Source organism: Homo sapiens, chromosome 1, assembly GCF_000001405.40.
Source record: "Homo sapiens chromosome 1, GRCh38.p14 Primary Assembly".
Taxonomy (NCBI): Eukaryota; Metazoa; Chordata; class Mammalia; order Primates; family Hominidae; genus Homo; species Homo sapiens.
In genome coordinates this window covers 159,578,417-159,650,505 of record NC_000001.11, presented here as the reverse complement: position 1 = coordinate 159,650,505, position 72,089 = coordinate 159,578,417, and the positions used below count along the sequence as shown (strand labels likewise).

General features: G+C 38.8%; 1 protein-coding gene and 2 pseudogenes across 1 annotated transcript, besides 3 other annotated features; 1 reads left to right on the top strand and 2 right to left on the bottom strand.

Annotated features, from left to right (window-relative positions):
• Positions 45,830-46,329: an enhancer, noted in NCBI's record as "H3K4me1 hESC enhancer chr1:159573967-159574466 (GRCh37/hg19 assembly coordinates)". NCBI's record gives its function as "activates a minimal SCP1, AML or CMV promoter by ChIP-STARR-seq in naive and primed H9 embryonic stem cells {active_cell/tissue: H9 hESC(naive and primed)}" and the evidence as "EXISTENCE:reporter gene assay evidence [ECO:0000049][PMID:30033119]".
• Positions 46,330-46,831: an enhancer, noted in NCBI's record as "H3K4me1 hESC enhancer chr1:159573465-159573966 (GRCh37/hg19 assembly coordinates)". NCBI's record gives its function as "activates a minimal SCP1, AML or CMV promoter by ChIP-STARR-seq in primed H9 embryonic stem cells {active_cell/tissue: H9 hESC(primed)}" and the evidence as "EXISTENCE:reporter gene assay evidence [ECO:0000049][PMID:30033119]".
• Positions 51,281-52,207, bottom strand: OR10J6P (olfactory receptor family 10 subfamily J member 6 pseudogene; annotated as a pseudogene).
• Positions 51,646-52,845: an enhancer, noted in NCBI's record as "CDK7 strongly-dependent group 2 enhancer chr1:159567451-159568650 (GRCh37/hg19 assembly coordinates)". NCBI's record gives its function as "activates an origin of replication core promoter dependent on BRD2, BRD4, P300/CBP, MED14 and CDK7 cofactors, with strong dependence on CDK7, by STARR-seq in HCT116 cells {active_cell/tissue: HCT116}" and the evidence as "EXISTENCE:reporter gene assay evidence [ECO:0000049][PMID:35650434]".
• APCS (amyloid P component, serum) lies at positions 61,641-62,680 on the bottom strand. Its single transcript, NM_001639.4, has 2 exons — positions 62,521-62,680; positions 61,641-62,405 (listed from the first exon to the last, which is right to left on the bottom strand). The coding sequence occupies exons 1-2, from the start codon at positions 62,582-62,584 to the stop codon at positions 61,798-61,800; spliced, it is 672 nt and encodes a 223-aa protein (NP_001630.1). The 5' UTR covers positions 62,585-62,680; the 3' UTR covers positions 61,641-61,797.
• Positions 68,286-68,883, top strand: OR10AE1P (olfactory receptor family 10 subfamily AE member 1 pseudogene; annotated as a pseudogene).

Here is a 72,089-nt window from a genome sequence, read left to right as displayed (position 1 = left end):
ATTTATTAACCTACCATTTTTGCATCTATAAGATAAGGATAACGATATTATCTACATCATAGAGATAGAGGAATAAAGAATTAACATAAAGTGCTTAGCAAAGTGACGCACAGTAAAGTCTCGATAATTGCTAACTGTTATTATTATTCATATGTATTAGGGACTTTGTTACTTTTGGGGTGGTAGTGAACTGAAAGTCCACAGAGCTACATTTTGAGATGGTGAGTGATTCAACAACAACAACAACTGACACCCTAGTTGCATGGCTATAGTGTTGTAAACTGTGACAACTAATATAAAGAATAAATAATGGTTTTTGCAGACTGTAAGTGATATGAGAAAGTAAAACAGAGGAGCTCAATTTCGGTTGACGTTATGTGGAATGGGAAAGATATCTCTGAGGAAATCGCATCTAAGTTGAGTCCTGTAGGATTTTGTAGCTTTAGCATGGAAAAGTGTAGTGGGGAAGGAGCATGGGATGCATTCCAGGCAGATGACCTCTAACTATGAGGAGGCTGTTACAGGTTGAATTGTATCCCCAGCAATTTCATATGCTGAAGTTCTAAGTCCCAGTACTTCAGAATGTGACTATTTGGAGATAGAGCCTTTAAAGAGGCAATGGAGGTAAAATGAGGTCATGTGATTGGGCTCTAATCCAATATGACTGGTATTCTCATTAGAAGAGATTAGGACACAGACACATATAGAGAAAAAATTAGGTGAAGACACAGGGAAAAGATGGCCACTGACAAGCCAAGGAGAGAGGCCTTAGAAGAAAATCCTGTCCACACCTTGATCTCAGACATCCAGCCTCCAGAACTGAAAGGAAATACACTTCTGATGTGAAGCCACCCAATCTGTAGTACTGAGTGCATCCCCAGCAAACTAATGCAGAGGTCAAATTCATTATCTAGCTTCCTTTTCATTATTCTAATGGCTTCTTGGCAATTCTTTCAATTTTCTCCTCTCTATTCTTGATCTGCTGCCTGAAGTAACCATTTTGTTTTCATGGTCATAGCAATTTTGCTGGCTAATGGACCTTCCATCTGAACTTTAAGGTTATTTATTTCCTTTTAAGGTTTGTTTTCTCCTACAAACTCTATCATGCCCAGGTTACTGCTCCCATAATTAACATTGTGCTATCAGGCTCCAGCCAGCCTGTGCTCACAAGTGCTCTTTGGGCCTACCATTTTCCTGTATATTTCTTCTACCAGCTTCTCTCACAGGCCTGGATTTTGCTATCAACAGAGACCTTGCAGAGTTCGCTAGCTGGAATGGACACTGTGGGATTCTGAGCAGCCCTTTACAACCCTCACTTTCCATTCCAGCTTTTTTAGCTTGTCATCCTTGGTATTTGAGATGCCTTTAATTTTATCCAACATCTGTGTTATGTCTACCGTTTTTTTTTGCTATTATAGTCAAGAATATTGTTAATCATATCTCTTTGTATATATGTATGCATATTTTTCATAACAAGTACCCAGAAGTGAAATTGCTAGATTAAAGGCTATATGACTTAACATTCTACTAGATGTTGCTTAATTGTTTAATAAAGGCTGTAAAAAATTGACATTCCCACCAAATGGGCATATAAGTGCTTTTTCTCCCATTTCCAGTATTTCCCACCTGATATTTTCGAACTTTAAAGGGTTTGCCAATATGATGCATAAAAAAGTACATCATTTTGCACCTCCCTAATTTCCAAGGCTGAGTATCTTTCCTCGATATGAGTAGTCTTTTCAAATGCTTTGCTCATTTTCCTACCATATTATTAATCTATTTTTCAGTGATTTCTAGGAATTCTATATATATTAAACTAATTAATTTTTGTCTATTTTATTTGATGTGTGCCAGATATTTTTCCAAGTTTGTCAATTAATTTTTAACCCTATGGCATTTTAAAAATTTTATAATTTTTTATTTTTTTGCTGTGTAGAAATTTCAATTTCTTAGAGAGTAGAATTTTTATGTATTTTTTTATGTAAGCAAACCTTACTCACTCAAAGATTATAAATATAGTCTTTAAAATTTTAATATTTTTACCATTTACAAAATCTCTTTTAAAGCTTAAATAATTTTCAACTCAATTTTATGTATATTGTGAAAGATGATCAACTTTTTTTCTCTTATACGGGTAGAAAATTGCATATTGAATTTCTTTTACTTATTTAAAATTTTACCTCTAAAATATTTTAAATTCACATATAAATGAATTTGCTTCTGAAACTGCTCTTCCTTTTGTCTTTGGCGTATTATCATATAAATAGCACATATTTAAATTACTATGGTTTTATAGTACATTTTGATGTTTGGCAAGGCAATTCTCCAATCAGTATTTTCCCTCTTTCATGTTTTGTTGGTTATTCTTGTGAGCTTGGTCTTCCAGGTGAGTTTTGGAATGCACTTTTTATATTTCATAAAAAATTATGTTGAAAATTTGATTAGAATTTTATTACCTTTGTACTGGTTATTATATTTGTATTATAATAAAATCTGTCAGTCTTACTAACTTAAGACCATCTAAAACACAAACGACCTTAACAACAAAGGAATTAAGTGAAAAGATATTGGAGTATTTCAGAGAACTTAAAGAACTGCTGTGAGGAAAGGTGGTGACATGATGATTCTTGCATCCTTAGTAACTGAGTCTGTGGATCTGCTCACTAGGTCTTTGCCATGAATATGACTCAGAGCCTTCAACTGCCAGTCTCTGTGCCAGTCTCTGTGCTCTCCAGTAAAAATTCCAGATTCATAGGAGAGAGAATTTGATTGTTTCATCATGGGTGCTATGTCTGCCCCTATATCATCAGGTGTGATCAGGCAACACAGTTGATAGGAGAGGTGTCACCACTGGGCCCCATTTTTGGCGACAACCCAAAGTTATACATATTTACTGCATCTCAGGGCAACGTCCTCTGCCACTGTTTCCCCGATTCTACCTCTTTGAATGATCATTTCTCTAGTTTTTTGTGATTCATCTAAAATATTCTGCCACCTATGGATAAAGTTATCCCCCCAAAAATCACATTGTATATGCAATGATCAGTGGAAAGAGGAGGAAAAAGAAGAAAAAATATAATCCCTCTTTAGATAGATAAAGAAAAGGGGATGATAATTATATCCAAATAGTAAGCAAGGAAAAATAAAAGGAAACCACAATCTTCATTTATTTTATTGGTCACAAGACTTTCTTGAATTTTGACTTTTTTCTAACTTCGGTAATTCTATGTTCTCTTTGTCTTATGACATCATTGGATTGTGATTTTTCTCTCTTGGTGGGTTGATCCTCAATCCTGAGGGTCTGAGCAACTAGTGTTACTACCTGTTAAGAATTTGGATTGTCTTCTCTTAATATTTAAATTTGTGCATAATAGAACAAAGAATTTTCCTGGCAGCTTGGTGTTGTGGCAGCATTAAGGCATATATGACTTGATCCTAATATGCTCTAATATGTTTTTGGTGGTAGGAGTTTAATATATCCAAGCTTGGCTCACCAATTTAAACAGGAGTGTTTGCAAAAAGAAAGGGGAACATGGTCAGAGCCTCTTCTTTGATCTCCAAGACTCCCTAGATGTTTAGTTCCCTTTTCAGAATAGCAACCCTATTTCCTGTGGAGAGTTAGTCAATCACACAAGCCAAGATTCTGCAACTTCCTTCTAGTGGCCCTGTGGTTGTCTCTGTACCAAATATGGAAAATCTTTGTTGTGTTTTCCAGTGTAAGTTTTCTTCCCTTAGGTGTTACAATTTCTATAACACTTAATTATTTACCCTTATTTTTCCTTTATCCTTATTGCCTTATTTGCTTATTTGTGAACTAATGTTCCCCGAATTTTTTTCAAGCTGCCTCAAACCCTTTTTAGAATTAGTCAAGGTAAGCATAAACAGGTAAAAGTGTCACTCCCACCTCCATGCCTTGGTTGTTGGCTGTGAGACTGGTCAGAGTTTAATGGCATGCTGTAAGGCAGCAGCCTAGCCTGTGTCTCAGAGCTGGCATCATGAGATGCCACTTTTGTGGTAGAGTATACCAGCCTTCCCTATCTGGTGGCTCACAAATTCCCAGGGTTCATAGATGTATTCAAGGAAGTTTGTGTGGATAAAGATAGTAACGAAATTTGGCTAAGTATCTAATAAACTAACATTTTCTAGTTTGCCTTTTGGAAATGGGACAGTTTGTCATTCTTGAGCAGATATAGAATGAACATTATCTGTGGCTGATGGCAATCAGATGAATGTACTCAGAAACTCTTGTTTAATAGTTTTGACCATTAAACAGTTTTAAATTATTTTATTCATAGTTGCATGCTATTTAATTTATACTCATAATGAACTGTTGATAAATACAAGAAACATAATGAAGCTTGATGTTGAAGTATAAGTTAATGACAATAATTCAGCAAATTCATCTCAAGATGATCTTACCAAATCTTTAAGTGGCATTCAGCTAATCAAAACTCTTATGTGGCACATTAAGCGTTCTCTGTATTAAGATAGAAAATTTGTCGTGATTGTATCTAACAATGTGTTACAAAGACCTACATTTGGGTTCTAAATCAAGCATAATATCAATTTTAAGAATTTATTTATAATATAGTCAGATACACACATGTAACTTAAAGCAAATTAAGTAGCATGTCACTTGTTAAATGTAAAAATGTCTTTTTATATTATAAATTATTAAAGATAGTGTGAAAATGAATCTTTGCATATTTAATAATATAGTGATCAAATTTTAAAACTTATTTATCGTATTTTATATACAAATTAAAAAACTTTAAAAATTTCTACAGCAGCCACAAATACACACAGGCACATACACACACACACACACACACACACACACACACACACACATCTCATTGCAAAAGCCTTTTATAAGTCCATAATAATTAGAAAATAATTTGGCCATTTCCCTCCATGGGCATCAGATTATTCCTCTCTTTCATTGTGAAATGTGTTCCTCTGTCAGAGGCACTATTATGTAGGATGCCACAATGATGCATAAGAAATTTAGTATAACCACCAAAGGTGGTGCTGACAGATATTTGATGAGCAGGGAAACAAATCTAAACCCGTAATATGTCTATTCTTGAGGACGAACTGCTACCCTATTCATGATAGAGAATAATGCCATTTTCTCTTTCTCCATGTCAGGAGTTTAGCATTAAGTAACCAAGTCAGATTTGGTGAGTGGAAGTCCATGCTAGTAAGTCCATGTATATCCTCCATCACGGCCTTTAATTTATTAGTTCATTTAGCAGTGAATGTGCTGGCCAGAAAAAGAGTTGGGATCAACAACAAAATAGTTCTCCTGATGCTCTGATTATTAAGCATCTCATCTTCAGTGAGGAATTTGTATGAGATGCTATGTTCAGATATTTTCAGGCTCTAGGCTCTTTATGAATGGGCCACTCTGAAATGACAGGTAAATGGGCTGCATGAATGCTTTTGCTTTATTTATTTTTTTGAGATGGAGTCTCGCTCTGTTACCCAGATTGGACTGCAGTGGCGTCATCTCGGCTCACTGCAACCTCTGCCTCCTGGGTTCAAGTGATTATCCTGCCTCAGCTTCCTGAGTAGCTGGGATTATAGGTGCACATGACCATGCCCGGCTAATTTTTTTGTATTTCTTTAGTAGAGATGGGGTTTCACTACGTTGGCCAGGCTGGTCTCGAACTCCTGACCTTGTGATCCGCCTGCCTTGGCCTCCCAAAGTGGTGATATTACAGGCGTGAGCTATGGTGCCCAGCCCCCTTCTTTGTTTTTGTGCAACTTACTATGTAGGCCTTACTAAAACATGGAAAGTACTTGCTACTTCTTAATGAAACCATTCCTATAAACTTTATAAAATTAATCAGGGAAGAAGGCAAGGGGGCTAGTGAAAATAAACCAAGCTTGCAGCCCATTCATCAATAATCATTATGTGAGCTTGCTCTCTGACATGCTTCCTTATAGCTATTTGGTGCCTATTGTCCTAGAATCATGTAGACCTGTTACAAGATTATAGTTACTCTTAATTGCTCTATAACTAACAACTTGAATATTATGAATTGTTGTTTTTCCTTTGAGGTGTTCTTTCAGGTCCTGCTTATTAATGAAGCTACTGACATCATTTGGTCTGAAGGACCCCCTGGGGAGCTAACTCACCAAAGAATACAATTTCCACATACTGATTATTTCATGCCCCTTACCTCTACCAATCTATGACCCCAATTTTCCAGCCTCTTGCCTTCCATGATCCCCTTAAAAGGCACAGCCAAGAACTCCTCAGGGAGATGAATTTGAAGTCTCATCTCATCTCCTTGCTTGGCCACCCTGAACTTAAACTCTTTCTCTGCTGTAAATCCTGCTGTCTCAGTGTATTGGTATGTTACTGTGAAGCAGGCATATGAACCTATTGGCCCTGTAACATTGTTTCCAGGACCTATCTGCATGACACTGTCAGTGTAGTGGACTGGTGTGAGGTCTTGAGGGATGATTAAATGGTCAAGGCCCCTGTAGATTAAATTGTTGCCAAATGGTGTTACAAAATGTAATATTGGAGAATTGATGTGAGGACATCCTTGTGTACTGGGATATGTATAAGCCTGTGTATAGCAGATCTATTTAGAGCATCCCCCAAGCCAAGAATAACTCAAGTATCAAACAGTATACATGATAAATATATTGTGAAATACATGTATAAATTACAGCTATACACTACCAAAAAATATATGAATTTCAAAGACATAATGTTGAGCCAAATAAGCCAGGCACAGAATAACATATATAATATAATTTCATTCATAAAAGGCTAAACACACGCAAAACTACTAAAGTAGAAGTTTAACGTAAAATACATAATGTAGAACTTAAATTAGTTCCAAAATGAAAGTTGAAAGGGAAAATAAAAATTCAAATTGGCTAGGACTGGCAAATACCCTTAGAGCCAAAGTAACTTCCATATTAATTTATCTCCTTGGGTTTCTAGTTTACCTTCAGTTTTGGCCTTGTATTTGTTTTAGAATCCTCCCCTCCCCTCGCCTCCCCTCCCCCCGCTCCCCTCCCCTCCCCCTCCCTCCCCCCTCCCCTCCCCCTTCCCCTCCCCCTCCCCTCCCCCTCTCTCTTTTCTTTCTCTTTTTTTGTTGTTGTTGTTGAGACGAGTTGTTCTGTCGCCCAGGCTGGAGCACAGTGGCGTGATTTTGGCTTACTGCAAGCTCCGCCTCCTGGGTTCATGCCATTCTCCTGCCTCAGCTCCTGAGTAGCTGGGACTACAGGCATCCACCACCATGCCTGGCTAATTTTTTTGTATTTTTAGTAGAGACAGGGTTTCATCATGCTAGCCAGGATGGTCTCGATCTCCTGACCTTTTGATCTTCCCTGCTTCGGCCTCCCAAAGTTCTGGGATTACAGGCGTGAGCCACTGCGCCCAGCTTGCCTGCCTGCCTGCCTTCCTTCCTTCCTTCCTTCCTTTCTTCCTTCCTTCCTTCCTTCCCTCTCTCCCTCCCTTACTTCTTTCTACTTCCCTTTCCTTTCCTTTCCTTTCTCTCTCTTTCTTTCTCTTTCTTTCTTTCTTTCTTTCAAGATTTAAAAATGTTTTACCTAGCTCTTAAGCTATTTTCCAAATAAATGTGTCTGCCATTACTAGAAACAGGAAGTATATTATAATTTCTTGAATATTTTTTGTTTTGCCAAAAAGCAATCTAGAATAAGTTTTTAATAGAAATAGTACCTGAACAGTAAATGTTCTAAATCTTTGTATGTTCAAAAGTCTTGGTTTCATCTTTACAGCTGATTGATACTTTGGTTGGAGGTAGTCTTCTAGGTTTGAAATTACTTTTCCTCATCACCTAAAGGCCTGGTAGGATTTTCTTGCTTGAATTGCTATTGATGTGCCTTTCCCCAAGTTGCCTTCTCCAAATGGAGGTCTTACTATGGCTGAGGGATAAGATTCATCATGGTGTTATGTAGGCAGGGAGAGGAAGACAGCTGAGGACCCACTACTGACAAAGTAAGCAAATATTTATACTGGTGGTAAAAAACATCAATGTGTTCTACTTCTGGGTCTGGCTGGTTGTTCTGTAAGGAATATCTTGCCTATTGTGGAAATCTGAAGCTATTCCAGGTGTTCTCTGCTTTTCTCTTCACCCAAAGACTTGAAATAAGAGCCTTCTTTATGTAGACTTTTGCTTGTTTGGAGAGCAGATCTGGGGATTTTGTCCTTGTGATTAATGCCAAAGTGCTAAACAGCTGTGCATTATTTGGGGACAAGAGGAATAATTACTGCTGAACTGTTCTATAGGAAGCCTTTTAGTTAATTCATCTGGAGGCTTCTATGTATTTTCATTGCCTGATTACACTATTTAGGGCCAGAGATCCTTTCCTAATTCTTGACCTTAAGATAGTGAAAACTGTAAGAGCCTGGGTTTTAATATCCCTGTAGGTGAAGGAAAAGATGCTTTGGGAAATGAAGAGGTAGGGCTGAGGCTCCTGTGAAAGCAAGGACCTAGGATCTTCAGGGAAAGGAGAACTAGGAAAAAAATTAATGACCCAAATAAGGAAACTACAAGGACATGGGTATATAATTAAGCTCTAAGTGAAAAAAATGCACCCCTAAAAATGGAAACCCCAGACCTGAACATTATAGTAGTTTGCAGTCTGAATTTATGTCATCCACATGATCTAATAAGTCTCGAGCAAAGACACTAACATAAGCAAAAAATTGCCTTCTTGTGATGCTTTGGCGTTTGAAAATGCTTTAGCTATTTTAATTCTTTTTTGACTGGATGCTGAGCCAGTCCTTCACAATATATTTGGAATCCTTAAAGAGATTCTCAGTTTGAAGATGGTAGCATGATGTTGATATTTTCCTTCTCTTCTTGGAAATAATGTAAAAGCAAGGAGAGGAATAAGAATTAAAATATAAATTCTGCATATGAAAAAATTAGAAAACAGCTGAAATGTTGAACTGCAAAATGGGCGAAATGGCTTCTAAAAGCAGGGAAAGTTGAGCAGGGGTAGTTATGTCCAGAAGGAACCAGGGAGTTTGCCAGGCAAATGTGCTTCTTAAAGTTCAGAGTACACACTGAAGTACAAAGTAAATTATTCATTTTCAATAATGGTAAATATAGAACACAGACTGTCAGAAAGAATTTTCCTGGACTCGGTTTGTTTCCAGAACCAGAGAAAGTGGGACTAAGTGAGAAATCATGTAGCAAGCCATATGTGTCAGTCTTTTAGCATGTGAATCAGGGAAGGGGGATATTTCTCACTGTGAAGTATTCTACAGATGCCTATCTTAATAGGTTGAGAGAAGCAATGGGTAAACAGTATGACATAAAACCAAGAATCATAAAGAAAACTCCAGGTAACCTGGAACACAGTCCAGAAAAAAAGCCTCAGTCAAGCTGAGTAGCCAGAAAAGAAACTATCACAAGGTCTATACTATACAACAGTATTATGAGAAAATGGGAGTAAGAATAGGTAAGACAGTTGGATTCTGAAGAACAGACCCTCAGCAAAACATGTATATTGAGGGTATTTTGAAAGACATGCAAAAAATGTCAATTCATTTATGACAGAAAAAAAGCCAACCTCAGATTTCTCTAGAGCCTTACTATACCATGATGAGAGATGGTAGAGTAGTCCCTACAAAATTCTTAATAAAAAATGTGCTCCAAAGATTACCTTCATTGAATTTTTTTTTTAATTTAAAGGCAAAAGAAAAATATTTTGTCTTTTGCTCTTATATTTTTAACGGGCAAAAATTCAAAAAATATTGTTCCCATGAACCCTTCTTCAAGGTTCTCTTGGTGAATGAACTTTAGCCAACTAAAAATGACAAGAAAATGTACAAGAAAGAAATTGGCAAGAATAATTTACTGAACTGCAGAGTTAGAATTTAACAATTGTGGTAATTGAGGGATGAGAAAAGACCATAAATGTTATGTGCTCTGACAATATAAAAGTGATATGATTATATATACATATACATATTATAATAGGAGAAAAAGCTAGAAAGAAGGCAGGAGGTAGGATGGGTATACTGGTTTCCTCACTTTTTGTAGGTGGAGATCAAAACATGTAATATAAAACAGAAGTATTAAGTATTGCAGCTGTAACTATATTTAAGAATACAAATATCTTGCCTAAGTAAACATAATAAATACATAATGCAATTAAAATCGGATGTTTTTAGGGAGAGGAAAGTAAATAGGATGGAGAAGAAAAACACTGTTTTCATAATTGCTCATGATAGATAACTAGTAGGTGCTCTCTAAGAAAATGGAGTTTTAAGGGTATTATGTAAAGGAGTTATTATACAAAAAACTGTTAGAACAAAAATAACACTTCAAATTATCACAAGAAAGATACACCCAAAACAAAGAAATGGAAACAAAAATTCTATATGGAAGAAAACCCCAGATTTTAATATATAATATAATGTCAGAATCAAAACTCAAATTATTATATTAATAAATGTAAATAGGCCAACCATTCATGTAAAGGAAAAGAGTCAGATTAAATTACTAGGCAACACTCAATTCTAAAGCAAAATGATTCAGAAAGGTTGAAAATGAAAATAAAGGCAGTTATGCTAGGCAAATTCAAGCAAAAAGAATATCAGACATGGTTGAATTTAGGGCTAAAGGTATTTTAAGGATGAAAAAAGTACACTTTGTAATATTTAAGGGTGAAATTCACAATGAAGAAAATGCAAATATATTTTCATTAACTACATAGCATTAATAGTCATAAATAAAAAGTTATAGAACATATGAGAAGAAATAGATATTAATATCTATGGAGCTTTCATTAATACATATTAATATCTATATGAACATTTCTCAGTTCACACTCAAGTGGACAAAAGATAGCTAGCTAAGTATATAGAAGCCCTCAATCTCAAAAATAAGATCAAATTGATATATAACAAACTGTAGCCTGAAAACAGAGTCCATTTTTCATTCAAGTCCTCATGGAATATTCACAAAATTTGACCATACATTTCCCTACACACAAAATAACACATTTCAGAAAAATGGAAATAAAACAAAAAACATTTTCCTATAAAAGAAGATATAAAGTAATAAAAACTGAAGGAAATGAGAATCATAAAATTTTGGGGGAACAACTGAAACAATATTCCCCAAATACTCTATTGAATAACTCAGAGAAAAAATCCATACTAAATTGCAGAATATGTAGAAATTTAATAACAACACTAGAACAGCATTATAACTTACAGAATATTTTGCAGTGTTCAGAGAAATATTTAAAATCTCAAAATATATATTAATAAAAAGTGAGAATAAATGTGTTACTTCTATGTCTCAAGAAGTTATTAAAAATTCAATAAAATAATTTTATGGATAACAATGAAGGAATTAGGAAGGATGAAAGCAAAAATTAATGATTCAGAGAAAAGAGAAATGATAGATACAGCTAATAAATAAATGAAAGATGTCCTTTTGAAAAACCAGTAAAACAGAAAAACTAATAGCAAATTTGTATCAGTCAGGGTTCTACTAGAGAAACATAATGGCTTATGCGATTATAGGGCTGCTTAGGTAATTCTGAAATCCACAGGGCAGGCTATTAGGAAGGGCAGGCTGGAACTCTAGCATTAGTTAAAGCTGCAGTTCATAGAAGAATTTCTTCTTCTGAGAGGTCTCTGTTCTCTTAAGGCCTTTTGGTTGATTGAGTCACACTCACTCTACATTATCTAGGAAAATCTTCTTTACTTAAAGTACACTGATGATAGACTTTATTCACATCCACAAGATATCTTCACGACAATACCTAGATTAGTGTTTGGTTGAACAACTGGGTACTCTAGGTGACCACCACATAATCTAATCAAGAAAACAGAAAGGTGGCACAAATTTCTCAAATAATAAAAAGATTACTGAGGAAGTAACTACAGATGAAAAGAAAACTAAATACAATTAAAAGAAACATAATAGACATTTTTTCAACTCTATTCAAATAAAGGTAAAAACATTAAAGATATGGATAATTTTCTAGGAATATATAAATCTTCAAAACAAATTCCAGAAAAAGTGGAAAAATCAGAACATCAATTTCCATCAAGGACCTAAACATTTTTCTAGACACTATTCTTTCAAAGCATCATATTAAAGAACAGATGATTTATTCCCTTTTAAGTTCTCCTATAGCATTGCTGTAAATTAGAACATTCTGTGATGATAGATATGTTCTTGTTTACTGACCAGCGTGGTAGTCAGGGACGTGGCTATTGAGCATTTGAATGCAGCTAGTTCTATTGAGAAACCGAATGTTTATTTTATTTAACTTTTATTAATTTAAACAGCCGCATGTTGCTGTTTGGTACTATATTGGACAGTGCAGTTCCAGAGCATATAAAAGAAGGAGAGTTTTCAAATTCTTTCATCAAGAATGAATAAAATTGTAAGTCTAATAAAGATTGAACATGAAACAACCACAGACCAATGTCATTTATAAAAATGGATGCAAACACCCTAAATAAAATTAGCCAAAAGAAGCTAGTACCATAATGTATAAAGATATAAAAGCATAATTAAAAGCATAATATATAAAGATCAAGTTGGTTTATTATAGGTATTAAAAAGGCTCAGAAAGGTAAGAATTGTTGATATAATTTATCATATTAAGAGATTGTCTTAGTTAGTTTGAGCTGCTGTCACAGAAAACCATAAATTGGATGACTTAAATAACAAACGTTAATTTCTCCCAGTTCTGGAAACTGGAAGTTCAAGATCAGGGTGCCAGCGTGGCTAGGTTCTAGTGAAGGCTCTATTTGCAGATGGCCATCTTCTCATTGTGTTCTCAGGTGGCAGAAATAGAGAGGGCTAGCTCTCTTTCTTTTCTTATAAGGACAATAATCTCACAGAGGGGACTCCATCCTCATGAACCTCAAAGATGCCACATCCTAATACCATCCTATTGGGGGTTAGGGTTTCAAGATATGAATTTTGGGAGGATACATACATGAAATTATAACAGAGATCAACAACAAAAATATGACTAGAGGATTTCTACCATCATAAAAATGTTTAAACATTGTTGTAGAGATACTAGCCAAAATTAGGAGAGCAAAGAGAGGGGGAGGGAAAGAGAGGGAGAATGAAAGAGAGGAAGAGGAAAAGAGAGGGAGGGAAAGAGAGAAGGAGGGAGAATTGAAACTGCTTTTTGGGAAAACCCAAAGAATCAAGTGAAAGTTTATTCCCATGATAAGAAAATTTGGAAGAGTGACTGTGTGTAAAATTAATGTAAAGAAAGCAATAACCTTCATTTATACAAATAACCATTAGAGGATTTGATGAGAAGGAATCCAATTATTATGGCAACAGCAACAACAGGTAAAATTTCTGAGAAAAGTCTAAAGAAATGTGCAAGATCTAGTTGAAGAAAACTCTATAACCTCCTGGGAAACATAAAGGGAAACTTGAAGGAATTAGGAAGGATGTATTTTTCCTGGACAGGATTATATAAGTCAATCCATAAATTTAGAGTCATCTGATTAAATCACCAACAGGACTTTCTTTTGCAGTAAAGCAAACTGTTTCTAAAATTCGTAGAGAAAAGTTAAAAAGCAAGAATGGCCAAGGAAATTTCTACTATTAAACATAAAGTTATACAAATTCAAATAGTAGTATGATAGCACATAAACAGACCAATGTATCAGAATAGAGTCCAGACATGGACCTAAATGCATATGGGAATTTAGGGTCTGATGAAGGCATCATTTTAAAACAGTAGTGGAAAGGAAGAATAGTCAGACATCTGGGTAGCCATCTGGAATCAAAAAGGTTGCATCATATACACTGAACATTCTAGACCAAAATGGTTTCCAAGTGGATTAAAAATGCAAATGTAAAAATCTATCTTGTTATAGATGATTAGGAAGATTAAGGGAGTGTTTAAGAATAATTCTGGTTAGGAGAATTATTCTTAAACATGCCACAAAATGCAACAGTCATGGTCATGAAAATATTGATAAATTCAACCATATTAAACATTGTTTATTATAAAACCAAAGTCAAAAGACAAATGATGTAAGAAAAAGTATTTACAGGTCATGTTAAAAAAGACTGAGTTTTGTACAATATGAGTGATTTTTACAGATTGCTTGGAAAGAGACCAACAGCCCACTAGAAATATAGGCAAAAGGCATAAATAAGTAGTTCAGAGGAAAAGACATATCAGCAGCTCATTAAACTCATTAAAAGATGGGCAACTTTCTTTATAATTAGGAAAATGCAAATAAAAACTTCACTGCAATGCTAATTTTCATCAATCAGACTGAGAAACATCAAAAAGTTTGAAAACACAGTGGGTTGGCAAGCATGGGGGAAAGAGACACTCATTTATTGCTGTAGGAGAGCAAACTGCTACACTCTATGGCCACTGGGTTTGTGTTTAGCCAGATTTTATGACTGCAATTTCAGGAGAATATTTGGAGAGGAATCCTGATTTCAGGATATAAAGGAGACAGATTTTTGTGACCAGACTTCATAGCACAATATTACCTTTATGCTAGTGTTGTACTATAATGGTAACATTGTGCTACGTGGTATAATAGTCTGTATCACATAATAGTGATCTACAATTACCTACTCTAAATTGCACCCTTGGCTTTTAATTTCCTTAGTTCCCATGAAGGCCCTATTTTAATTAATTAATTAATCTATTCATTCACGTGATCAATATTTACTCTGTGCTAAGCCCTAGGAACTCCTCAGCTCTGCACCTGTATACTTAATTCTCTCCTGAAGCATAGCTCACTTTGACCTATCTATTGTAGGCACAAGTGGCTTGCTCTCACACTGTTCAATATTAATTTGCGATGCCACTTCTGGCCTTATGAAGCAGGGTACTAGGTTAATTTCCATCTTTCCTCTTGTTCTATCCCTGTGGGACTTACCAGCTGGGCTTATTGTCCAGTGTGTTTCCAGTGAAGTGAAACAGTGCAATGACATTATGCCTAAGACCCTATGAGACATCTGCTGTCCCAACCACAGGGTGTTAATTCAAAAACAAATATGAATTGATTGCCTACTAAGGCACAGAGATAGAGATATAGCAGTTAACAAAAGAGGGAACTTTTCTATTCTGATGGAATGAGAGTGTAAATATTCAAGTCCACAACTACTGCCCAGAGAGTATAGAGGCTGCTGTCTGGCAGGAGTCTTTCATTTAGGACGGACTAGTTAGAAATGGGACTCAAGTGCATTGGTGAAGTGAAGCAGGCACACAGGGCTGGATTGTAGAATGCCACTAGGTAAGGCAGGAAGGAAGCATAACTAGGGAGGCAAACCTGTGCTCATTGTCCAAGAAGCTGTAATGAAATAGGAATAGATTAAGCTGACTACAGATGATGGCCCAGTTGAGAGAAAAGAACTCTGTAACAGAGAGAAATTCTTCCCAGAAGTCTGAGGGGTAACTTCAGATAACCCCAAAGCTGAAATCAGGTGAGAGTTGTAACTTCAGATTTCTGAAATTGGGAGGGCCAAAACTTAATGAAAGCAGGATATAGAGGGATAGTGTGTGAAAATAATTTTATTTGTCAAAAAGTAATAGAGGCATGTTCATGGGAGCAACATTTATAACATTTATAATTGAATGTTATAACATTCAATTATATTGACATTATAATATAACATTCAATTATATAAACACTGTTATATATAATCGAAGGGTTATATATATATATTATATATGTTATATATAGCTGAAGGGTTGCTTCAGCTTCAGGAAAGGAGATTATGCGAATAGGTAAATCTCCCACTATTCTAAATGGCAAGGTCACTGTAAGAGTCTTTACCCTGCATCCCTGTCCCTACACATTTTTGCAACTTTAGCCTTAGCTACAGGGTATTGATAAAGGCATCAAAGATCTAAACTACTACAGCCTCACATTGTGGAGCTTCCAGAATTTAATTCACTATGGCTAATGTTTACTAAATACTAAGTACTTAACGTGTCAATCACTGTAACTAGCGCTTTACATACATTATCTTATTCTAAATAAGATTTTAAAATGGAGGTATTATATACATTGTCAATCTAACAAACAGAAAAACACTTTCTTAAAAAAATCATGTTTATTTGGAAATAGGCATTGCAAGAGGAATACACACACCATAGTAAACTATGCTCATATTCAGGGAGGTAAAGGAAGACAATTTCTAGACCAAAATGGTTTCTAAAAGGATTAAAAATGTAAATGTAAAAAACTTGCTATAAATGATTAGGAAAACTAAGGAAGTCTTTAAGAAAACTAGTTCAACCATTGTGGAAGTCAGTGTGGAGATTCCTCAGGGATCTAGAACTGGAAATACCATTTGACCCAGCCATCCCATTACTGGGTATATACCCAAAGGACTATAAATCATTCTGCTATAAAGACACATGCACACGTATGTTTATTGCGGCATTATTCACAATAGCAAAGACTTGGAACCAACCCAAATGTCCAACAATGATAGACTGGATTAAGAAAATGTGGCACATATACACCATGGAATACTATGCAGCCATAAAAAATGATGAGTTCATGTCCTTTGTAGGGACTTGGATGAAATTGGAAATCATCATTCTCAGTAAACTATCACAAGAACAAAAAACCAAACACCACATATTCTCACTCATAGGTGGGAATTGAACAATGAGATCACATGGACACAGGAAGGGGAATATTACACTCTGGGGACTGTTGTGGGGTGGGGGGAGGGGGAAGGGATAGCATCGGGAGATATACCTAATGCTAGATGACGAGTTAGTGGGTGCAGCACACCAGCATGGCACATGTATACATATGTAACTAACCTGCACAATGTGCACATGTACCCTAAAACTTAAAGTATAATAATAATAAAAAAAAAGATACTGCAAGAAGGAACAACAACAACAAAAAAAAGAATAATTCTGGTTAGGAGAAGACCTATATAACATGCCACAAAGTACACCAGTCATGAAAATATTGATAAATTCAACTATGCTAAACATTATTTATTATAAAAGCAAGTCAAAAGACAAATGATATAGGAAAAAAATGTATTTTTTAAAGGAAGAATGAGAAGGGTTACATATTGTTTTGAGATAATTCTCCTTGTCTACAAGGTTCAGTAACAAGGGTGGCACTAATCTGAGGGTGGACAGGCAGTTGCTGAGTGATGTTCTCACAGAAGTATTGTGTGTGTGTGTGTGTGTGTGTGTGTGTGATGATAGCCTTTGTGCAAGGTTGTGGTTTTTGCAGTCTTTTGTGATAGTTCTTGTCATCAGGCATTTGTGCATAAGAACTCTCTCTTTATGACCTTCCATAGCTCTATTTGGGCAGGGTTTTTAACACAAGTGACTCCTTTTTGCTTCTTGCAACTTTCACAACATACAGCAGTGTATGCAAATTAGAAATGCATAGCTGAATGCATTATCATAAAGTGAAGCACCCATAAACCTACCACCAGGTCAAGAAATAGAACATTCTCAGGACTCCTGAAGTATTCCTCATGCCTCCTCCCAATGACTACTTTCTCTCTTCTCTCTAAAAATTATAATTATCCTGGCTTCTAACATCATAGCTTGACCATGTCTGTATTTGAACTTTGTATAAAACAGAATAAAGTAGTTTGCATTGTTTTGTGTTTGGCTTCTTTTCCTCAAAATTATGTTTGTGAGATTTATTCATATTGCTCAATTTAGCAGTAATTTATTTATTCTTATTGCAACATTCTATGTATGAATATAGCACAATTTATCCATTGTACTATTAATGAACATGTGGAAAGTTTCCACTATTTCGTTATTATAATTATTTTTAATGAACATTGTTGCATACATCTCTTGGTGAAAATATGTATGTACTTTAAGTTATAATTAGAAATGAAATTGCTAACTCATAGGGTATATACATATTTAGGGTTAGTAAAATTTACCACATAATTTTCCCAAGTGGGTATATACCATTTTACTCTTTCAGTTATCATTGCATGAGAGTTCAAGGTGCTCCTCATCACTCCAACACAGCATTGTCAGCTTTTACAGTTTTAACTCTTTGGGCAAGTGTGTGGTGATATTTCATTGTGGCTTTAAATTTGATTTCCCTGATCACTACGAAGGTTGGACCCTTTTCACATGTTTATTTGCCATTTGGATATCCTCTTCTCTAAAATGCCTATTTAAGTCTACTGTGTTTCTTCTTTCAGATTCTTTAAAGTTTTCTCATATACTTTTAGAAGTTTTTATATATACTACATGTAACATTTAAGAAAAATCTCTTCCCAAGTTAATTTACAGGTTTAATGGAATATCAATAAAAATCCAAACAGTTTATTTTGTGGAAATTAAAAAGTCAATTCTAAAATTTACATGGGAATGCAAAAGAACAAGAATAGCTAAGAAAATTTTGAAGAAGAATTAAGTTGGAGGATTACTCTATCAAATTTCAAGACTTGTTTTAAATGGAAAGTAATATATTATGGTTTTGACTCATGGATAGAAGATCAGTAAAACAGAGTAGAAATGAGAAAGAGACCCCCAATGTATGGACACTTAGACTTAAGATGAATAAAACAGAGTAGAGACCAGAAAGAGACCCCCAATGTATAGGCACATGACTTATGACAATGTGACATTGAAAAGCAGTGGGAAAATATTTTCACTAATAAATTATCCTGAATCAACTAAATATCTAAATGGAAAAAAATGAAACCTAATCCTGGCCTCACATCATACTTAAAAATAAAGTCCAGGTGGATTGTAGATGTAAACATATAAGACAAAATAATAAAGCTTCTAGAAGATCACATCAGGGAATGTCTTCATGACCTTGCGGAAAGTGAAAGATTTCTTAGACAGGACACCCAAAGCATTAACCATGAAGGAAAAGATTGATAAATTGGGTGACATTGAAATAAAGAATGTTCATCAAAGGACACCATTGGGAGAGTGAAAAGGCCAGCCACAGGAGTGGAAAATATATTTGCTGGTTGTTTGATAGAGTCCTGTGTCACCTGGCTTCTGGCTGGCTTTGGACAGTGGGAGACGGGAGGACAGAAGTTAATGGAAAAATGAGAGTGTTTATCGCTCATTCTGCCTTGGGTAGCATCTCCAGCAGCAGCAACATCTCTTCCATGGCTCCCACTCTAATCCCAACATTTACCAGGTGATCCTGATACTGGGTTCTGAGAACATTTCTTCTATCAGGCCCCATTAGTGCCCTAATTCACACCCTTTCAGCTTCATTTCAGCACAACTGCAGTAAACAACTGGACAGTTTCAACTCATCTCAAGCTTACAGGGTCTCACGTCAATGCTAGCCATCTTTCACTTTCTCTCATGGGATTTCTACTACACTGTAGAAGTTTCTGAAAGTCTGTATGGCAAGCAACCATGTACAAACAGAAACTGTAGGATATCAATACCCTGAAGGTGACTGATATGGTTTGGCTCTGTGTCCCTACCCAAATCTCATGTCCATTTGTAATCCCTGCATGTTGAAGGAGCGGCCACATGGGAAGTGATTTAATCTAGGGGCGGACTTCCCCCATGCTGTTCTTATGAGAGGATTCTCATGAGATCTGGTTGTTAAAAAGTGTGTAGCACCACCCGGTTTGCTCTCTCTCCCCTGCCACCATGTGAAGATGTGCTTGCTTCCCCTTTGCCCTTCTGCCATGATTGTAAGTTTCCTGAAGCCTCCCCAACCATGCCGCCTGTACAGCCTGTGGAACTGTGAGTCAATTAAACCTTTTTTCTTCATAAATTATCCAGTTTCACATAGTTTTTTTTATAGCAGTGTGAGAACAAATACAGTGACTCTCCACCAAGGAGAGATGGAAGCTGATGAACAAACACTTCTCCCACGTGATCCTTATGTGGAAAAAATCTGAGTCTTCTACATGATCCTCAAAAGATCCTGTGTGGGAATGAGCTTCAGTTGCCCAAAGCAGTTATCTAAACAATGCATCCTTATCTTGAATTTTTCTCCTCTTCTCATTCTGGTACCTCACTCCAGCTTCTTGAAATCACCTCCTAAATAAACTACTTACACATAAGCTCTGATTTCAGGCTCCGATTTGCAGTGGGAGGCATGGAAAAGAGCAAAGAACCCAAGCTAAGATGCTGCTTTCTTTGTCCTTCTTATTTAGGGCGGTACCAGATTCTTGATGTTGCTAATCCTTGGGTTACCTCATTGTATCTTGTTGGTATTCTCAGCTCTTTTATTGCCTGTGTAACCAATTTCCTATATTAAGCTTTTCTGTTTTACACATGTAGAGTGGATTTTGTTAGTTGGTATTGGAAAGTTTTCTAATGGCATCTTCCTTGTAAAGAATTACCTCTAGACCTCAGAGAAAAAAGGGGCTCAACATTTAGAGTGTGAATTTCTCACCTTTTCTCTGGGTGAGAGAAATGATGTGACATAGTTAACTGATGCTATAATAAGGCTGAAAATCATAAGACACACACAAATAAATTACCTCTCAAGCCACCCCAACCCAAACATTGCAGCTACCACTAAGTACAAAATGGCAGGAGAGGCTTGCCTAGTTGGACTCTGACTGATAAACCATTCTAGTTTCTATCCCTCCACTCTATCACCTTGTAATATTTCTCTATCCTGGCCCTAGTCCCTCCATATAGCCTTGACTATGCATGGGCTTCTGCCTTTTTTCTCCACATTTTTTCACTCTAAGAGGTCATCTGATCTTAGTCATTTATCATTTCTTTGTTGCAGGAACAGGAAAGCACAACATAGTATAGTAGTTAAGCTCTTGAACTTAGTTAGGATTAAATGTGTTTATATATGTAAAGCACTTAGAACAATCTTGATACGTAAAAAGCACTAAATAAATGTAATTTTTCACTGTGACTCCCAAATCTACATTTTTAATTCTGTTTTCTTTCTCAAGCTGCAGCTCTGCATATCCTGATTCATCATGAACATTTTCCTAAACAATTTGATAAATTATTTTTTATTCATTCAGTTAAAATATACTTGCTGTCATTATGTTCCATATTTTCAGTTGTAGTTCTCTGTCACTTCTAGCTTAACATTTTGGAAACCAATTTTTTCATCTATTCTTTCTACTGGCAACTCTCCCCTATTCCTCAAGGTAAGTTTCTTATTCGTAACATTTTTGATATTGTCAATTGCTTCACCATTTTCTTAGTAATAATTGTAATGATAATAATTATAATAATTTGTAGGGTGGCTTAGATTTGATAAATTAACACACTATTTAAATGACTGAGGCAGGACTTCCACTAATTTGGAAAATTTGGAGTCACTTTTAATTCATTTCTGTGCTTATCCTTGCTTATGAATTATTCCTTTGAACTGTGTCCTTGCCCTGAATTTTGACACACCACTTTTACCCTAGACTCTTCATTCCATGCTGGAGACTTTTAATACTCTAATTTACTGTTCATGAGGAGTTCAGTTCAACCTGAAGAGCGTGGTGGAGTAGACAATAGTCAGACACTGGCATGCCAGTCTGGACCTTGCTACTAATGGCAAGCTTTCTGACATGGGCCATCACTTAACTGCTCTTGTCTCATTTCCTTATATACGGGGTAAAATTAAGGTAGAGTTGTAGTGTCTGTATGATCATTTGACATGGAAACATTCTGATTGTGTGACATCCCTCAGCTTCTGTCCTTGTCTTTATGCCTCATTTTAATGCTCCTCATAGCCTAGCTTTACCTGTGAGACCAACTTCATATTGTCTTGATTCTTTATTTTCCCGTCAGGCAAGTCTCTACCCAGGTGTATGAACATAACAGGATCATTACCTATTCTTGTGTCTTTGTAAGTGTTTCTGTATAAGAGAGTAGATGCAAGGACTAAGTGAGATTACCAAGCTCTCCTCTGAACAATCAGAACCATACTTCTCAGCCACTTAATTCTGAGTAACACTTAGTACTTGGTACTACCTTCTATGTACTTCTTTGTTTCATGGGTCAGGGCATGTATTAGTCAATTTTCATGCTGCTGATAAAGACACACCCAAGAGTGGGCAATTTACAAAAGAAAGAGATTCATTGGACTATGGTTTCATGTGTCTGGGGAGGCCTCACAATCATGGCAGAAGGTGAAAGGCACCTCTCACATGGCAGCAGACAAAGAGAATGAGGAAGATGCAAAAGCAGAAACCCCTGATAAAACCGTCAGATCTTGTGAGAATTATTCACTACCATGGAAACAGTATGGGGGAAACCACCCCCATGATTCAATTATTTCCCACCAGGTCCCTCCCACAACACATGGGAATTATGGGAGTACAATTTAAGATGAGATTTGGGTGGGGATACAGAGCCAAACCATATCAGAGCACTATGTGCCTACATTTTTATTCACATAAAGTTACAACATGGTCAATATTAAGGTTAGCCTTCAGATGAAAAATGGCAAATCTCATCAAAGCCTAAAGTGTTTACAATAGCAAAAAGCCTCTCTTGCCATTTTGTATTTAGTGGTAGCTGCAATGTTTGGGTTGGGGTGGCTTGAGAAGTAATTTATTTGTGTGTGTCTTATGATTTTCAGCCTTATGATAGCATCAGTTAACTATGTCACATCATTTTTCTTATCCAGAGAAAAGGTGAGAAATTCACACTCTAAATATTGGGCCCCTTTTTACTCTGAGGTCTAGAGGTAATTCTTTACAAGGAAGATGCCATTAGAAAACTTTCCAATACCATATTAAGAAAGAATCTCAAACAGTTAAGCAGAAACAATATGATGGTACTCACTGAAAGTACCACAGTGAAGAAAACTCAGTAGGAGTGAAAGATGATGGAAATACTCCTGTTTGTCAAATAATTAAGATAGCAAATGATGTGTAAGCAAAGGCAATGCACTTAGAGAAAAAAAGGAAACTAAAAGGTGGTGGTTGGGGGGAATACTGACAGTCTGAGGCTGCAAAGGAACAAGATATTTATACATAAGCTCCGTGCCTGGAGGGAATCTTGTTTTGTGTAGAAACAAATTCAAATAGATGATATAGGATAACTCTCTGTAAATATGATTCATGTGTAAATGACTCTGTGGTAAAAAGTAACCTGTGGCCACTTCTCCTGAGGCCTTTAAAAACAAATAAGTTCTAAGGTATCTGTAATGGATTAAGTAATATTTTAAGCAATATATGGTAATCAGATGTAAAAATCTATGTGACTGGAAAAAAAACCAACTCTAGAACTAAACGACCTGCTACTCCAACCCAACTTGCCTACAGGACAGAGTTTTCAAGGGAGGAATATGGACATCTGTGCTTCTGTGTTTTTATCTGGTGAGGTACATCTGCGCTGTTTCAGGCACCAGAGCTCTGTCTCAGATGCAGGCTTTGTTCAAAGGTATAACCCTGCTTGACCTGTTGCATGACATGCTCACATGACTGTCAGTTTACACTGACCCTTTAACATGTGTTAAACACTTGAAGTGTTAATATGTGTTAGCACTTTAACATGTGTTAAAGCAAAGTAAGCAGAAGGTGATTGGCCTGAGGTTGTTTCTCTACCTGGAAGGCTTACACAAGTTTTACAAAACTAAACTTAGAGGCATTCCTTGTACCTGATTAACTTTGAATTGAGTTTCAGCCAATCACAGACAACTAACTAGCTGATTGTTTATATATCTAGGGACCTCCCATCAAACCATACCCAATTAAGGCAAATGCCTAGCTGTAGACAATCAAATAATGTCTTTGCTTTGCATCCATGCTCAGCCTACAAAAGCCAACTGCTTACATTGCTGAAGTGGAGCTCTCTGAATGTCTTCCAGTTTTAAGTTTTGCTTGATTTATGAATTGTTCTTTGCTCAAATAAACCCAGTTAAATTTATTTTGCCTAAAGTTTTTTTTTTTTTTTTAACACACGTGAGGAGGAAAATTAAAAAAAGTTGAAAGAAAACAATTTCAGCCTTCCCTCCCTGTTCAGATTTACTTCTCTATGGAAGTCATACTTTGCTTTCCTGAGGTGGGCTTTCTGCTTTCCCACCTACAGTTTTGGCCCCATATCGGTTCCCAAGCCCATCTGAGCTTGAGGCAAGAAGGATTGATTCTGCTTAGAAACAGGATTTCTTTGACTATCTTTCTCCACATTCAGGTTCCATGGGGCTGCTGGCCTGTATAATATCCCTTATTTGGTAACCTATTTTTATGGTGCCCCTGCTCTGGCCTTTTGTCTCTGATATCCCACCTTAGAGACCATCCAGAGTACTGAGCTTTTCCTTGCTCTCCTAATTCAACACACGCTTTCATTTTTATGCTTTTTATTTGGTTGCAATTTTTCATTCTACCCTTTTCTGCTCTCTAACTCCTACTCTTTCACTGAGAGACCCCTTCTTTTCTGTCTTCCCCATCCTATTTCTTTTGCTGTACTCCTGCTCTGCTTCTAGGGTATATCATAGGTATGACTCTATTATAACAATTACCAATATCAATTTATTTAAGTCACTCATTGTATTGTTAACTCCTTGGAGAAGGACTGTCTATCAAAAACCTCAGGAAATAATAGTTGAGTTAATTAATGCATATTCCCTGTTCTGACTTTCTGTTCTAGTTACCTGTTTTGTCCTGTGCTAAACATAAGAATTGGGATCCTTTTTTACCCTTGACAGCAAGTTTCCCTCTTTAATAACCAAAGCTGATGTAACAAACCTCAGTCCAGGACCTTCAGTCTGTGGAATCATACGTGCTCTTTTCTTCTGGTATACAATCTGACTCCTTCATCTTATGCCACTGATGAGTTAAGACTGAAATGTGCTCTACTGTTAACTATACTTTTTTCCAGTCCTATTAAACTTTTTGTTATCAGCAGCTGCCAATGAGTGCTTCTCTGGCCCATATGGGTGGACCTAGAGCAGTGTTTCCCAAAATATAGTTCCTGGGAATCCTAATTAAAGATACTTGAGGTTCTTATTAAAAGTGAAACATTTTCAGATTTTTCACCTGCAGAACTTCATGGGCAAGTGACCTCTTGAACAGAGTCCTGTGCTTAGAAGGGTCCTGTACTTAGGTTTATAATACACTGTTGATGCTACCTTGAAAGTCTTCATAATTTGGGACAAAGGGCCTTGCATTTTCATTTTGCATTGACCCCCCAAAATTATGTAGCTAGGCCTATCCTGTGTGTGTATGTATGTTTGAAGTGTGTCATAAATATTCATTTTTAAGAAACAATTATTTCCTGACATTCTTCAGAAACCTACCATGAAGAATTTTTAAAAAGTTAATTTCTAATGTTAGTGAGAATATGAGGAAACGAGCAGTCTCACTTATTATTGTGGTAATGTAATTTTCTTAGAGGAAAATTTAATCATATGCATATATGCACACACAACACACACATATACACTTAAAAAGCTCCTTTGGATTTGAAATCCAAAATCTTAATACATTATTTTCTATATCTTTACCCATAGGGCTATTTATTTAGTTTTGACTTTTATTACTTTTATTTCTAAATTTTATTCTTATTAAGGTAGTGCAATCCCATAGCTTAAAAATAAAATAATACTAAAAAGCTGTGTAAAATGAAAAACAGTGATTTCCAGCTTTATCCCTCTTCATCCCTAAGTCTTACTTCCTAGAAGCAATTCATTTAGCTTGGTCTTCTTGTAGTTATTTCTCTATTTCTTTTTTCTTTAAATTATATAAATATATATATATTTATTATACTTTAAGTTTTAGGGTACATGTGCACAACATTCAGGTTAGTTACGTATGTATACATGTGCCATGTTGGTGTGCTGCACCCAGTAACTCGTCATTTAACATTAGGTATATCTCCAAATGCTATCCTTCCCACCTCCCCCCACCCCACAACAGGCCCTGGGGGTGTGATGTTCCCTTTCCTGTGTCCATGTGTTCTCATTGTTCAATTCCCACCTATGAGTGAGAACATGCGGTGCTTGGTTTTTTGTCCTTGCGATAATTTGCTGAGAATGATAGTTTTCAGCTTCATCCATGTCCCTACAAAGGATATGAACTCATCATTTTTTATGGCTGCATGGTATTCTATGGTGTATATGTGCCACATTTTCTTAATCCAGTCTATCACTGTTGGACATTTGGGTTGGTTCCAAGTCTTTGCTATTGTGAATAGTGCCATAATAAACATACGTGTGTATGTGTCTTTATAGCAGCATGATTTATAATCCTTTGGGTATATACCCAGTAATGGGATGGCTGGGTCAAATGGTATTTCTAGTTCTAGATCCCTGAGGAATCACCACACTGACTTCCACAATGGTTGAACTAGTTTATAGTCCCACCAACAGTGTAAAAGTGTTCCTATTTCTCCACATCCTCTCCAGCACCTGTTCTTTCCTGACTTTCTAATGATTGCCATTCTAACTGGTGTGAGATGATATCTCACTGTGGTTTTGATTTACATTTCTCTGATGGCCAGTGATGATGAGCATTTTTTCATGTGTCTTTTGGCTGCATAAATGTCTTCTTTTGAGAAGTGTCTGTTCATGTCCTTCGCCCACTTTTTGATGGGGTTGTTTGTTTTTTTCTTGTAAATTTGTATGAGTTCATTGTAGATTCTGGATATCAGCCCTTTGTCAGATGAGTAGATCATAAAAATTTTCTCCCATTCTGTGGGTTGCCTGTTCACTCTGATGGTAGTTTCTTTTGCTGTGCAGAAGCTCTTTAGTTTACTTAGATCCCGTTTGTCAATTTTGTCTTTTGTTGCCATTGCTTTTGGTGTTTTAGATATGAAGTCCTTGCCCATGCCTATGTTCTGAATGGTATTGCCTAGGTTTTCTTCTAGGCTTTTTACGGTTTTAGGTCTTATGTTTAAGTCTTTAATCCATCTCGAGTTAATTTTTGTATAAGGTGTGAGGAAAGGGTACAGTTTCTGTTTTCTGCATATGGCTAGCCAGTTTTCCCAACACCATTTATTAAGTAAGGAATCCTTTCCCCATTGTTTGTTTTTGTCAGGTTTGTCAAAGATCAGATGGTTGTAGATATGCAGCATTATTTCTGAGGGCTCTGTTCTATTCCCTTGGTCTATATCTCTGTTTTGGTGCCAGTACCATGGTGTTTTGATTACTGTAGCCTTGTAGTATAGTTTGAAGTCAGGTAGCTATTTCTGTATTTCTATACTACTTCTCTTCTTGATTTATCAAATTGAAATAATCCATTAACTTCCTGTCATAATACAGATGATTTAGCTCTCTTACACCTTCCTGAAGTCATTCTATTACACTTAATATGTGTCTATTTTACATATATTCTAGAAACTTGTTGGTTTCATATGCACATATTTTCAGGTCTATGAAATTCTTATGTTTTATATTTAATTTTGTCTTACTTTTTTTTTTTTTTTTTTTTTTTTTTCTTACTGAGTGCTGTGTGTTTAGGATTTATCCAGGTTGCTTTATACTTGCGCATGTATACAACGGCATTTGAAGAGGTTTATTCACTTTGGCATTGCTGGTCATAGAAAAAGATTAGTGCCAAACTAATTAACAGGGGATGAATTAAATGAGTACAGTAGAATACCCTGCCACAGCTAGAAAGCATGAATTGGATCTTACTCTGCTCAGCAGGTGCAAAAGTGGTGGAAGTGGATCAAAGTTTCTATCTAGGTAAAGACTGGAAGATCACTTGACATGGAATTATCTTTGTAGGCCATGTGCAGCTTTCATTCTTGTGGAGGCTGGATGGTTGATTGGTAGGGTATCTGGGTGCACCAAGGGGCTCAAACAATGCCCCTCACTCTCTATGATAATTCTCCAGGCCAGCTTGGCTGTCACTATCTGCATACTGCTTTCTCTTTTGGATCATATTTTCTCTATGAATCCCAGTCTAGGGAGCCTTCCACGTTTTCTTGCTCTTTTTTTTTGCCTCTCCTTCTTCCAGCTCCTTTTATTTCCTTGGGAAGAAATCCACTAGCCTATTAAAACAGAGCCCACATCATTAATAGTAGAAATAAGACATGTTTTCAGTTTTTTTTTTTTTTGTTATACTTTAAGCTCTGGGATACATGTGCAGAATATGCAGGTTTCTTACATAGGTATACATGTGCCATGGTGGTTTGCTGCACCCATCCTCCCATCACCTACATTAGATCTTTCTCCTAATGCTATCCCTCCCCTTGTCCCCCACCTTCTGACAGGCCCCAGTGCGTGATGTTCCCCTCCCTGTGTTCATGTGTTCTCATTGTTCAACTCCCACTTATGAGTGAGAACATGCAGTGTTTGTTTTCCTGTTCCTGTGTTAGTTTACTGAGAATGATGGTTTCCAGCTTCATCCATGTCCCTGAAAAAGACATAAACTCTTTTTTTTATGGCTGCATAGTATTCCATGTTGTATATGTGCCACATTTTCTTTATCCAGTCTATCGTTGATGGGCATTTGGGTTGCTTCCAACTCTTGGCTATTGTGAATAGTGCTGCAATAAACATACATAGAATAGTAGAATGATTTATACTCCTTCAGGTATATACCTAGTAATGGAAATTGCTGGGTCAAATGGTATTTCTAGTTTTACATCCTTGACGAATTGCCACACTGTCTTCCACGATAGTTGAACTAATTTACAGTCCTGTCAACAGTGTAAAAGCGTTCCTATTTCTCCACATCCTCTGCAGCATCTGTTGTTTCCTGACTTTTTAATGATTGCCGTTCTAACTGGTGTGAGATGGTATCTCATTGTGGTTTTGATATGCATTTCTCTAATGACCGGTGATGATGAGCTTTTATTTATATGTTTGTTGGCAGCATAACTGTCTTCTTTTGAGAAGTGTCTGTTCATATCCTTCACTCAATTTTTGATGCGGTTGTTCGATTTTTTCTTGTAAAGTTGTTTAAGTTCCTTGTTTGTTTAAGTTCCTTTGTTTAAGTTTCTTGTAAATTCGTTTAAGTTCTTTGTATATTCTGGATGTTAGACTTTTCTCAGATGGGTAACTTGCAAAAATTTTCTCCCATTCTGTAGGTTGCCTGTTCACTCTGATGATAGTTTATTTTTCTGTGCAGAAGCTCTTTAGTTTATTAAGATCCCACTTGTCAATTTTGGCTTTTGTTGCCATTGCTTTTGGTGTTTTAGTCATGAAGTCTTTGCCCATCCCTATGTCCTGAATGGTATTGCCTAGGTTTTCTTCTAGGGTTTTCATGGTTTTAGGTCTTATGTTTAAGTCTGTAATCCATCTCAAGTTAATTTTTGTATAAGGTATGAGGAAAGGGTACAGTTTCTGTTTTCTGCATATGGCTAGCCAGTTTTCCCAACACCATTTATTAAGTAGGGAATCCTTTCCCCATTGTTTGTTTTTGTCAGGTTTGTCAAAGATCAGATGGTTGTAGACATGTGGTGTTATTTCTGAGTCCTCTGTTCTTTTCCATTGGTCTATATATCTGTTTTGGTACCAGTACCATGCTGCTTTGGTTACTGTAGCCTTATAGCATAGTTTGAAGTCAGGTAGTGTGATGCCTCCAGCTTTGTTCTTTTTGCTTAGGATTGTCTTGGCTATATGGGCTCTTTTTTGATTCCACATGAAATTTAAAGTAGTTTTTTATAATTCTGTGAAGGAAGTCAATGGTAGCTTGATGGGAATAGCACTGAGTGTATATATTTGGGCAGTAGGGCCATTTTCACAATATTGATTCTTCCTATCCATGAGCATGGAATGTTTTTCCATTTGTTTGTTTCCTCTTTTATTTCCTTGAGCAGTGGTTTGTAGTTCTCCTTGAAGAGGTCCCTTATGTCCCTTGTAAGTTGTATTCCTAGGTATTTTATTTTCTTTGTAGCAATTGTGAATGGGAGTTCACTCATGATTTGGCTCTCTATTTGTCTATTATTGGTGTATAGGAATGTTTGTGATTATTGCACACTGATTTTGTATCCTGAGACTTTGCTGAAGTTGCTTATCAGTTTAAGGAGATTTTGGGCTGATACAATGGGGTTTTCTAGATATACAATCATGTCATCAGAGACAATTCGACTTCCTGTCTTCCTATTTGAATACCCATTATTTTTTTTCTCTTGACTGATTGCCCTGGCCAGAACTCCCAATACTATGTTGAATAGGAGTGGTGAGAAAGGGCATACTTGTTTTGTGCCAGTTTTCAAAGGGAATGCTTCCAGCTTTTGCCCATTCAGTATGATATTGGCTGTGGGTTTGTCATAAATAGCTCTTATTATTTTGAGATACGTTCCATCAATACCTAGTTTTTTGAGTGTTTTTAGCATGCAGGGGTGTTGAATTTTACCAAAGGTCTTTTCTGCATCTATTTAGATAATCATGTGGTTTTTGTCATCGGTTCTGTTGAAGTGATGGGTTACGTTTATTGATTTGTGTATTTTGAACCAACCTTGCATCCCAGGGATGAAGCCAACTTGATTGTGTTGGATAAGCTTTTTGATGTGCTGCTGGATTCGGTTTGCCAGTATTTTATTGAAGATTTTCACATCGATGTTCATCAGGGATATTGGCCTGAAATTTTCTTTTTTTGTTGTGTCTCTGCCAGGTTTTCGTATCAGGGTGATGCTGGCCTCATAAAATGAGTTAGGGAGGATTCTCTCTTTTTCTATTGTTTGGAATAGTTTTGGAAGGAATGGTACCAGCTCCTCTTTGTAGCCGTGATAGAATTCGGCTGTGAATCCTTCTGGTCCTGGGCTTTTTTTGGTTGGTAGGCTATTAATTACTGCCTCAATTTCAGAACTTATTATTGGTCTATTCAGGGATTCAACTTCTTCCTGGTTTAGTCTTGGTAGGGTGCATGTGTCCAGGAATTTATCCATTTCTTCTAGATTTTCTAGTTTATTTGCATAAAGGTGTTTATAGTATTGTCTGATGGTAGTTTGTATTTCTGTGGGATCAGTGGTGATATCCCCTTTATCTTTTTTTTATTGTGTCTATTTGATTCTTCTCTCTTTTCTTCTTTATTAGTCTGGCTAGCAGCCTATTTTGTTAATATTTTCAAAAAAACAGCTCCTTAGTTCATTGATTTTTTGAAGGGTTTTTATGTGTCTCTATATCCTTCAGTTCTGCTCTGATCTTAGTTATTTCTTGTCTTCTGCTAGCTTTTGAATTTGTTTGCTCTTGCTTCTCTAGTTCTTTTAATTGTGATGTTGAAGTGTTGATTTTCAATCTTTCCTGCTTTCTTTTGTGGGCATGTGTTGCTATAAATTTCCCTCCAAGCATTGCTTTAGCTGTGTCCCAGAGATTCTGGTATGTTGTTTCTTTGTTTTTATTGGTTTCAAAGGGGAATATTTCTTATGTACCCAGTAGTCATTCAGGAGCAATTTGTTCAGTTTCCACGTAGTCATGTGGTTTTGAGTGAGGTTCTTAATCCTGAGCTCTAATTTGATTGCACTGTGGTCTGAGAGACTGCTTGTTATGATTTCTGTTCTTTTGCATTTGCTGAGGAGTGTTTTACTTCCAATTATGTGGTCAGTTTTAGAATAAGTGTGATGTGGTGCTGAGAAGAATGTATACTCTGTTTATCTGTGTGGTGGAGAGTTCTGTAGATGTCCATTAGGTCTGCTTGGTCCAGAGCTAAATTCAAGTCCTGAATATCCTTGTTAATTTTCTGTCTCATTGATCTGTCTAATATTGACAGTGGTGTGTTAAAGTCTCCCACTGTTATTGTGTAGGAGTCTAAGTCTCTTTGTAGGTCTCTAAGCACTTGCTTTATGAATCTGGACGCTCCTGTATTGGGTGCATATATATTTAGGATAGTTAGCTCTTCTTGTTGCATTGATTCCTTTACTATTATGTAATGCCCTTCTTTGTCTCTTTTGATCTTTGTTGGTTTAAAGTCTGTTTTATCAGAGACTAGGATTGCAACCCCTGCTTTTTTTTTTTTTTTTTTTTTTTTTTGCTTTCCATTTGCTTGGTGAATCTTCCTCCATCCCATTATTTTGAGCCTTTGTGTGTCTTTGGACATCAGAAGGGGCTCCTGAATAAAGCACACCGATGGGTTTTGACTCTTTATCCAATTTGCCAATCTGTGTCTTTTAATTGGGGCATTTAGCCCAGTTACATTTAAGGTTAATATTGTTATGTGTGAATTTGATCCTGTCATTATGATGCTAGCTGCTTATTTTTCCTGTTAGTTGATGCAGTTTCTTCATAGTGTTGATGGTCTTTACAATTTGGTATGTTTTTGCAGTGGCTGGTACCAGTTGTGCCTTTCCATGTTTAGTGCTTCCTTCAGGAGCTCTTGTAAGGTAGGCCTGCTGGTGACAAAATCTCTTAGCATTTGCTTGCCTGTAAAGGATTTTATTTCTCCTTCGTTTATGGAGCTTAGTTTGGCTGGATATGAAATTCTGGGTTGAAAATTCTTTTCTTTAAGAATGTTGAATATTGGCCCCCACTCTCTTCTGGCTTATAGGGTTTCTGTTGAGAGATCTGCTGTTAGTCTGATGGGCTTCCCTTTGTGGGTAACCCGACCTTTCTCTCTGGCTGCCCTTAACATTTTTTCCTTCATTTCAATCTTGGTGAATCTGAGGATTATGTGTCTTGGGGTTGCTCTTCTTGAGAAGTAGCTTTGTGGAGTTCTCTGTATTTCCTGAATTCGAATGTTGGCCTGTCTTTCTAGACTGGGGAAGTTCTTCTGGGTGATATCCTGAAGAATGTTTTCCAACTTGGTTCCATTCTCCCCGTCACTTTCAGGTACAGCAATCAAACCTAAGTTTGGTCTTTTCACATAGTCCCATATATCTTGGAGGCTTTGTTTGTTCCTTTTCATTCTTTTTTCTCTAATCTTGTCTTCACACTTTAATTCATTAAGTTGATCTTCGATCTCTGGTATCCTTTGTTCTGCTTGGTCGATTCGGCTATTGATTCTTATGTATGCTTCGCAAAGTTCTTGTGCTGTGTTTTTCAGCTCCATCAGGCCATTTATGTTCTTCTCTAAACCGTTTATTCTAGTTAGCAATTTCTCTAACCTTTTTTCAAGGTTCTTAGCTTCCTTGCATTGGGTTAGAACATGCTCCTTTAGCTTGGAGGACTTTATTACACACCTTCTGAAGCCTACTTCTGTCAATTTTTCACACTCATTCTTTGTCCAGTTTTGTTTCCTTGCTGGTGAGGAGTTGTGATCCTTCAGAGAAGAAGAGATTTTCTGGTTTTTGGAATTTTCGGCCTTTTTGGGATGGGTTTTCCTCATCTTCATGGATTTATCTATCTTTGGTCTTTGATGTTGGTGACCTTCAGATGGGGTTTCTGTGTGAATGTACTTTTTGTTGATGTTGATGCTATTCCTTTGTGTTTGTTAGTTTTCCTTCTAACAATCAGGCCCCTCTGCTGCAGATCTGTTGGAGTTTACTGGAGGTTCACTCCCGGCCCTGTTTCCCTGGGTATTACCAGTGGAGGCTGCAGAATAGCAAAGATTACTACCTGTTCCTTCCTCGGGAAGCTTTGTCCCAGAGCGACACCTGCCAGATGCCAGCCAGAGCGCTCCTGCATGAGGTGCCTGTCAACCTCTGCTGGGAGGTGTTTCCCAGTCAGGAGGCACCTGGGTCAGGGACCCACTTGAGGAGGTTGTCTGTCTCTTAGCAGAGCTTGATCGCCTTGCTGGGAGATCTGCTGCTCTTTTCCAAGCCAGCAGGCAGAGATGTTTAAGTATGATGGAGGCGTGCCCACAGTTGTCCCTTCCTTCAGGTGCTCTGTCCCAGGGAGATGGGGGTTTTACCTATAAGCCCCTGACTGGGGCTGCTGTCTTTATTTCATAGATGCCCTGCCTAGAGAGGAGGAATCTAGAGAGGCAGTCTGGCTACAGAAGCTTTGCCAGGCTGCAATGGGCTCTGCCCAGTCTGAACTTGCTGTCTATCTCAACACTGTGAGGGGAAAATCGCTTACTCAAGTCTCAGTAATGGTAGATGCCCCTCCCCGCACCAAGCTCAAGCTTTCCAGGTTGACTTCAGACTGCTCTGCTGGCAGCGAGAATTTCCAGCCAGTTTATTTTAGCTTGCTGGGCTCCACAGGGGTAGGACATGCTGAGCAAGACCTCTTGTCCCCCTGGCTTCAGCTCCCTTTCCAGGGGAGTGAATGGTTCTCTCTCTCTGGGGTTCCAGGCACCATGGGGATATGAAAAAAATGTCCTGCATCTAGATTGGTGTCTGCTTAAATGTTCACCCAGTTTTGTGCTTGAAACCCAGGGCCTTGGTGGTGTAGGCATCCAAGGGAATCTCCTTGTCTGCAGGTTGCCAAAACCATAAGAAAAGCATAGTATCTGGGCCAGATAGCACTGTCCCTCACGGCACAGTCCCTCACAGCTTCCCTCGGCTAGGGGAGGGAGTTCCCCTACCCCTTGCACTTCACGTATGAGGTGACGCCCCACCCTACTTCTGCTCGCTCTTTGTGGGCTGCACCCACTGTCTAACCAGCCCCAATGAGATGAACTGGATACCTCAGTTGGAAATGCAGAAATCTCTTGCCTTCTGCATTGGTCTCACTGGGAGCTGCAGACCAGACCTGTTCCTATTCGGCCATCTTGCCCAGAACCATGTTTTCAGTTCTTATAGGTCAGTCCTTCCATTACAGAAAATAAAAAATAAGACTAAATATATGTATGTGTAGATAAGTAATTGTATATTGTCATATTTTATGTATCTTTATGTTCTTCTTTTCCTTACTATACTCCTCTTCTCCTAGGGGAAGGAGGCTTGAAAAGGAATGATTAAAGAACCAGGCCCAAGGAACATTAACCCACCCATAAATCAGTAATAACATGGATCTTCAAGTAAAGACTGGTCAGACAGTAATTTGACATGAATCAGAAGTTAATACCTTCCTTGGGTTTGAGGCTTCTAGATCTCACTACTTCAGCTACATAAGGACTGTCCTGTGATGCCTATGAATTAAATTTAGAAATCCAAGTTTTTGCTTCTTACTGTGAATGTTAATTATATCTCTAAGAAAGCTATCAAACCACTCTCTCACTGCCTTTAAAAGCCCCATAGGGCAGCCTCTAAATTGGGGGCCGGGAAGGTGTGGGCTTCAGTGATGACAGAGGAAAGCTGTGTCTTGCTCCTGGTCTGACAGGCCCAATGCTTACATCAGGCCCTCTGCCTTGGTGGGTGCTTTATTCTTTATCTGCTGGCTTTTGGCATTAGGTTCTCAAAGGTTTTTCAGAGGTACGAGGGTTGTGGTTGTTACTAGATGTCTCAAGGTACCTGAGAGGGCTTGGGGATGGATGAAGGGCACAATTAAGAGAATGGGAACGGTATGCCAGATAAGAAACATGGGTAAGTGATTTATTTTTCTCCTAGGCACATAGGTATCTGAAAAGGAACATGACTAAATAATCAGAGGAATCTAATGTTTTCTCCTTGCACCCTTTTTCCTACAAACCTGGTTGAGGAAGTCTTTTCCTCCTAAATTAGAGCAAAGTCTTCTTGCATACATAGCAAAGCTTTGTTTTAGGCCAGTTGAAACCCAGACCTCATTCATAGCATGCCCCTATGCTTTGTAGCCAAGGCCTAACCTCATCATTACAGTTCTGCTAATTCCACAAACGTTTATCAAATGCCTGTTAAATGGCAAGTATACTCCCCTGCATACACACCTAATACAATTTCTAATTGTGTACAGAGGTCTTACTTCTGAAGGTTGAATAAAATTCTTACATGTTACCAGATGGGCTCCGTTGAGATCTAAACAATTTTGCAAAATCCTATTTATATGTAAGCAGTTTATTGATCACTTACACAGTTGGATGAATATAAACAGTTTGTTTTTTTTGTTCAGCTTCTGTTTCCAACCATGCTCTGTAAAATTTCTATTTTCTGCCTCTTACTGCCATTTTGGGCAGATCCCATAATGTTTCCTTCTCTTTCAATTATTACAAGTTGAGATTTCCCTTTCCTAACTCTCTCTGCTGGCCTTGTAAATGGCTAGATTTGTAGCTTGCAGGAGAGGAAAACCAGTGGGAATAATGGCTTGTTCTTTTGATTTTCTTCCTATGCCAGCTATTTGTACTGAGGGCAGGGATGAGAAAGGTGGGGTCTACTATTTATCTGTCTTCCTCTGCTACTTAAGCAGCTTTTGAAAGTGTGATTGAGGGAAGTGCTAGACTGGCTTTGAAATTTCTCCATTGCATCGTGACATACTTCCTGGAGGTGTTGAGGTGAGTAAGGAGATGGACAGAGAAAACTGTCTGCTGATTCAATTAACAACCTTGTTTGCAGTCTCCTAGAAGTGGTTACCATGGCTTCTCTGGCTGTCATTGACAGGTTTCTGTGTGGGGCAGACCTAAATGTCAGCTCTGGCACATGCATGGGTTTTGTGGAGGGCCCCACAAAGGCCTCCCAGAGAGCCCCTTGACATGGGCATGTAGAGTTGCCTGCCCGTGTCCCCTTCTACTACCCCACCTCCAGGAGACACATGCAATCTCTTGCTGCTAGACCCCCTTGCAGGCTGCCCTTGGGTGGACAACCTGCAAGTTATCTCAAGCCAACACACTTAGCGGAGTCCATTCGATCCCAAGAAACTCATATGTTCTTGTGATAACCTCCACCCTTTGTTCTGATCACCACCTCTTCACCTTGTTGGTGAAAGAAATATCCTAACCCTTGACAGTACAAGATGGCCAAACACAACATTTGGCACTGGGCAGATGAGACTTCCAGTTTATTAGTCATACAGATTCACATCCTGGGGAAGAAGAACATCACATGCCCTGCAGAACCACATGGAATTGTACCCAGGAACAGAGTGAACCAGAAGGGGCTATGGGAGGAAGGCTTTGTATTTGCAAGGGGGTGAGGTGACTGTTGGTTCCCATAGGAAGATAGATTGCCCTGTCTGAATAATTTTAAACCTGGCAGAAGATTTAAGTTGGGGGCTGTTGGGGGTGCAGCCAGCCCAACTAATAGATGAACAAGCTGGATGGAGAACCTTTCCTGCTGCGTGGGAGATGTATCTGGCAAGAGCCAGGGGACTCAGGGTTGAGCCTTTGAAGCTTGTGAGGCTCAAAGACATCAAGACATCACGTGGAATTTCAGGCCCTAAAGTACACCCGGATGTCTTTCCCTAACTCCCTGTCTACTTGCCTTTTGGGTACAGGATAAGATCATTGAGTTTGCTGCCCAGGAAAACATCTAACAAGGAAGTGAGATGCCAGTAAGCTTTTTGTAGCATTGCCCCCTTTTTGTAAATGATGTTTCTTTTTAGGGAAATGAAAAGATGGGGTGGGTGGAAATCTCCTATGACCACAAAATTGTACTCCAAGGCTGCTTCCAGCATCCTCTAATTTCACCTCTTATTTCACTGGGGGGAGGGACTAGAAGGAAGATGATATGGTTTGGCAGTGTCACCACCCAAATCTCACCTTGAATTATAGCTCCCATAATTCCCATGTATTGTGGGAGGGACTGGTGGGAGGTAATTGAATCAAAGGGGCAGTTTCCCTCATACTGTTCTCATGGTAGTGAATAAGTCTCACGAGATCTGATGGTTTTATAAGGGATTTCCCCTTTTGCTTGGCTCTCATTCTCTCTTACCTGCTGCCATGTGTACGATGTGCCTTTTGCCTTCCACCATGATTGTGAGGCCTCCCCAGCCACGTGGAACTGTGAGTCCATTAAATCTCTTTTTCTTTATAAATTACTCGGTCTCAGGTATGTCTTTATCAGCATTGTGAAAATGGACTAATACAGAAAACAAGGCTGTGGTTTTGATTGAGAGTAGTAATAAGGCTGGCTCTGGTGTCCTTTAACAAAGTCTGAAGGCGGTGTCAGGCCCTAAATGTTAGTGACCATCTTTAAAGTGTGTCTTCTTTTCAGATAGGGCTTTAATTCTAAGATAACAAGAAGAACCCAACTGAGCATTCTGTCACACGAGTTCCTTGAAGGTCTGGCCTCCTTCTGGCAAGACACCTGCAAAGGCAACTGGGCCCGGGATGGGAGGGGCCTCTGGTCCTGGGCAGCCTCGAAGCTTCCTTTGTCATCTTAAGGATTAAGGTATCACTGCTTTTTCATACCCTCTTAACCACATTCCAGCCTATTCACAGGGATGGGAATAGAAGTTTAGAAAAATTCATGTTTAAATTTCTGTGCTGAAACATCCAAGATACTGTGACAGGACTGTGAGGATAGTATTTTAGTTTTCTGGCCACAGCATAATGGGATGAATAGGGTCTGCCATCTGCTCCCGCCCCATGAATGTTGACATGAGGCTTTCTGCCTGGCAGCTTACCTAGAGCATCCTGCTGTTCTTCTGTTCCCTTTCATTTGTGTCTTCCACTTTGGAGGGAACAAGCACCGTGAAGATAGTGGTGGTGGTGGTGGTGGTGGTGTGAGACGAGGCTGGAATCCCACTTATGCACTCGGACAGTACATGTCTGATGGACAGAGACCTCTAGCTACATTGACCTGACTTCTGTGTGGCCCCATGGTATGAAAAAGATGGAGGAAGAGGGTTGGAAGAAGAGTGGACTATTTTTGTCTTCTGCACAATAGTTGCTGCATCCCAGATCCAACTCAAGGTAAATCTGAGAGTCTTATTTGTCCCCTGCCCCCACTCCTATATTCCAATGGACATTGGAGATTATCAGTCATTGAAGACCTTGGAACCTGTTGCAGAGAATTCTCCTCCTCCCCACACCTTGCTTTCCTGACAGTTTTTTTCATTGTCAGGGCTACCCTCACATTCCTGTGCAGTATTCCATCTCATCAGCCGCTCCTCAGCGTTAACCCTAGGTGGACTTCTCTCCTTCTCCACATCCTCCCTGGGTGAACCCATTCATTCTCATTTCAAAAGTGACCATCTGTATTCTTCTGATTCCTACAGCTATGTCTCTAGCTCAGACCACTCTCCTGAATTCTAGGTCCACGTATCTAGCTGCTTCCTGGATATCTCCACTTGAATTCCTCACAGATATCTTAACCTCAAAAGTCCAAAAATTAAATTCATTGTCTTTTTTTTACACTCTGACTTGCTTCTCTTCCAGTGTTCCTTGTATTAGTTGAGGACACTGCCGTTCACCCCATTGCCTAAGCCAGAAATAATCAGGATCATCTTTGGCTCCATTACCTCTCACACTGAATCCATCACCAGGAAATGTCATCTTGCCGCCCACAGATTTCTTAAATCTGTCAATTTCTCTTCATCAGCACAGCTTCCACCTGGCCCAGCCTACCAACACCTATCTTTGTATTCCTACTGTAGATTCCCAATCAGTCTTCCAGCCAGTCTTGCCCCTTTATAATCCATTTCTCCCCTCTGTGAGCAGGGTGAGATTTCTGAATTACACATTAAATCATACCATTGCTTTACTTAAAGTCACATAAATGTTCTTCATTATCTTTAGGGTACACTCTCTGTAGTATGGGTTTGAAGTTCTTTATCATGTGACTACTACTGTCTTTCTTCTTTGCTCTTCTATCAATACCCCATGAATGTTATACCCCAGCTCTATTAAACTTTTTGTAATTAATTTGTTTACATGCCTTTGCATTGCTAATTCTTCTGACTGGAATATACTTTTCATCTTTCTTTCCCAGACCCTTCTGCCAAGATTTCATCCAGCTGAAGATACCTACTGAATCTTCAGATTTTAAGCTTAAACTCTTACTTCCTCTGGTAGCTCTTCCTTGACCCCTTTATTTGGTTAGAACCCACCAATGTGTGTTCCCATAGCATTTCATATTTCTCCTATCATAGGACTTATCACATTTTATCATAACTAGTTGCTTAATTTTTGGCCTCCCCTTTTTCTTTATTAGCACATGAAGGCATAGGTTGTGATAGCTTAAGAATTACTCTAACCCCAGTGTCTAGCACGGTGTCTGCATGCAATATAACTTTGATAAATGGGTTTATGACAGTATGTAGATTTTTGTATAGACCCAAATATTCATGTGGAGATTTATTATCTATCTGTTTTTGATGAGTCCTGTCAAATAGTGGGAGAGTGGAGTACAGAATTTGACATCAGGCAGACAGCTTTGCTACTTCAAACTACCTGGCAGTTTACTTAACTCTGCCAAACTCCATGTATAAGAATGGGAATAATGATACCTACCTTTTTAGGTGCTATCACTACCCCATTAAAAAATCTGGAAATAGATGCATAAAGAGGTTAGAACATCTAGTGAGTGGCAGAGGCAAAATTAGAAAATCTGATTGGAAATCCTTCATCTCTAGGCAGTGCTATACCCAAGGGTGCTACTTTACAGGCAATTGTATATACTGTTCATCTGCTTTTTCTCCTCTCTCACAATTTGGAAATAGCAGATAAGAAAGGATACCATGAGCTCTTCAAAGCAAGGGAAAACCCCATCATCCTGAGAACCTGGATGCCTCACAGCACTGGAGAACAATGGATGGTCATTGTCGGTATACTCAACCATCAAGAAGAAGCTACAGATGTGTACATTTCAATTTTGTACATAAGTAACTTATGGAGGTGTATCTTATGCCAAGAACTGTCCTAGCATTGAGGATACAGAAAGCAGTTCTGTTGAGGGGTTGACTGTGTGGTGAGGGAGGCAGACTAGGAAATGAGCAATTTTGATACATGGCCAGGGAGGAGACAATCTTAGAATGGTGTGGGTGCTTATGAAAGGAACATCTAATAAATTATTTAGGGAAGACTTTTTGGTGGAAGTGATGTCCATGATGAGACCAGAGTGACTAAAAGTTGGGAAGCATATTCTTTTTTATTTTATTTTATTTTATTATTATTATACTTTAAGTTTTAGGGTACATGTGCACAATGTGCAGATTAGTTACATATGTATACTTGTGCCATGCTGGTGTGCTGCACCCATTAACTCGTTATTTAGCATTAGGTATATCTCCTAATGCTATCCCTCCACCCTCCCCCCACTCCGTAACAGTCCCCAGAGTGTGATGTTCCCCTTCCTGTGTCCATGTGTTCTCATTGTTCAGTTCCCACCTATGAGTGAGAACATGCGGTGTTTGGTTTTTTGTCCTTGTGATAGTTTACTGAGAATGATGATTTCCAATTTCATCCAAGTCCCTACAAAGGACATGAACTCATCATTTTTTATGGCTGCATAGTATTCCATGGTGTATATGTGCCACATTTTCTTAATCCAGTCTATCATTGTTGGACATTTGTGTTGGTTCCAAGTCTTTGCTATTGTGAGTAGTGCCGCAATGAACATATGTGTGCATGTGTCTTTATAGCAGCATGATTTATAGTCCTTTGGGTATATACCCAGTAATGGGATGGCTGGGTCAAATGGTATTTCTAGCTCTAGATCCCTGAGGAATCTCCACACTGACTTCCACAATGGTTGAACTAGTTTACAGTCCCACCAACAGTGTAAAAGTGTTCCTATTTCTCCACATCCTCTCCAGCACCTGTTGTTTCCTGACTTTTTAATGATTGCCATTCTAACAGGTGTGAGATGGTATCTCATTGTGGTTTTGATTTGCATTTCTCTGATGGCCAGTGATGGTGAGCATTTTTTCATGTGTTTTTTGGCTGCATAAATGTCTTCTTCTGAGAAGTGTCTGTTCATGTCCTTCGCCCACTTTTTGATGGGGTTGTTTGTTTTTTTCTTGTAAATTTGTTTGAGTTCATTGTAGATTCTGGATATTAGCCCTTTGTCAGATGAGTAGGTTGCGAAAATTTTCTCCCATTTTGTAGGTTTCGTGTTGACTCTGATGGTAGTTTCTTTTGCTGTGCAGAAGCTCTTTAGTTTAATTAGATCCCATTTGTCAATTTTGTCTTTTGTTGCCATTGCTTTTGGTGTTTTAGACATGAAGTCCTTGCCCATGCCTGTGTCCTGAATGGTAATGCCTGGGTTTTCTTCTAGGGTTTTTATGGTTTTAGGTCTAACATCTAAGTCTTTAATCCATCTTGAATTAATTTTTGTATAAGGTATAAGGAAGGGATCCAGTTTCAGCTTTCCACATATGGCTAGCCAGTCTTCCCAGCACCATTTATTAAATAGGGAACCCTTTCCCCATTGCTTGTTTTTGTCAGGTTTGTCAAAGATCAGATAGTTGTAGATAAGCGGAGTTATTTCTGAGGGCTCTATTCTGTTCCATTGATCTGTATCTCTGTTTTGGTACCAGTACCATGCTGTTTTGGTTACTGTAGCCTTGTAGTATAGTTTGAAGTCAGGTAGTGTGATGCCTCCAGCTTTGTTCTTTTGGCTTACGATTGACTTGGCGATACGGGCTCTTTTTTGGTTCCATATGAACTTTAAAGTAGTTTTTTCCAATTCTGTGAAGAAAGTCATTGGTAGCTTGATGGGGATGGCATTGAATACATAAATTACTTTGGGCAGTATGGCCATTTTCACGATATTAATTCTTCCTACCCATGAGCATGGAATGTTCTTCCATTTGTTTGTATCCTCTTTTATTTCGTTGAGCAGTGGTTTGTAGTTCTCCTTGAAGAGGTCCTTCACATCCCTTGTAAGTAAGTTGGATTCCTAGGTATTTTATTCTCTCTGAAGCAATTGTGAATGGGAGTTCACTCATGATTTGGCTCTCTGTTTTTCTGTTGTTGGTGTATAAGAATGCTTGTGATTTTTGTACATTGATTTTGTATCCTGAGACTTTGCTGAAGTTGCTTATCAGCTTAAGGAGATTTTGGGCTGAGACAATGGGGTTTTCTAGATATACAATCATGTAATCTGCAAACAGGGACAATTTGACTTCCTCTTTTCCTAATTGAATGCCCTTTATTTCCTTCTCCTGCCTAATTGCCCTGGCCAGAACTTCCAGCACTATGTTGAATAGGAGTGGTAAGAAAGGGCATCCTTGTCTTGTGCCAGTTTTCAAAGGGAATGCTTCCAGTTTTTGCCCATTCAGTATGATATTGGCTGTGGGTTTGTCATAGATAGCTCTTATTATTTTGAGATACATCCCATCAATACTTAATTTATTGAGAGTTTTTAGCATGAAGGGTTGTTGAATTTTGTCAAAGGACTTTTCTGCATCTATTGAGATAATCATGTGGTTTTTGTCTTTGGTTCTGTTTATATGCTGGATTACATTTATTGATTTGCGTATATTGAACCAGCCTTGCATCCCAGGGATGAAGCCCACTTGATCATGGTGGATAAGCTTTTTGATGTGCTGCTGGATTCGGTTTGCCAGTATTTTATTGAGGATTTGTGCATCAATGTTCATCAAGGATATTGGTCTAAAATTCTCTTTTTTGGTTGTGTCTCTGCCCGGCTTTGGTATCAGGATGATGCTGGCCTCATAAAATGAGTTAGGGAGGATTCTCTCTTTTTCTATTGATTGGAATATTTTCAGAAGGAATGGTACCAGTTCCTCCTTGTACCTCTGGTAGAATTTGGCTGTGAATCCATCTGGTCCTGGACTCCTTTTGGTTGGTAAGCTATTGATTATTGCCACAATTTCAGAGCCTGCTATTGGTCTATTCAGAGATTCAACTTCTTCCTGGTTTAGTCTTGGGAGGGTGTATATGTCGAGGAATTTATCCATTTCTTCTAGATTTTCTAGTTTATTTGCATAGAGGTGTTTGCAGTATTCTCTGATGGTAGTTTGCATTTCTGTGGGATTGGTGGTGGTATCCCCTTTATCATTTTTTATTGCATCTATTTGATTCTTCTCTCTTTTCTTCTTTATTAGTCTTGCTAGTGGTCTATCAATTTTGTTGATCCTTTCAAAAAACCAGCTCCTGGATTCATTAATTTTTTGAAGGGTTTTTTGTGTCTCTATTTCCTTCAGTTCTGCTCTGATTTTAGTTATTTCTTGCCTTCTGCTAGCTTTCGAATGTGTTTGCTCTTGCTTTTCTAGTTCTTCTAATTGTGATGTTAGGGTGTCAATTTTGGATCTTTCCTGCTTTCTCTTGTGGGCATTTAGTGCTATAAATTTCCCTCTACACACTGCTTTGAATGTGTCCCAGAGATTCTGGTATGTTGTGTCTTTGTTGTTGTTGGTTTCAAAGAACATCTTTATTTCTGCCTTCATTTCGTTATGTACCCAGTAGTCATTCAGGAGCAGGTTGTTCAGTTTCCATGTAGTTGAGCAGTTTTGAGTGAGATTCTTAATCCTGAGTTGTAGTTTGATTGCACTGTGGTCTGAGAGATAGTTTGTTATAATTTCTGTTCTTTTACATTTGCTGAGGAGAGCTTTACTTCCAACTATGTGGTCAATTTTGGAATAGGTGTGGTGTGGTGCTGAAAAAAATATATATTCTGTTGATTTGGGGTGGAGAGTTCTGTAGATGTCTATTAGGTCCACTTGGTGCAGAGTTGAGTTCAATTCCTGGGTATCCTTGTTAACTTTCTGTCTCATTGATCTGTCTAATGTTGACAGTGTGGTGTTTAAGTCCCCCATTATTATTGTGTGGGAGTCTAAGTCTCTTTGTAGGTCACTCAGGACTTGCTTTATGAATCTGGGTGCTCCCGTATTGGGTGCATATATATTTAGGATAGTTAGCTCTTCTTGTTGAATTGATCCCTTTACCATTATGTAATGGCCTTCTTTGTCTCTTTTGATCTTTGTTAGTTTAAAGTCTGTTTTATCAGAGACTAGGATTGCAATCCCTGACTTTTTTGTTTTCCATTTGCTTGGTAGATCTTCCTCCATCCTTTTATTTTGAGCCTATGTGTGTCTCTGCATGTGAAATGGGTTTTCTGAATACAGCACACTGATGGGTCTTGACTCCATCTAATTTGCCAGTCTGTGTCTTTTAATTGGAGCATTTAGTCCATTTACATTTAAAGTTAATATTGTTATGTGTGAATTTGATCCTGTCATTATGAGATTAGCTGGTTATTTTGCTCATTAGTTGATGCAGTTTCTTCCTAGCCTCGATGGCCTTTACAATTTGGCATGATTTTGCAGTGGCTGGTACCGGTTGTGCCTTTCCATGTTTAGTGCTTCCTTCGGGAGCTCTTTTAGGGCAGGCCTGGTGGTGACAAAGTCTCTCAGCATTTGCTTGTCTGTAAAGTATTCTATTTCTTCTTCACTAATGAAGTTTAGTTTGGCTGGATATGAAATTCTGGGTTGAAAATTCTTTTCTTTAAGAATGTTGAATATTGGCCGCCACTCTCTTCTGGCTTGTAGGGTTTCTGCAGAGAGATCCGCTGTTAGTCTGATGGGCTTCCCTTTGAGGGTAACCCGACCTTTCTCTCTGGCTGCCCTTAACATTTTTTCCTTCATTTCAACTTTGGTGAATCTCACAATTATGTGTCTTGGAGTTGCTCTCTCGAGGAGTATCTTTGTGGCGTTCTCTGTATTTCCTGAATCTGAATGTTGGCCTGCCTTGTTAGATTGGGGAAGTTCTCCTGGATAATATCCTGCAGAGTGTTTTCCAACTTGGTTCCATTCTCCCCGTCACTTTCAGGTACACCAATCAGACATAGATTTGGTCTTTTCACATAGTCCCATATTTCTTGGAGGCTTTGTTTGTTTCTTTTAATTCTTTTTTCTCTAAACTTCCCTTCTTGCTTCATTTCATTCATTTCATCTTCCATCGCTGATACCCTTTCTTCCAGTTGATCGCATCGGCTCCTGAGGCTTCTGCATTCCTCATGTAGTTCTCGAGCATTGGCTTTCAGCTCCATCAGCTCCTTTAAGCACTTCTCTGTATTGGTTATTCTAGTTATACATTCGTCTAAATTTTTTTCAAAGTTTTCAACTTCTTTGCCTTTGGTTTGAATTTCCTCCTGTAGCTCAGAGTTGTCTGATTGTCTGAAGCCTCTTCTCTCAACTCGTCAAAGTCATTCTCCATCCAGCTTTGTTCCCTTGCTGGTGAGGAACTGCGTTCCTTTGGAGGAGGAGAGGCGCTCTGCTTTTTAGAGTTTCCAGTTTTTCTGCTCTGTTTTTTCCCCATCTTTGTGGTTTTTTCTACTTTTGGTCTTTGATAATGGTGATGTACAGGTGGGTTTTTGGTGTGGATGTCCTTTCTGTTTGTTAGTTTTCCTTCTAACAGACAGGACCCTCAGCTGCAGGTCTGTTGGAGTTTGCTATAGGTCCACTCCAGACCCTGTTTGCCTGGGTATCAGCAGCGGTGGCTGCAGAACAGTGAATTTTCATGAACCACGAATGCTGCTGTCTGATCGTTCCTCTGGAAGTTTTGTCTCAGAGGAGTACCCGGCTGTGTGAAGTGTAAGTCTGCCCCTACTGGGGGGTGCCTCCCAGTTAAGCTGCTCAGGGGTTAAGGGTCAGGGACCCACTTGAGGAGGCAGTCTGCCTGTTCTCAGATCTCCAGCTGCATGCTGGGAGAACCACTGCTCTCTTCAAAGCTGTCAGACAGGGAGATTGAAGTCTGCAGAGGTTACTGCTATCTTTTTGTTTGTCTGTGCCCTGCCCCCAGAGGTGGAGCCCATAGAGGCAGGCAGGCCTGTTTGTGCTGTGGTGGGCTCCACCCAGTTCGAGCTTCCTGGCTGCTTTGTTTACCTAAGCAAGCCTGGGCAATGGTGGGCGCCCCTCCCCCGGCCTCACTGCCACCTTGCAGTTTGATCTCAGACTGCTGTGCTAGCAATCAGTGAAACTCCGTGGGTGTAGGACCCTCCAAGCCAGGTGCGGGATATAATTGCCAGGTGCACCATTTTTTAAGCCCTTCTGAAAAGCTTAGGGTGGGAGTGACCCGATTTTCGAGGTGTCGTCTGTCACCCCTTTCTTTGAGTAGAAAAGGGAACTCCCTGACCCCTTGCACTCCCCGAGTGAGGCAATGCCTCACCCTGCTTCAGTTCATGCATGGTGCACTGCACCCACTGTCCTGCGCCCACTGTCTGTCACTCCCTAGTGAGATGAACCCAGTACCTCAGATGGAAATGCAGAAATCACCCATCTTCTGCATCACTCACAATGGGAGCTGTAGACCGGGGCTGTTCCTATTGGGCCATCTTCGGGAAGCATATTCTATCTTTCAAAAAGATTAAAGATGAGAGATGGTGGTGACGTAGTGGAAAACACATACCTTTTGAAGTTGGTTGGTGAATGTTGGTATCGGTTCTAGTTCTGTCAGTTACCAACTGTGTGACTTGAAGCAAGTCAGGTAATGTTTCCACCATGAACCTAAAAAGTTAATGGTAGAAACAATGAACATTTTATAACAATGAAACAATAAAACAATAAAAATGCATATTTCATAAGGTTACTATAAGGATCAAATAGGACATTATATTTGAAGACTCTTGTGAAGTGCCAAGTACTATAAAATTGAAGTTTTAAGTGAAATAACGTACGCAACTACCATTTCACATGATATCTGCTCTGCAGTAAACCCTTAATAAGTGGTAATTGTCTTCTGCTTTATGTCACATTGCTTTGCTGCTTTGGAATTCCTGTTTCCTTCAGAAATGAGTTTCTGAAAAGTGATATTCATCTGGTATCTACCCTCAGAGTCATCTCCTTGTTTCCTTCTCTCCTCTGTCATTTCCCAGAGCTAGTTGCTTCCCTCAGTAAGGCTTTTTATTGCAGGTGGTTGGTATTTTCATGTCTGTTATCTCATCTAGTCACTGTCTTCATTGCAGAATAAATAGGAGTTGGGAAATTAGGAGGTCAGAAACTTGAGGATTTGGTCTCCAGCAACAAAGGAAGCTAAGCTTTTGTTCCATTATAATTCAAAATGTAAAATTGTGGGATGATTTTCTAGCCTCATAATAAATTTGTTTGTCATGTGCCAAAAGTATAATTAGAAGATGTCCTGATTTTTAATTGTATATGGCACATCACTCTCTGTTTAGAAACTTGTTTCTCTTTAAATACATTTCAAAGGTTACATCCTCATATGAGTAAGAATGATTTTCTTGGTAACTCTACGCCCTTTTGTGAAAATCTTGACTGTTTCTGCTTCTGTGTTGCTAAGCGATTAATCAATGCAAATAACTAAGTTAACATTGGGGCTGAGAGAGGTCTTAAAGCAACTGAGAATTGGCTCATAGAAAGGCCAGGGAAAGAGGAAGAACAGGCAGACCCAAGTGACTCTGCCACAGTGGACGAGCTTATGACTCTGTGTTTGTATTTAGGGGAGGGCCCCCTGCAAAGGACACAGAAAAAGGATAGCAGGTGCTTTGGTTTGAATGTTTGTGTCCCCTCGAAAATTCATGTTGAAACTTAAACCCCAACGTGATATCATTAAGAAGTGGGACATTTAGGAGGTGATTAAGTCATGAAGGCAGAGCCCTTATGTATTAGTCTGTTCTTGCATTGCTATAAAGAAACACTGGAGACTGAGTAATTTATAAAGAAAAGATGTTTAATTAGCTCATGGTTCTGCACACTGTACAGGAAGCATAACACGGGCATCTATTTCTGGGTAGGCCTCAGGAAGCTTACAGTCATGGTGGGAGTTCACGGGGGAGCAGGCGTCTCACATGGTGGGAGCAGGAGCAAGACAGTGAGGCGGGAGGTGCCATACGCTTTTAAAGGACCAGATCTCGTGAGAACTCACTATCTCAAGGACAGTACCAAGAGGATGGTACTAAACCATTCATGAGAAAACCATCCCCATAATCCAGTCACCACCCACCAGGCCCCACCTCCAACACTGGGGATTACATTTCAATATGAGATTTGGGTGGGACTTCCAAACCATATAACTTTATAAATGGGTTAGTGACCTTATAAAAGGGATGGGAGTAACTAGATAGGTCCATTTTTGCCCTTCCATCTCTTCCCATATGAGAAGCAGTGTTCATCCCCTCTGGAGAATGCAGCAACAAGGTGCCATCTTGGAAGTAGAGACTATGCCCTCACCAAACACTGAACCTGTTAGTGCCTTGGTCATTAACCTCCCAGACCCCAGGACTGTAAGCTCGAAATTTCTGTTCTTTATAAATTACCCACTCTTTGGTCTTTTGTTAAAGCAGCTTGAACAAACAAAGACAGCAGATGTGTCTAGTTCAGCAAGACACGCTGAGAAGTCCAAGCATGGTGCTTGTACATAGTAGGTACTCAACCTCTAAGTGAGGATTTATTGAACACCTACTCTCCAGGTGCTGTTCCATGCAGGGGTATCATAATGAGGAAAGCAGTTCCTGATCCCAATATGCCTGTGATCCAGTGATAGAAACAAGCAAGAAAAGCACAATGAAAAAAATGTTAAACTCATGTAATTTCCCAAAAATAACTTTAGGAACACTTAAGAGAGAACAACTAACTGCTGGGTGGGAGTGAGGTAAATGATACTGCAGAAAACAATGTGAAGTAGGGTTTGTCACTGGATACCAGCCTGTGCAAAACAAATGGGTAAGGAGATTAAAAAATGCTTTTGATGACAAGCGAGGCAGAATTAAAAACATTATATTCATAAAAAGGTTCTGATGGGTGCTGAGTGAGGAAGTGAACTCAGCACCCATCTGACTCTGGGACCTCTATTCTATCCACCATGTAAGACAACATCTTATTGTCAAGAAGAAATTAGAAGCACACATGTTTATTTAAAAAAAACTGGACATATGATTGAACCATTGTGGGTAACAGAGTTAGAGACAAAGATATTTCACCTTCAAGATTTATGACTCATATTTTCTGCCAGCTCTTTGTGGGCCCCGCTGTGACATTTAACTTTTGATTGCACGAGTGGCGTGTGGTATGTCTGCTGTTGCAGCATTTAGATGTAGAGACAATACTGGAGAAACCTTTGTCTTTGATTCATGAACTAATGAAGGAGAGTGGCTGTGTGCAGAAGTAGAAAGGAGAGTAATGGGCAGTGGGAGTTGGCCACTGCCACTGGAGCAGGATAGAACAGGTTTGATCACCACCCAACTTCCATCATTGTACTTTCCTGCTCAGAACAGCCCTCTCTGTCTCATCTCTTCCCTTCTACACACAAAAAGACAGGTATGAGGATGTACAAGTAGTTGCTAGCCAGAGAGAATTGAGAAGGGCAGGTTATAATTAAGAGTTGGCAGTACAGGTGGCCTTGATGGCAGTGGGAGGGGTTCTTTCATACTGTCAGGAGAGACACTCTCATTCTGGAGGGAATCTGCCTCACTCTTGTTGGGCATAGAGGTTTAGATCTGTAGTGGGATGACCCTGAGAGTGCTGTCAAGAAAGACCTCATAGCATGTCCAAGACTCTTGGACCCAACCTTTGAGCCCCCAACAGCTTCTGTAGGAAGCCTTGTTTCTATGATGTAGAAATTGCAAAGACACAAGACAGGAATTAGAAAGAACTGGTCAGACCTTGAAAGAACAATGGTCTCCCCAATCTAGAATTCAGAAATCTGTAAAGATATTCTTTACCTGAGATGAGCTCCTTAGGATGTTATCGATTCTTTCTCAGTGGAGGGAAAGGAAAAAAATGACTGTCTTGAAAAAAAGAAAAATGGCATTAGGGAATGAGCAGAGAAGTATTCTTGACAAAAAATATTTTAGTAGAAGGAAGCACTCAACAAAAGTCTTAAACCCTCCCTACCATCACCCATCACCCAAGATAACCACATAGAAGGTATGTATAGGCATGAAACCAAAAAAGTTCCCAGAAAGCCCTGGGAAAAAGGATATTTTTCTCAAAGGAGTCTACTAAGGAAAAATATTTTTTTTTCTTGTTAGCCTTTTTTGGTGAATTGAGTGATTCTACAATTATACTTCTGAACTACTCCTGACTGCTGGGACTGTTTGTTTTGTTCTACTTTTGTTTCTTTATGCTACCAGGAGGTGCCATGGTATGTGCAAATGAGGAAAGCTTTTATGGTTCTTATTCTAACAGGGCACAGATCTTCTTGACCAACTCAATTTTTCTTCATAATGATTAGAGAGAAGTTGATCCCATGGAGAGAACCAGCAGCCAGAAAGAATTCAATTAGGGAATTTAGATTAGAAAGGTGAGAGTTAAGTATGATCTGTGGCCATGGCCAGCATCTGACGACTACACTGGATAAAAGCAAAGGCTTTAGCATAAATTGAATAATAAAGACTAAATTTTCAAGGACTAAGCCAGTGTTTTCCAACTTTCCTATTTTTTTTTAAATTTAATACGCTCATCTCACTTTTCCCTGACAATTCTGATACTATTTTCTTTCAAGGGAATCCATCATTATTGACTATCCTTACCTTGCTGCGATGATTTTGTAGTTTTATTTTCTGTAGATTGCATTACAAAAATGAGACACATTGCTTTTTATTTTTTAAACACAATATAATCATATTTAATATACTTTTAAAAGTCCCTTTCTTCATCCTAGAAATTTGGATGCTCTTTCCTAAAAATCATGCCCATTCTCCTTGACCTCTCACATCCCTAGTTGAAAATGCCTGGACAAAACTTTGAAATATATGGAAACAGAGACTAAGATTTTGTAGTAAATATACCAAAGCAAGACATGCACATCCCATTGCAGCATAGACTGCATGGGACAGAGTCGTAAGGTTGTTTAATGTAAGTAAGGACACACATTTCTATGACTAAATGTATATTTATATAGAGGAATAATGCATTAAGAAATGTTTCTGCCCATGGCCCTGCATAGGGCATCCTTGACCTCCTTGTTCTTTAGGCTGTAAACAACAGGGTTCAGCAGGGGAGTGATGATGGTTTAGGTCACTGAGAGAAGGAGGTCTTGTTCTATAGAGTTTTCTGACTTGGGCATGAGGTAGGCAATGGAAGCACAGCCATAATGGACAATGACCACAGTGAGGTGGAAGGCACAGGTGGCAAAGGTCTTCTTCCAACCCTCAGCTGAGGCAATCTTGAGGACAGTGGAGATGATGAGGACATAGGAGATGAAGACCAGACCCATGGGGACCAGGATGACAAATAACCTGACAACAAAATTGATTATCTCATTGATAGTGGTATTAATACAGGAGAGTTTCATGACAGGGAGGATGTCACAGAAGAAATGACCAACCACCGTGTGACAAAAAGGTAAGGTAAATATGGATGTTACCTGGACAGCTGCCATGGCCAGGCCAATGCTAAAGGCTCCACACACCAGCTGGACACACACCTTCTTGCTCGTAATGACCCTGTATCTCAAGGGATTGCAGATGGCCATATAGTGGTCATAGCCCATCACTGTGAGCAAGAAGCAATTGTTGATGGCCAAGGTAACAAAGAAGAACGTTTGGGTGGTACAACCTGCTAGGGAGATTGGCTGGGTCTGGGTTACGAAGCTGGAGAGCATCTGTGGAATGATGAACAGTGTGTACACTGTCTTTGAGCTAGCCAGCATGCTCAGGAAGAAGTACATGGGAGTGTGGAGGTGACGGTCAATGCAGATGATGGTCATGATGATGGCATTGCCAGCCACAGTTAATGTGTACAGGATGAGAAAAACCACAAAGAGAGTGATGTGATGTTTGTGGAATCTGGAGAATCCCAGGAAAACAAACTCTGTTACCTCTGTGAGGTTCTTTCTTCGCATTCTTTAATTGCAATGTCTGAAAGCAATGCAGGAAGTCAACGTGAAGAAATTCTTATCATGACTTGAATTCTAGAACAGGGATAGAGCAATGACTATAGAAAACACTAAGAAAAAAAGTCAATTTCTCTGCTTTGTAATCAGGAGCATTCTCGCTCATGTTATATAACTACTTCACCATCTTCTCCCTTTTCTGTTTTTGCTGTCTTCTTAATCTTCTGGCACTGCTGGCACTGTTAAGCCTCTGGCCAAGGAATTGTCAATATGTGACACCACAACCCATATCTTTTCAAAGTGCCATCATAAATGTGCTGTTTTGTAGCGCATGGAGGGAGGCATTTTCCTTTACAATATGCATGGCACAGGGGTCCCATTGCATGCCATCCTGGGAAAGCCCACACAGCTGAGACAAAAAAAGGGGGTGAGAGAGTTGGACTTACTGAATTAGAACCATAGGTGGATAGCTTCTGGTGACAGTGTAGGGGAGCAGAATCAAGGTCAGTGAGAGCTGACCTTCAGGAACACTTCAGTGGGAGTGAAGATGAGGTGTTCTGGGCCCAGCCTAGATGGTCTAGGGGAGGCAAACCGTTGGCAAAATTGACTTATTGTGAAAGTATTAACAGAGGCTTAAGGTTTGGAGACATGTAAACTAGAGAGAGAAGTGGAAGTCGTTGGAAAAAGAGAGAAGAGAATCAGCAACACAACAGAAAGTTGGACCTTGAATTTAAAAAAAAGTAGCTGATTTCTTTTTTGGCAGAGGGAATTCTAAGAATAAAGAGGTGTACTATTTGATTTAAAATTGTTTGCTGAACTATACTGTAATGTAAACTCCCTTGAGAGCCTCAAGAGACTTTGTTTAAAGCTTTTATATGTATAATTTTCAGTTGGTGGTAGTTAGGAAGTAAAGAGAAGTGGATGATGGCACAGTGCAGAAAAAGGTATGTGCAAGGAGTAAGTTCCAGACTGAGGAAGAAAAACCACTAGCTTGTAATGACTAGAAGAAATACAAGGCCTTCTCCTGCCCTCCCATCCCCCTTACAAGCACACACAATATTTGCTAGAAATTTGGTGAGTGAGCCTGGGATTTCCATCATGTATCAAATGATGATTTGAATCATTTTGCTTAAATAACAAGTAACACTAACAGGCTGGGGGATTTTGGCACACTTAGGGAACTGCCACTAGGAATCTAGGAAATATTGTGGGTGTTTTAGAAAATAGTCCATCATGGAAAATGAGGCAAATGTTTCGAGTAGAAATGAGTGTGTCACTAAAATTAAAGGAATTTGCCTTAAGAGACCACTGAGATACCAGTTGGATAGGCAAAGATTAAAGAGAGTGACAGTGGAACTCCAAGCAGCTTTTTAGAAAGGATAGGATGGAGCTATGGCTGTGTAAATTTAAATTAACTAAAATAAAAGAGAATTAAAAATTCACTTAGTCGGTCATACTAGCCACATTTCAAGTGATAAAAAGCTACATGTGACTAGTGGCCACCATATTGGATAGCTCAGCTATCAAACATTTTCTTTTGTTGGTAAAAGTTATGCTGGACTGTGCTGTTATGGTGTCCTACCATGAACAGATGTGTGGAATACATTAAATAACAACCACAAAACGAGCTATTTAGAGAACAATACTATGATATGCTGCCATATGGTTAGGAATATTTGCATGTGTGTGTGTGTGTGTGTGTGTGTGTGTGTGTGTGTTTGTGGATGTTCATAAATATTTGCATATGTGGGGGAAAAAAGTCTGAAAGAATATGAACTTGATATTATCATGAATTAACAGTTATATTGTGCTGGGGGTGCTATAGGGAACTTTAACTTTTATCATTTTCACAGTGATGATAATGGCTCATTTTAAAATATTTTAAGCATAAAATTATAACTCATAAATAACTTGGAGAAGTCAAGGAGGATGACAACTGAAAACATATATTCAATTGATTAAGAAGGAGGCTACCAATGACCTTATTGCCACAAATCTAGCAGAGTCTTGGGCTGGAAAGCCTGATTATGTGGAGTAAATAAAGAAGAATTTTGTTAATATGTTAGACGAGAAAAACAGATCTCATGTGCCTTTTCCCTTTCCTGATGAGCCTATTGCAATGAGTGACAAAATATGGTTAAGGCTATGTTGAGCCAGGAAAACTATAAACATATTTGGAGTAGGGAAGGGAGGAAAGTACAAAACTGAATTAAATCAGGAGGAGGAAAAATCTTCTGGTATCTTTAATTTAGGAGCTGAAAAGTGCTGCTTTCACCCCAAATCAGCCACCAATTTGTTGTAAATATGTTTCATGTAAATATAAATTTACTTTCTTGGAATAAATTGTGAAGCTATAGACAAGATGGCTAAGGACCCACTAGATGCAGGGAAACTGGGTCAGGTACATAAGCCCAGGAAAAGAAGTTTATTACCTGTGGTATACATTTGAATTGGATTGAATGGGCAACAAAATAATATCTTAATACAAGATATTCATAAAATGTGGGGAAACAAATGCAAAAATGAAAGGTCAGTGTAAGATGTGGGAGCAAGAATAGCCCCTTCAAACCAATGTTCTTTCCTTATTGTTTAGTATTTATTTGGAGGAAAAGTGTGTGGTGTGTGAGGGAAAGGTAAAGCCCTGCCACAGGGGAAGCTATCATTTCTCCTGCATGTGGAGCTCAGCTAAAGGGATCTCCCAACACTAGGCTTAGCCCAAACAAACAAACAAGCCCTACAGTGATTGGGCTTTGTCCTGCACAGAGTGCACTTAGTGCACTTAGTGGCCATCCATACCTCCTAGAGCAGGTGCCATTGCTCGCCCTGATTTTTCCAAGTGTTCTTCCCAGCCACATCACTCTCCATGAAAGGAGTTCTCTTATGTGTTTCACTTCATTTCGCTACCTATCAGCGATGTTTTAGAGTCCCTTTGAGATTAAGGGCAATTGCCTTGTTGTCTCATTTTTTAACCTGTCACTTTCTGAGGTGCAGAAGCAATCTAAAATTATTACTGTTAGAAATTATGGCTCAAATGTCAAATACACAGCTGTTACTGTCCCTGGAAGTGAGGAAGGCCCTGGTGAGAGAGATAAGGAAGTCTGGGACACAGGAGGAAATCACATTGTTAGTTCTCCTCGGTCTTCTTAGAGCCTTACACACACAAAATCAGGGAGCAATGAACACCAACGTTTAGCTTGGGAAGGGAGAAGAGGTCCCAGAGGGTACCATGGAGCCAAAGAAATGTATGGAATGGGTGGGTTGGTCTCACCTGCGGAGGTTTGCCAGGGTGAGTTCTCAGTGGTTAGAATGTGTCTCAGTGAACTTAAGGGCTATGTTAGCACCAGATGGCTACCTCTCTCTCTCTCTCTGTCTCTCTCTCTCTCTCTCTTTTTTTTCTACTGGTTGCTTTTTATGAGTCTCCACCCAGCCAGAAGCGAGTGCAGCTGAGCACAGTAGCAGCAGCCCTTCTACCACCCAAATCTGGACCTTCTCTGGCTGAACCCTAAGGGTGTTTCTGTAGAGGGAACACGCCAGTGGATAATCTCAAAAGCACAGTATAGAACAGAAAGAAGCTTTCAAAATGATTTATACATTCCAGAAGGATAAAAACCCTGTGGGAGAGTAAAAATACTGAAATGTGCTCATGCATCAAAATGTTAGTCATGAAGTCAATATTCCTACCAGAGGAAAAAGGAAAATAAAGTGGAGGGGAAAACAGAATTTGAAAGTGTAAAGGAAATGCCATTTGCAAGGGGAAGAAATTATTACAACAGCCATGGATGCCCCCAAATATTTTGGTCTTTATAAGCAAAATTTGTTGCTGGAAACAGAATCTGTGTTAAAAAAATTAAAATATGCAGGTAGGCAAAACTTCTATAAATATATTTTGTGTGTAAAGGAATTGCACACTTAAAAAAAATAGTGACCTGCCTTTTTGGTAGAGTTTCCATCCCCTCCCTTCCTTTCCCTTATTTTCCTTCCCTTTCCTTTCTTTTTTAAACAAAATAGATCTAAGGAGCCAGGGAAGGAGGACTCAATGACTTAAGAAACTGATGATTACGAGAGCTATTTGAATAAATAAGAGAATAATAACTTTTCTTTTGCATGGAAGCCTTCTCAGACCCAAAAGTGTCCATCCACCTTCTGCAGTCTGTGGAATCTGTGTTCAGTTTTAGAATAATTGTGACTAATTTACAAAAGATCATTACAATTCTAGGAAATCTGATTATTGTTTGTCTGGAAAAATAATTGACAGACTCTTGATGTCTTTAAAAGTTTAGCCTTATTTGATTCTCAGCCTTATTAGATTATTGGGTCACTTACATTTCACTGGACTCTGGCTAAAGCACAGGGTGACATTCACAGAGTCCGTTTGGCCCTTTTTGCTTTGGCTCTAGAAGAGCTGCCCCCTTAAACTCTGTGATTAGGAAGAGACTCTCAGAGGAGAAGTTCTTCTGTCTAGCTCTAGTCACTGCATCAATTTGTCAAGAGACTTACCATGTCTCCCTTGGGTCTGCACAATGAGAATCCAGAAATGAGCCGGGGGATCTCATTACAAGCAGATCACACTAGGAATATTGAGCAAGCTTTGGTCTCACATGGCCTGCTACTTATGTTTCTTCAGGGAAAAAAGTAGCTCAACTCAGTTGAAGATATGTTGTCACATGGCACCATCTTTTCTTCTTTTGAATCCCTGTTAGTGTTTGGTCCTTGGTTAGTTACTGTCAGTGAGAATACATTCGTGTAAAAGTCAGATATGGTGTCTCTCTTTGTATATAGAAAGAGCTTACATCATTTCTCCTGCTAGCAGAGGCCATGCATTGGTTTTGTTAGGTAAAAATTAGTTTTGGGGGTAGGAACTGAAAATGGAGCATGAGTGCTCATTTTGATTTGTCAGAATATAAAAAGAAGTTAGGGCAGGTGATTACATTTTAGATCATCATCCTCCTCATAATTACAGCTAACAATCACTGAGCACTTGCACTGTGCCAGAACAGGGACTGAGTAGGTGTTTTGTATGCATTGTCATACTGAATCCTCATAGGATCCCCATAAGGATACTGAGAGAAGCTGTTGCAACAGCTGGAGCTCTAGATGAAGTATTTGTCTTTGACATCTCACCCCAGGCACAGCTGTGTGAACCCCTCATAGATTATGGGCTTCAGTGAAATATGTCAATAACATTAGATTAGCTTTGCTTCTGGATCCTGTGGTTGAATGTGACATGATGCAGATGCCTTTACCAGTGCCCGAACTCGACGGTGGTCTCTTGAGGTATCTCCCATGTTAAACTCAGAAAAGTGGCCACAGCCAGCCAGATGAAAAGGAGATAGAAAATTCTGGAATACAAATGGAGTTTAGTTTATATGATAATCAGCTATTTAGTCTTGACAAGATAAGGATTAAAGACAATTCAGGTCATGTTTCATTTTTTCTTCTGTCATTTGAATGGTCTTGGACACCTATTATTTCTAAACAATGCAAAGTCTCATGAATACCTAAAAAGTCTCCACATTGCATTCCAAATGTGACTATACATTGATCCTATCCAGTGCAGATAAAATATTTTTTTTAAATTTCCACTTCAACTCAAGTTTTAGCTAAGGCATATCCCAAGCTAAGGGGCCTCATTGCTTTAATCTCAGAGCTCCACCCAGAGTCTCCCACACAAAACTCACAGAAAACTACCTGCAAGCCTTCTCATCCAGGAAAATTATTTATGGACTTCTGTTAAAACCAGTCCTGAAGCTATGTGGCTAAATGCTCTTACCTGTTTTTCTGTAGTCAAAAATAAGAATCAGATCGTTACTTGTATAAGATAGAGACTCAAAAATTGCTTTTCTTATTAGAGATGACTCCTGGTTTTAGCAACTTATTGTACATCTTGTGTACTACTTGTCCCCTAGTATCTAACAGCCTTAGTGGCAAGTATGGGAAAGGGCGTGATTATCTCTGTAATTATTAAATCACTACACAACTATGTTCCTGGGTTATTGCACCTCCAAATCCTTCCATTTTCTTTATAGATTCTGAATTATTCAAGTAGTTTCCTCTGTGACTTTTGCTGATTTCTTTGTTGTGACAACAACTGTATCTGAGAAAAATGCCGAGATGACGTTACCAGAAATTCCATCTTTATTAGTCTGTTTTCATGCTGCTATAAAGACCTGCCCAAGACAGGGTAATGTATAAAAGAAAGAGATTTAATTGACTCACAGTTCCACAGTGCTGGGGAGCCTTCAGGAAACTTACAACTATGGAGAAATGGAAGCAAACATGTCCTTCTTCACATGGTGGCAGGAAGGAGGATCGTGGAGCAAGGGGGGAAAAGTCCCATATAAAGCCATCAGGTCTTGTGAGAACTCACTCACTATCATGAGAACAGCACGAGGGTAACCGCCCCCATGATTCAATCACCTCCCACTGGGTCCCTCCCACGACACATGGGGAGTATGGGAACTACAATTTAAGATGAGATTTGGGTCAGGACACAGCCAAACCATATCACCATCTCTATTATAAATTATGTTAAAATGGACTGTCTTCAGTTTTGAATGAGCCATCAATATGATAGATATTAATGATAAAAATAATATACACAGATTCACTCAAATAAAGAATTCATGAAGGAAATGATTAAGAACCATCTCTACAACTCTTCTACCTTTTGGCTAGAACAAGGTGCCCAAAGAAGACAGAATGTGGAGATAGGAAGGAACTTTTCCAAAGAACTTCTTTGCAGAGAGCTGCTGTTTTGCTGTTGTTGCTGCTTTGAGGGAGTATTAGGTTATGTTATTTGTATCTTGAGAAGATTATTATTTTTTACTTCTTTACCCAACCTCAAGCCTAATGTGGGGGCTTCTGTGGAATCACTGCGGAAGCTTGAAATATCCCTCTTGCTATTGGGAGACTCAAAGGACTTGAGAAAGCTGCAACCACTGTGTAAATAGGAAAGAGTTGTCTATATTAAGACCATCTGAGACTTCTAGAATTTATAGGGACAAGAGATGTATAAGTGCTTCTTTTGGCTGAAATACAGACAACATAGAAGAAAGAGCTTACATGCAGTCATTTTGGATTCTGTTCAAAAGAGCCATTTTAAGAGGCAGAGGGTTCACAAGAACAAGAAACCTGTCACAAACACTGTATCCTGAGATCTATGCAAGTAGTTGCAAATGATCACCAAGAATAAATAATACCTTTAACTTAGGGGAAAGTGAGAGGTGGACTATGATATCAACCTGAGATAGAAGAAAGCTTAAACATGTGAGAGATGGATTACAGTACAGCCTGATTATTGTTAGGAGAAACCCACATGTAGTTAACACAGATTTATTAGAATGTAAATTCTAAAATAGCAAGCACCATGATTGTTTTATTCAATATTATATTTTCAGTACCTGGCATTGCCTGGCGTATTTTTGAGAAGTTGCTCAATAAATAGTTGAATGAATGGATTATATCACTTGGAAGTACACTGGTTTCATTTCTAAAATTGTCTTGGGTTCCTAGGCAAAGGGGTTGTTAAACCAAAACACAGTGTTAGTGAACATGATAGAAATATCTGTTATGCAAGAATAGATAGACCTTTCTAGTACTCACAGTACAAGTTTATGGAAAGGTCGTTAATATTGAGAAAGCGTAAAGCAAGCCTTAACTCATGAGCTGTCAATCAGAAATTAATAATTTCTCATATTGCTAAAATCCCTGTCTACCTAACCAACTCAATGTTCTAAGTAAGTTCTACTTGTCTTAGTCCATTTTGTGTTGCTATAAAAGAATACCTGAGACTCAGTGATATATAAAGAAAAGAGGTTTATCTGGCTCATCGCTCTGCAGGCTGAGAAGTTAAAGATCATGCCTCTGGCTTCTGGTGAGGGCTTTTGTGTTGTGTCAAAACATGGTGGAGAAATTCAAAGGCGAAGTGAACATGTGCGAAGAGAACAAAATCTAAGGGACATCCTGGCTTTATAACAGCTACATCTGGCAAGAACTAATCTGATCCCACAAGAGTTAATGCACTCTCATAAGAGTGAGAACTCACTCATTACCGTAAGAACAGCACCAAAACATTCATGAGGGACCCACCCCCATAGCCCAAATGCCTTTCACTAGGACTCACCTTCCAACAACACCATATTGGGAATAAAATTTCAAGATGACGTGTGGTGGCGGCAAACAAACCATATCCAAACCATCATACCACCTCACCAGAAATGAGGTTGAAATGTTCTTATGAAGCCCCTGCTGCTCCATTTAAGTACTTCAGCAAATCTTCCCAGGTTCTGTCTGCTCTCCTCTGCTTCCACCCCATTGTCCCATTATGGAGTTTCCAGATTCTATCCTACTTCTTCATATCTGGTGACTGCCTCTGTTCATTCTGGCCAAATGGCCTCATGAGTTTGAAATCATGACATTGGTTACCATCCTGAAGCTTCTGGATGCTATCTTTCTGATTCCACTGACTACATGCTCTACTTATTATCAGTGAGAAAAGCCTGTCTTATTTCCCATATATGTAGCTCAAACTCCCTCTGGGATCCTTGCTTCTCTGGGAATGCAACTTATATCTGTTGACGATGTGCCAGGCACTGTGTTCCATGCTTTTCATAACCATAAAAATAACTACTAGTAATAGCATCTGACAATTATTTTTCAGTGTGATAGTTAGGATGTGGCTTGCTCTGCTAAGAGTTGTATCTGAAATGTACATGGAAAGTCCATTTCAGAGAGTATTCTGTGTATACTCTCTGTGTACATTTCAGAGAGAGTAACTGGGACCAGGTTATAGAGGGCAATGTCATATTTAGAGGTTTAAATCATGTCCTGTAAGAAGTGTGAATCCATGGAAGAATTTTAGACAGCATATTCATGTGAGCAATATTCAGAGTATAATATTTTTTGATGACATCAAGAGAACATTATGAAAATCAAGCATTGTACAGTCCTACTGAGGTTTTTGAGACATAAAGTTATGTTTGTCTTCATACAAAATGATCCCAGTCTCATACTTTTTTGGTTTTCATTCTGACTTCTTCTAGTTTTATTCTTCCTGTCTTATTACTTGCTGTCAGGTTCTCAACTATTGCTTACTTATATCATTATAGTTGTCTACCTGATGCAACCTCAGACCCCTTTTTGATCGATTTGTAGCTGGAAAAACAAATAGGAGAATTGTGATTACAATTCCACACATATTTTGAATCGTCATTAAAATGATTGTTAGTAGCTTTTAAGTATTGCCACTGTTGTGCTCATTGAGTGCTCTGGCTTTGTGATATATCTTTCTAGTTACTTACAGGTTTTCCTCCCCGTACTTGGCAATTGGAGTTTTCAGGATAATGAAACACCAATTACCAATGAAACACCAATTAGTAGATAGATAAGTAGTAGACATAAGATAAAGATATGGGACTATGACAAGCACTAAACAAATGCAGGTAGCATAATACAATATATATTTTTTTAATTAGGCAGACATACAGATAGGAAATTCAAAGAAGAAAGAGCTGCAGATGTAAGATCTAGTATCCAGTTGCTTTGACCAGATCTCTTAGACAGTCATTTCATTTTCAAGTGCTCTCGTTGAGTCAAGACCTCAGACCCACACCAAGGGTTTGATGATGACATATCCTCTGATTTCATAGTTCAGAGCCTGCCAGTCCAGGATATTGGCAGGGAGAGGGGTACCCTGATAGGCAGACAGGATATTTTCTGGGGGCAGCACAGAGTCCCACATGTACAAATCCCCAATCTCTCCCACAAAGGACTGGCTCCTATCAAACTTGCCCCCATAGGAATCCTGTTCCTGCCCCAGGACAATCTTGGGCTGAGCTTCTACAAAGTAACCCTGTCGCAGACCCTTTTTCACCAAAGGTGTCCCATTGATCCAAAATTCAGCAATACCTGATGAGGACTCCCAGCTCACACAGATGTGCACTGGAGCCGGGAACTTTTCGATAACTTTGGATGTAACTTTGTGTCTTCCAATGTATAGACTATACTCTCCAACTCTTTCTTTATAAACTAGTAGCTCATTATCCCTGCCTTGGGTATTGTAGGAGAAGAGGCTGTAGGCACGAGAGAGATCACTATAGGCTCGAAAACACAAGGTAAAGTTCTGTAGAGGCTTCTCCAGCGGTGTGATCAAGTTTACATGATCAGTAACAGATTCTCTAGGAAATACAAACACCTTCCCACTGAGGTCTGCGGGATAAAGAAAGAAAGATAATGACCTTCAGTATAAATGCAGGGAAAAGATATCTCAGCTTCAACCTATTTTCTCACTTTATGATTCTTGACCATTCCTTCACCTCCTTACCTGTGTGAGCAAAGGCTTCCAGGAGGCTGGTGAGGACAGAGATCCAAAGCAGCGGCTTGTTCATATTCCTGGCCTAGGGCTGTTATAGCAGAAGCAGTGACCAGGATGAGGGTAGCAGACAACACAGTGGCTGTCCCCCTAGCGTCTGATATTCATGCCCTTAGACTTCAGGTTATTCAGGGTTTATATGCACCTTGGGTGAGGATGGGGGAGGAAGAGCACCAATAATATGTGAGTGATTTTCCAGGTCTGCCTCCTGGCGCTTACGGTGAAGGAGTGGTGAGCCCTGAGCTGGAAAATCAATGGGAGTTATTTATTAGAGACAAGTGATGGCTAGAGCTCCAACTCCTGTGACCCAGATTTTATTGCTGGGAAGAGAGTCATTGCAGGGCAGCAGGGTTATGGATGGGATGAGGCGCTGGGCTGGCCATGTCAGCAGAGCCTCTCTCTGCTCTCTGGGCCCCCTCTCTGATGGCTCTGTGCTCTGCCAGAAGCTCCTGAGCCACACAGAGTGTATCGCTGAGCTCAGCCCTCTTGTGGGCTATGGGAACAAGGCCTTTTCTTTCTTTTATAGTTCTCAAGTTGTCTTGTATTTGTAGGATATTCTAGGATTCTGCTTTCTGCTGAAGACCCTAAAAAGTGCCTTCAACTTTGACTAATTCAACATCAAGTAATACATCCAGGCAAAGCTAAGGGGAAAGAGGGACTTGGAGAATAAACTTTCTGTCCCCATGAAGCTTAGTATTTTTCTGCTACTTCTACTCAGTGCTTTTTTTTCGTTTGCATATCATGGTGCTTCCTTATCCTAGATCTTTCCATTTCTCATTACGACTTGTTTTCTGGTTACTTCATGCTACCTGCAGAGATGTCAGCATCTCCCCAAGTTTTTCTCTCCTCTTCTTTGAGTCCTTGGTCATTGAGTGTATATCTAATCCATCTTTGGTGATGACCCCACTAATACATTTATTCACTAGCTCTCAGTTACTACACTAGGTGCTGGGGATTCAGTGGTCACTGGCTCTCTCACAGCCCCAGAGATCTCCACCTTCATTCTTTCTATGTCTCCTTCATTCTCTCTCTGTACAGTTTATTAACCACCACTCAAACCTTCTCTGCCTCTGAGATATCAAACTGAAGTTCTTCTTTCTAGCCACATTATTTCTTTCTCTCTCATCCCTGAATTATATGGTGTCTTGTTTCTCATCCTACTGTTTAGCCTCTTGTTCACTCTCTCTTCTGTTAGCTCACCACAGACCTAATCAGCCTTTTCAATGACACAATCACTGCCACCAAGAATACACTTTCTCTATCATTGTTCAAAGTATCCTTCCTATTCTCATCCCTGGGGAGTTTCCATTCTCTACTTTTTTTCTCTAAATGGAATCCCAGGTTGTGAAGCCTTATCTGGCTTGTTGCACAGTATAGGTTAGTGATAAAGTTGGGATTATGCATCTATTGACTCCTGAATTAAATACAGACCATTTGCTTGGAAGCCAATGCCATTTGCAATCTGGCTCTAACCTGGCTATTATCTCAGAATCTAATCCTATTCTCCAGTCAAACACCTCTAATTGTTGTTCTTTATACCTTCCTGGCTTTCTTGATTTCATTACTTCTATTCAGTGCCTTCATACTGTCTTGAATTTCTCTCTTATTTTCTTTTCCTGTTTCTAGGAATTCCAGCCATTCTTCCACATTAATCTCAAGCTTATTTAGGTGATGGTTATAGTAAAAGCCCAGACTTCACTATTATGTTATTGCTGTCTATGTAATAAAACTAAACTTGTATGCCTTGAATTTATACAAAAATATAAAAAATAAAAAACAATCTGCTTCATGAAGACTTTTCTAATATCCCAACTATACATTATTTCCCCTCTTTCGTACTTCCCATAAGGTTAAGATCAAAGACTTTGGGATAGAATTCCAATGTTGCCATTTACTAGTGGCTGACTATTCTGCAAGTCACTAAACCCCTCTGAACCTTAGTTTCCTTCTCTGTGAAACAAAGATAAAACTATCTACCTCACAGTGTTTCTCTAAGGATAAATGAGATACTATGATATACATAAAGTACATGGAACAGTATCTGGATGGTTATTATTACCATCATTTTAGAGCCTTTATGGCTGTTACCACTATCTGTCTCATATTATAGATATTATTGTATTTATCTTGAATCCCTTCTAGACTGAATCTGGGTATTAGGACTTATTTATATTTAGATCATTGGTTTCATCTAACAATTTTTCTTACACATGAAAAGAAACTGTTACATATTGTGGAATCAAAGGACTCAACTTTGTGTGAGGATTTTTTTTTTTTTACAAGAAACAGTTTATTAGCAACAAAAAGTAGAATACAATTGAATAATATGATAAGGTAATACTGGAAGTAGGAGCAGGAAGGTAACATTTCTTGAGAACCCAGGGACTATGCAATTCCCTAACATTTCCAGATGTTAATTAATAAGTGCCATAAAACTCAGAGAACACAGGGCTTACCAGATGCTTCTAGTTTTCTTCATAAATAAATAAATAATCATTATCTTAACAAAAAATGGTTTGCAAATTAATATCAAAGAGAGTCTTCTCTAATGGGAGATAAGCCTAGGGAACAGGTCTTGGGGATAAGTGACACAGCCTTAGACTCATGGTGGGAGAGCTTGGAGATAACGGCTTTAGATAGCTGTTGGGGCCAAGTGCAAGGGTTTGCAGTTGAATATGAAAATGTTGTGTTATACACTGTGAAAAGGAAACCCTGGTTGGAAGGTAGGGTCTACAGTATAATTGGAAAAGGGAGAAAAAGTGGAGTCTGATTCTGTTGTCTAGTTTCCTTCCCCAGAATATGCTTCTCAGGCCTTGGAAGAGAACAGCCTGCACTTCAAGAGTTGTCAAAGAGGAAACTGAGAATTATTTTTATTGTAGAAAGGAAAAGTTCTGATGTCAGGATGTAGGAAAATGAATCCTGGGTCTTCAGAACTGGGTGCAATCCTCACAGTGAGCCAATCCTCACTGTTGCTGGATCCTCCTGGGTGCCATCCTGCCAGTGAAAGTTCAGGTCAAGGTGGCGGCTCCTGTCTGGATGGCTATGGAAGAGTTGAGGCTGGGGGAAGAAAAGATACAGTATGCTGAAGAGAAACAGGTCCACCTGTGTGCCACAAACAGAGTTGTCTTGGCTACATTAATTGGCATGCAACAAAGTTTACCCTCAGAGAGCATAGTGGAAGAAGGCATCAGCAGTAGCAGAAAGAGGATCTGACTCGGAGCTTCAAAAAAGCAGAAGTATGAGATATAACTGGAGATCACCTGAGGGATTAAAGAATAACCTAAAGATGGTTTCTGAGACCTCAGGTGTTTGTAGAAGACATTAAGTCACAGTAACCAATGGGAAAGACTGGATAGGAAGAGACTGAGTAGAACAAGATTTGTGTTCAGTAAAGAATTATTTGCTGTGTGTTCTGTCAGTTGTAAGGGAATTTGAGAGCATTTAGATGGAAAGAGGCAATGGAGGCATGCATCAAGAGTAACTGATTATCACTCTGATATGTGGTTGGATAAAACCAAAGATACACAACTTAGACTGATGGCAGGGTCTTATTGTAAGTGCAAAAAAGGACAAAGATGAGAATTAAAAATATATATATAGAATATGGAACCATATTTCTTACTGCAAATCATGTGGAAAAAAAATATGGTGCTGCCAGTACAGATAGGACAATTGAGAGGATGTTCACTTGGAGGAGGTGGAGGGTAGGTGGTAAACTTGGTTCCTCAAATGCTAAATTTGAAATGATAGTATGACTTATGTGTAAGAAAGGTCTTGGAGAATTTGTAATATGTGACGGCCACTTGGAATTAGAAATACAGGTTTCAGAGAAATCAACATATAAATGATAATGAAACAAAAATGAATTTTGTCTTTCAGTGGAAAAGAGAAGAGAGGAAAGGTCAGGGAGCCAACCACTGACTTGAGGAAACATTCACATTCATGGTGTTAGAGGCAAGATAAGAATGGCAGGTGGGGAGGGAGGTGGGAGACAAAAAATTATGTTTGGCAGAGAGGATAGCGTGTGGTGTCATGGAAACCAAGTCAGTGTAAGTGTCCAGGAAGCAGTATCCAGTGGTATTAAATGCATCAGAGAGATCTAAGTTGAATGCATGCTGGATTTAGCAATAAAAACTTCAGTCGTAACCTTTGAAAGAGTAATTTTCATAAAGTGAGCATGTCAGAAGCCAAGTTTCAGGGAATGATGGAGGGAGAAAGAGGAAGGGAGTTTGTTTCCTAAGGTTCAGTAATTCTGACAAAGAACAAAAGGAGAGAAACAAGATTCTCCACAGGAGACTTGGGATTCAATGCATATTTCCCACACAGTTTATAGATTGTCTCTTCTTGACAGAGTGGCTATCATGTCTTTGTTGCCTACCTAATAACATTTCAGCCAACAACAGAGAAAAATCAGTGTCCACCTGAGATTATGACTGACCTTTCTACCAAAGTAGCTCTTTCAGACTCTAAATGCCAGGCTCAGGCTGCTGTGAACTCCTAACTCCCCTTCACAATTCTGGCAGCTTCACAAATTTGTCAGTCACTTTCCAGGTCATGCTGATACACAAGAGTCTTTTCTTGATCTCATTTCTCTGTTCCTAATTTCAGGGTTCATTTATAAAAGAAAATCTCTGCTAAGTTTTTTTTTATCTTCTACTTTTAGGTTTAGTGAGACACCTCGACCATATTACCTCACTGAAATCTCACTTTTAAGTTCAGAATTCACCTGAAACTGCTCTCTGGAATGTCACCATATCTGTATCTTAGTCTTTATCTTTCTTGACATCCCTTCACTCTTACACTTCTTTTTGAACAACCCATCTTTATAGTTTTATAAAATATAGATTTCATTGCTGAGATTAATGTTTATTCATTTTTTAAATATAAATTTTTAAATAAAATTTACCATTCAGACTCCCACTGGCCACAACCATCTTCATGCTGTTCACAATCCCTTCATAATACCTGAGTCTTCTGGGAGGAGATGTGCAAAGAAGAAAAATGTAACAGCAGGGACTCAGTGTAACTCTGTATCTTGAGTATGTTTAAAAGTTCCCTTCTCTGTGTCTAGGAATATATTTTCCAGTCCACAGTGATAGAGAATACATGCACTGAAGATGCAGAAGCAGATTCCTTGCTCGTGCAGCTACAAGAGGTCTTGGCTAGAGCTGTCTTGCGCTACTCTTGTCATCTTGTCAACTATGCCATGTTTCTGCTCATGACAGAAACATGGCAGCACAAGAGTTTTCTTATGCTGATCTATTTTATTGTTATCCCTAAAACTTCAAAATACAAAGAAAGAACCTCACAGAAGCTGACAAAGTTCACCTTGCTGGTTGTCTCCAGCTTCTGTGAATGATGTCATCCACATCTTAACTTCAGCAGGGAATGCCATCATCTTGAGTCTCACCCACATTGGTCATGTATGTTTTCCTGAGAGTGTTGGTTAGTTCAGTGACTTTATACACTCATCCTTATTCTACAATACTTTCTAGTCTCATAGCTCAGAACCAGGAGATTTTCTTGGTCTTTGTCATTTTTTTTTTAATTTCTGGGTTCTTTCTTTCTTTTTTAAAAAAATTTATTTAAGATTTAAAACAATTTTTATGAGTATGTAGTAGGTGTATATATTTATGGGCATGCACTGTGAAATAAGCATATCATAGAGAATGGGGTATTCATCCCCTCAAGCATTTATCTTTTGAATTACAAATAATGATCTTTGCCATCTTGACCACCATTGACTGCTGTGTATTTGTCTGGGAATTCCTGGAGTGCACAGTCTTTGTGAATAAGAGGGCATGTGCCCAGCTGGCGTGTGGTGCCTTTTGCATTGGCCTGATCATGACAGTGGTCTAAATAACCACAGTGTCACAGAGGTACAAAAGGAGCACATATGCTATTTAGACTGCTTCTTGTTTGACACCCTTCTTGTCATGAAACTCTCCTGCATTGACAATACTATCTATGAAATAAACAGTATTTTATTCACCACACATGTGTGCAGGTGTCCATGGGTTTGGTTTGCATTTCCTATATTGACATCCCTGTTACCTCCATCGTGCTTAGAATTTCCTAATCTGAGGTCTTTGCCACCTGTGTCCCCCAACCCCCACCTCATCATGGTCATTGTCTATATGTCTGTGCTTGTACTGCTTACCTCAAGCACAAGCCAATGAATTCAATAGAAAACAGGTCTTCTATAAGAGACCTACATTATCATCATTCATTCTGCCTCTGGACACTGTTGTTTACACTCTGAGGTACATGGAGGCCAAGGATACCATGTACAGAGCTGTGGACAGAAATATTTCTTAACAGATTGACTCATTTCATCAGGAGACCTTTAGTCCAGGGCAATGTTTTTCCTGCTCATAAACATTTTTCATCTCATAAGAAGACCAAATAGAAAGTTCTGTTGTGAATTGGTTCAAACACTTAGACTGCTTTTCTACTTCTAGAAAGAAGGCAGAATCTAGGATTTCTGCTCAGGGTGCACATTACTGCAGAGGCGAGTGGCACTCCAGGAGCATTTTGATGACTTATTTTTATGTGTGAGCGAGTTGATTGAAAATCCTCCTAGCTCCCACTTTACCTGGCCATTTGGTGCTTGACTTTTGTCTTTGAGTGGAGCAGAACTACTGATGATAATGGCAGCAGTGACTTCAGTTAAAGAATCCCAGGGACCACCTGAGACTTTCTGCAGCTCCGTGATTTCAGCTTTATGACCCTTAATTGACATTTCAAAAAGGCTTTCCTTACCATGTGCTGATTGAAAAATAAATAGTTTAGCAAAGAGAGGTCCTTCTTTCCATGAATTTGTCCCCACTGGCCACTTAAATAGTGTGTGTTTAGGTGAAGTACCCTTTACTTCTGTGGGAGGAAACAAAGACTTTTTAAAACCACATTATTGCTGCAGCCCCAGAAGCTGAGAAGAAAGAGAACAGATGGGTGGCTCTTCTCAAAGAATGGTGCCTTCATCTGGATTTCCTCTTCTTAAACATTTATCTTCTTGTTCCTTGAAGGCTTTTAGGAATTATTAATTCCACAGTGGCTGCATGGTAACTGTTGATTAGTGGTGGCTTATTTTGGGTAAGTGGATTTGGTTGTTCTTCTCTAAGCGTGGACCACAATTTTCAATCATTTAAAACTCCAAGTACTGATTTTCCCTTTTTCTGGGTGGGTGAGAGGTAGTGGGATAAGCGGCTTAAAGTTTATTTTTGTGTTTCCTAGTAGAATTTTTCTTCTGAATTGTTCTTCTCTGCTCATATCTTACACTTTTTCCTGGTGAGTAGTTACATGTGTAATTAAGAAAATTGTCATGTATATCCACTGTGAGACAGAGCTACAAGGTACTTTCCCAAAGCCCAGGTATAGTAGTATCTATTTCATACACTACTATATTTCAGGAATAAGTGACTCATTATTAGTTCAGCCCGAGGTAAACTCTTTCCATTTTCTGTCTTATACTTTTGCTATATATATTTTTGTAACCACAGAAGCAGGCCTGAGGCACATTTTTGGTCACTTGTGATCTTCTCTCCCTCCAACAGACTGCTGGAGGTCGAGGGCCCCAGGTATAGTGGGTGCCCTTTTCTCTCATTTGGTGGAACTGTGTATGTTAATAGGTGAAATCAATGCCTCAGTGATAATCAGCACATTTTGTGCCTTCGGGGTGATTCTGAAGCTGAAGTTCCTAGGTCCCTAGGGGGTTCTTGAATGAGTTTCAGTAGGTTTGTAAACTCTCTGAAATTGTGTGCAAAATATTGCAAATGTTTTTTTTCACCAGATTTTCAAAGAAGTCTCTGATCTACCAAAGGTAAGAATCTATTGTTCTGGAATAGAGTTTTGCAAAACTGTTTTGACAAAAAATTACAGTAAGAGGTTTTGTATTGCAACAGTATATGTCTACATGAATACACATATAAATATATCTTAATCAAAATTATCATAAAACAACACAAAAGCTTATGTCAAATCCTGAACTGTTTGAGAAATGATAAGGAGTGCTGTGAGATAGAGAGGTGGGACTAGAGGAGAGAATGATAGAAAATGTATTTGAAGAGGCTAGGCTCCATCAGTGGTGATAATGGTAGGGGCCACCACCATCATCATAATCATCATCATTGGCTACTCTACTCTCTTCTCTTCTACTCCATCCAAACAAGATTGATTGCTTTTTCATCTCTTCTTTCATAGAACTTTGCAAATACCTTCAATATTTTAGTTTGTATTATGGTGTTATTTCCTGTTTTAAAAACATATCTTTTTTTCAATGGAAAATGTTGTCATATTTTCACTCAAAATATAAATGCTGAGTATTGATAAGGCATTTATATTTTGTCTAAGCCAGATAAAGCCTTTACCTTTAAGAAGCTCAGGGTCTCAAGAGAGCAACTAACATGTAAAAAAAAATGCAGATATTGGGGTAGGTGCACAACTAGGTAGGTGATGGTGGTAGAGTGGTAGGTGTTACAAGCCTTTCAGTCAATTTCCAGAGACTTTAAATGATTGCTTCGATAATTCTGATGAGTTGAAAAGATGTCTGTTCAAAAGAAGGTTTTTGCTGAGCTCCTCATGTTACTATTCCCTGAGTTTTTGTGTTTTCATTTTGTGATTTCGCTAATATCCTTTTTATCATTATAATTTCTTTCAATAAATACATCTAGCCACTCTTGAAGTATCAAGTACTGGATCCAGCACTAAGGATGCAGAGATAAATCCTACTTAGTCGGTTTTGGGACGGTAATAATGTAATTACTCTCCCTCACATGGCAGCAAAATAGGAGCAGTAAAGGTTACATTACAGGGAGCTGCTTACAGTTAATGAAGGATTCTAACTATCACTGTGGAGGTGGAAAGCTGCCTACAGGTGGGCTTTGTGCAGGAGGCAACATTTGATTGGGAGCTGAAAAGATGAGTGAAAGTCTGCTTTGTGACAAGGAAAAAAGGAGCATTGCAGACAGTTGGAGAGTTCAGGAAGCCAATGTGCAAGCCAGTTGTGTTCAGGGCTGTTTAGAAAATGCAGAAATTATAGAATATTTTAAAGTATATGAACGCTTTGGATTTTATTCTTGTTGCTGTGAGCATATTTTTGAAGGGTTTTAGACAGAGGAGAGAAGTGATGAGAAGTACACATAAAATAAACGACTGTGACATGAATAAGACAAGTCAAATGCACTAAATAAGAGGCTGTATTACAACTTACAAGATTTCAATCCACCCCAAATTATCTCATACATTCTTTACTCAAGTGCTTGTTTCTAGGACATACCATGACCACTCACACCTTTGTACCCTTCACATTCCACTTTCTTTGTCAAAACCTGTAAGTGAAGGACAGGGATGGTAAATCTCAGGTTTCTGTTTTGGGCAACCAGGTGATCAATGGGTGGTAAGAAACAGCCTCTCTGAAAAAGTGAAACTTAAGTTGAAATGTTTGTTAATAAAAATAGCAAGACATTTTAGATGATTTAAGAAGCAGAAGTTTCCTCAGGAGATAACCACCATGACTCTCTCAA

Coding starts and splice junctions, on each gene's coding strand:
- APCS (NM_001639.4), bottom strand. CDS start 62,584: ATGAACAAGCCGCTGCTTTGGATCTCTGTCCTCACCAGCCTCCTGGAA. Junction 62,406..62,520: donor GGAAGCCTTTGCTCACACAG/GTAAGGAGGTGA, acceptor TTTATCCCGCAG/ACCTCAGTGGGAAGGTGTTT.